Source organism: Vigna umbellata, chromosome 2 (assembly GCF_029865625.1).
Source record: "Vigna umbellata cultivar VRB3 chromosome 2, Vumbellata_1.0, whole genome shotgun sequence".
Classification (NCBI taxonomy): Eukaryota; Viridiplantae; Streptophyta; class Magnoliopsida; order Fabales; family Fabaceae; genus Vigna; species Vigna umbellata.
The window spans coordinates 17,590,827-17,662,915 of NC_142166.1; the positions used below are offsets into that span (position 1 = coordinate 17,590,827).

Below are 72,089 nucleotides of genomic sequence, written 5' to 3' on the forward strand. Positions count from 1 at the left end.
AATACTATAAACATTAATTTATTTTTCAACTCTACTGTAGCATAATAATTGCCTATGCAAGTACTTACTTATTATATACAATAATATTCCTATCATGAATCATATTATAATATTATGTATGGTGGATATTAATTAATGTTTTAGGGTGTTGCTCCCTCCACCACCCCAAGTGCTTCTGCACCTCTCCACTATTTTCTTTTATTCCAAAAATATTCTACACCTCCCCACTATTTTCTTTTATTCCAAAAATACCCTACACTTTCCCTCTATCCTCAACAATCTTTCTCTTTCTCTCTCTGCATTAATGGAGCATTCATATGACTTAGATTTAAACTTGTGATATATTGTAAAATATAAAATTCAGAGGAAACTTCAATATCAGTGCTTCTACCACTTCCATTTTATAAACTTAAAAGTTAGATGCAAATACAAAATAATAAACATAATAATATTAATAGTAAATAATATATTATTATTATTATATACTAACTTTATAATGACGAAAGAACTAAATAAATTCAAAATCTTTAACAAATAACTTTTCTTTTATATTTTAAGCATTTAATAATATTTTTATATTATTTATCTAATAAATTAAATACTTTATTCAAGTTATTTGAGTCAAACATGTTGGTAAGTTAAAACATAATATGATGTTAAAAATTATAGATATTAAATGTAAAAAAAAAACTCATATATATAAACATTTTTCTAGAAATTTAGAACAAAATTTTACCATTTATTAAGTAATATGAAGAAAAAAAATATATTGAACAGTGAAAATAAGATTGAATCAAACTTATTTAAGGGAAAATGTAAATAAAATTTTACAATATATCATAAGTTTAAATCTGAGTCATGAGAATGCTCCATTAATGTGGAGAGAAAGAGAAAGATGGTTGAATATAGTGGGAAGGTGTAGGGTATTTTTGGAATAAAAGAAAATAGTAGGGAGATGTAGAGTATTTTTAGAATAAAAAAAATAGTGGGGAGGTGTAGGAGCACTTGGGTGGTGGAGGGAGCAACACCCAATGTTTTATTATTAAAGATTTGTATTTCTATTAAGACATAATCACAACTCAAATCCCTCGTATTTATAATTAACTCTTTATTAAATTTTGTTTATATTGAATATTAAAAAAAATTAAATTATTAATTGAGTTTTTATAATTTAATTATTTTTCATAAACTATGTGATGACTGTTATTTATTTTCATTATTTTATTTATTTGTTTTTGTATATTAAGAAATGAGTTTATGTTGTTAATATAAAATGATATCCTAGTTAATGTAAAATAAAAATGTCTTTTATTTCTTTCATTAAAAATATGTTAGATAATGAGATCATCATATTATCATCTATAAGGAACAAAATATTGTTTCTATCACCACAATTCATATCTCTTCATCATGTTTTCCAATCATAAATATTGATAAGATTGTTTACTATGCCTTCTAATTGCTTTCACAACATCGTTTAGGATTATCAAGAAATTGCTTCCATCACCACCATTGAGGAAATTATTCTTGTTATTTAACATATTTTCAATGAGATCAATATAAATCATTCTTCATTTTAGACTAATCACAATATTATTTTATAATAACAAAAACCTTATAGGATAGACCTAAAACTTAATCAAACCTTTTATTAATTAATAAACTATTTGTAACTATTGTAACTATTGCTAAATCTTTAAGATAAAACAATTATTTTATTGCAAATAAAACCTGACCTCAGGTTATACCATTGGTTCACATTTACCTTGTAAGAATATCAACCGAATTTTTGGCTTTCCTCGAGACACTCACAGTCCTCTCAACTTTAGAAAAAGATAAAGTTATTTAAATTCCATTATTCAATGATCCGATTAAAATTGAGAAATAATCTTTACTATTAGACATGCTTCTTACCATCAATTTCAATTTTAATATTTTAACAATTGTCCTAAGCGCCCAGGTTAGTCTTAAATAGTAGTGCTTCTTTAAAAAGTACAACTTAATAAAGTAACTTTAAAATTGCCTTCATCCTCAAACTTGTCATCATGTGGAAATAAAGCATACAAAATTTCATTTAATGGTAAAACAGAGACTAAGTTCGAAAAACAGGCCTAATAAAAAACTGCATTTTACTTGCATATAATAATAACCCTAATCCTCATCAAAGCCCGCATCATTCATGTCCACGTCGCGATCGTCGTTGTCCTCAGCTTGTGCTTGATCATCAAAGGTTGCAGCAGTGTTAGGCTGCACGTCATTATCCACTGTACCAGTGGGTCCAATCAACTGAGATGGTTCGACCACCTTTTTTTGCATGGAGGCTAGACTGTCATCACTGAAGAATGATGAATATGGTTGAGAAACCTGCAGATGAAAATTGTTTAGTTCGTCATTTTTTTTTGGTGAAAAAATTTCTTGGATCCATAATCTAACCAGGAATGTATTAGCATAGATTCAGGTGAACCAACAAACGAATATTTATGGAGACATTATAGATAAAAGGAACATGTACTAATGGAGAGTGTACTAAAAGGAACATGATCAATTAGGCTCAATTAAAATTCTTAATTCTTATTTTAACGGATCAAATTCATGTGTTGCTACTTATAAATGACCTTACTTTGAATAAACAGTCCCTTTTCTCTGCACTTTCCACTAGCTTGTTCCATTGTTCACTCCTCCTTAATGTTGAGGCAGATCCAACCACCTATATCAACAACACAAAAATGGATCGGTATTCAGGTGTATGGACCAAATGAAATCCATGAACTCATCACATTAACAAAAAAAGACATAGTACCAATACTGCTGACTTTGCTCTAGTGATCCCAACATTCATCCGTCGGATGTCTCCTACAAAACCTATGGCTTTATCTTTGCTTGCCCTGACACATGAAAATATCGCAATGTCCTTTTCCCGTCCCTGAAAGAGAGTAAATTATGATTTATTTCTTCAATTCCTAACATTTTTTAAAACTTTAAATTTATAATTTAATCAAACCAAATTACACAATGAAGGCTCGTCTATGGTGCAGTGCAACAGTTCATAACCAGCTATCTATGCATTCGTAATCTATCTTGCAAATGACAGGTTTATTGTATTCCAGATGGTAAACAATGTAAACCTTATTCAAGTATTTGCATAATTTACTGTTAAATAATTAGCAATAAAAGTCAAAATGAACATGAAGGATATCATACAATAAACACTAAGCTAGTTTACCTGGCAACCATCAACAGTACATATATCCACTACTTTCTCAGCTGACATTCCAAAAATCTCCTCAAAACGTTTTTGGAAGAGCTTGACTTGTTGACTATAGGGTGTTATAATTGCAACTTGGTTACCAGATTTGAGTGCCGGATAGAGTGAAATCAGTTTTTGATACAAGAATAGAACAAAGTCAACTTCCTCAATATTTATCCATGAACCACTCCCAGATGGTCGAGCCTCTTTTCCCTCGTGTATATCAAAGAAGCAGAAGGGGCCAAAGCAGCGGTAATCATGCCATGCCCGTATTGTCCGTGATTTCACCTCATCCCCATCTTGCAATAAGTCTCCATAAAACTCCCCGGAGGGAAAGCTTCTTATCTGTTCGATCATTACATAATAAAACTCATTCAGAAAAATTCACAGGAAATTTCAAAAAGAACAAAGTAATAAAACAGAATATAATGATGAGTTTTCTCCACAGAAAAGTAATAAAAAAGAAAAACAACTCAAGGACCAAATAATAATGATATTAACACAATCCCTTGATGGAACACGATAAAACTGATTAACAGGAACAGGTTATATTCCCTGTTATGTGATGCAATGCAATCAAATCCTAGGGGAAAAACTTCAGGATTTTAGAAGTGTGGTACATGACAGAATTAGAATCGGACCAGAGTAGTATTTGTTAAATATATTATCTTTATTTTTTATTTTTATTAGTTAGTTTGTTATTATTTCTTATTTGTATTTTGGGTTTAACCCATATTTATTCTATTATAAATAGATGACCCTATGTGTGTATTAAACACAAGAGAGTTTTCTGTCTCGCATCAGTCTGGTGTTGCTGTCCACCACCGCCCGCTGCCACCCGCCACAGGCCGTCCACCGCTGAGGATGAGGAGGTCGAAGAAGTTCTCAATGCACATCCTGCAAAAGGATGGGTCACACTCAAGAGAATTGCTACTCCTTATATGATTTCCCTTTTCAAAGATTGAAACTTCCAATTCGAAGACTGAAACTTCCACTTATAAGTTCACCGAGGACAAATATCAAGAATATCTAAGGTTAAAGTCTAATAGCTTGGCACAGTCATCTCAATCTCCAAGTACATCAACAGCCTGCGTTTCTCAATCCATAGAAGGTAAAAATTCAATCTCAGGCAATTCAAATCACATTTCTGGTAATACCTCTAGAAAAACCTCATTTCATAACCCTTGCAAATGGATCTAAAACTTCCTCAAAAGGAGTTAGACATGTTTCCTTGTCTCCCTCCCTCAATCTCAATGCTGTCCTTTTGTCCCTAATTGTCCTTTTAATTTAATTTCCCTAAGCCAGTTGACCAAAATGTTAAATTGTTCAATGAACATTTACAGGAGCGTGGTTCGGGATATCGGTGTTACCCTCCTGAAACTAAGAAGTATTACATGTATGTCAATATTACATTCTGTTAGATGTTAAGATGTGTGTTTCTGTTATTTGGGCTTAGTCTATTCTGTATTAAGGGCATTGGCCCATATCTTACAATATAAATAAACTACCCTATGTGTATGCTAAACACACAAGGGATATTTTCTCCCAATCTTCTCTATTTCTCATATGGTATCTAGAGCACAGGAATAGTTCCAGTCAACTCCACGGTCTCCGGCACCTATCACTGCCGCCGTTGTCGCAGTCGCCGCCGCCGCCGTCGCCGTCGCCGGAGTTCCAGAATCGATCGGCGACCACACCATCGGGATCGTCTCGGCCGGGCGACCACCGTCGTACGAAGATCGCGGCGATCGGACCACGCACGCGCCTCCACGCGCCGCCGCTGCCGCCGCGCGTGCCGGCGCGTCGCCGGAGCTTTCCGCCGCCGATCAGCACCGCCGTGATCGCCTCCTCGCCCTCTTTCTGGATCTGTGGTCGTTGCGTCAATCGGAGCACTTTGAATTTTTAGGGTTTCTCCCTCTCTATGGCGTCTTCCTCGTCTACAAACACCTCTGTTGGTGGCTCATCTTCTGATCCCTCAATATATACCAATTATGTGAATGTACACTTGTCCATTGACAAGTTAGATGGCACAAATTATGCAACATGGGCGTCCGACATCAAACTTTGGTTGAAGAGTCAGGGGTATTTAGATCATCTTACTCAAAATGTGACTACTGCTCCCATAGATGACACTTCCCGCTGGATGAAAATTGATGCTCAGTTATGCATTGTTATAAAGTCCACCATTCACTCCTCACTGAAACAAATGTTTCGATCCTATGAAACATGTTCAGAAGTATGGGCACAAGCGAAGTTGTTATACACCAATGACACTCAGCGTCTTTATGGTGTTTGTCAGGACCTATTAACTGTTATTGGTCCGCGCAATCCTGGTCCCATGGCAGATTATTTGGGTAAAATTCATGCCCTTCTTCATGACTTTAATGATATATTACCTCCTGCTTCCACTCCTGCTGAAGAATTGGAACAACGATCAAAGTTCTTCATGTTGTTGGCATTATACGGACTCTCTGATGATGTTTCTCATGTCCGTGATCAGATTTTGGGTTCTCCTGTCATACCCAACTTTACTTCTACGTGTTCTGCTCTTTTGCGTATACCGAGCAAACCCGTCACTGAAACATCCCCTCATACTGATGATTCCTCTGTTATGGCTGCTCAACGTGATGATCGAAGTCGGTCTCGCAAGCCAAGTAAAGGACGTCCAAAATGTGACCATTGTGGCAAGTTAGGCCACAAGATTGATAAATGTTATGCTCTCCATGGACGTCCTCCTCGACCTGTAGCAATGGCAAATTCTGATCCACCTCCCCGATCACCGTCTGCAGACCATCCTACTTCATCTAATACCATAGACAAACCTGCACTCTTCAACGAATTTCTCAGATGGTATGAGGATCATCAGCACTCTGGTTCCACTACATCTGCATCTGTTGCACGTACAGGTACACCTTTTGTTGGTCTAACTCACTCCCTCGGACCTTGGGTCCTTGACTCAGGCGCCACCGATGACATCACCGGTAACAAGTCTTTGTTTTCTTCCTTGTCATGTCCTGATAATTTACCCTCGGTAACAATGGTTGATGGGTCTAGAGTCTCATCTCATGGTATTGGTATTGTTAATATTTTTCCATCCATATCCATTGATCATGTACTTTATGTCCCTGGGTCTCCCTTCAACTTATTGTCCATTAGTCGTTTAACTCGTACTCTTAATTGTGTTATTTCATTTACTAAAGATTCTGTTTGGTTGCAGGACCGGAGTTCGAAACACATGATTGACACAGGATGTGAGTCTCATGGCCTTTATCATCTCTGTCCTTCTCCACATGTTGGCGTAGTCATGGAGTCACCATCCCTTCTTCATGCTCAGTTCGGTCATCCTAGTCTTGCCAAACTACAACAACTTGTCCCGAGGTTGTCCACATTATCAAGTTTGTCGTGTGAGTCTTGTCAGTTAGGGAAGCATACTCGTAGTTCCTTTCCTCGTAGTGTCTCACAACGGGCGTCGTCTCCCTTTTCATTGGTTCATTCTGACATTTGGGGACCTAGTCGTGTTAAGTCCATTTTAGGTTTTCAGTATTTTGTTACTTTTATTGATGACTATTCCAGATGTACTTGGTTGTTGTTAATGAAGAATCGTTCTGAGTTGTTTTCTATTTTCCAATCTTTTTTCAATGAAATAAAAACACAGTTTGGGGTTTCTATTCGAAATTTACGTAGTGATAATGGCCGTGAATACCTTTCTCAACAGTTTAAACAGTTTATGGCTTCTCATGGCATTCTTCACCAAACCTCATGTGCTTATACCCCTCAACAAAATGGGGTGGCTGAGCGCAAGAATAGACACCTTATTGAAACAACTCGTACACTTCTGATACATGGTCAAGTACCCTCACGTTTTTGGGGTGATGCAGTTCTCACAGCATGTTATATCTTATCAACTGCATGCCATCTTCCGTCCTAGATAACAAAATCCCGCATTCTATCTTATTTCCTCATGACCCTCTACATCCATTACCTCTTCGAGTTTTTGGGTCTACATGTTTTGTTCATGATTTTAGTCCTGGTCTTGATAAGTTATCTCCTAGGTCTCACAAATGTGTCTTCTTAGGATTTCCACGATCACAAAAGGGCTATAAGTGTTTTTCCCCTTCTCTCAATCGTCATTTTATCTCTGCTGATGTCACTTTTGATGAGTCTTCTTTTTACTTTTCACATCTATCTTCTAGTTCTGTACCTCTCCCTGTTACTGTTGATATTCCTCTTATCTGTGATCCTCCTGGTGATACTCCACCCCTTTTGTCTTCTCCTTCTTTAGACTCTCATTCACCACAGGCTCATCCTTCACCTCCACCACTCCAGGTTTATAGTCGCCGTAATTGTCTCCCTCATGACTCACTTCCGGTGCCGCCTCATGTGTCTCCTTCGGCTCTAGCAACTGAGTCTGACTTGCCTATTGCCCTCCGTAAAGGTATACGCTCTACCCGTAACCCTTCCCCCCATTATACTGTTCTTAATTACCACAGATTATCTCCATCTTTTTATACTTGTCTCTCATCCATTTCTTCTGTGTCAATTCCCAAATCTGTGGGTGATGCCTTAACTCATCCTGGTTGGCGTCAAGCTATGATGGATGAATTAAGTGCCTTACAGGAAAGTGGAACTTGGGAGCTTGTCCAATTACCATCTGGAAAGTCTGTTGTTGGTTGCAGGTGGGTGTATGCTATCAAGGTTGGTCCTGATGGTACAATTGATGGTCTGAAAGCTCGACTGGTTGCCAAAGGCTACACACAGATTTTTGGTTTGCATTATGGTGATACTTTTTCTCCAGTGGCAAAAATGACCTCTATTCGCCTATTCATTGCCATGGCCGCTCTTCGACAATGGCCTCTTTACCAACTTGATGTCAAAAATGCTTTCCTCAATGGTGATTTGCATGAAGAAATTTATATGGAGCAACCGCCTGACTTTGTTGCTCAGGGGGAGTCATCTGGATTGGTATGTCGTCTTCGCAAATCCTTATATGGCCTAAAACAGTCTCCTCGGGTCTGGTTTGGTAAATTCAGTTGTGTTGTTCAACAATTTGGTATGTCTCGCAGTGAAGCGGATCATTCAGTGTTCTATCGCCACTCGAGTGCGGGATATATCTACTTAATAGTGTATGTCGATGATATTGTTCTCACAGGAAGCGACTATCTTGGCATCTCTCAGATGAAACAACACCTTTGTCATCATTTTCAAACCAAAGATCTTGGCAAACTTCGGTACTTTTTGGGTATTGAAGTAGCACAATCCAGTGATGGTATTGTCATATCTCAGAGGAAGTATGCGTTAGACATCTTGGAGGAAACAGGGTTAATAAACTGTAAATCTGTTGAGACACCTATGGACCCTAACATCAAACTCCTACCAAATCAGGGGGAGCCTTTCTCAGATCCTGAACGGTACAGAAGACTAGTTGGTAAATTAAACTATCTTACTGTTACGCGTCCTGACATTTCCTTCGCAGTTAGTGTGGTGAGTCAATTTCTAAACTCCCCATGTGAAGACCATTGAGATGCAGTTGTTCGCATACTGAAGGATATTAAAAGATCACCTGGAAAAGGTTTGCTATATGGCCCTAACAGCGATACAAAAATCGTTTGTTATTCAGATGCTGATTGGGCTGGTTCCCCTTCTGATAGGAGGTCTACTTCTGGATATTGTGTCTCTATTGGTAGCAACCTGATATCTTGGAAAAGTAAGAAGCAAAGTGTTGTGGCAAGGTCCAGTGCAGAAGCAGAATATAGAGCTATGGCATCAGGTACTTGCGAGCTTGTGTGGCTTAAACAATTGTTGAGTGAATTGAAATTTGGAGATGTCACTCACATGATACTTATATGTGATAATCAAGCTGCTCTCCATATTAGCTCTAACCCTGTCTTCCATGAGAGAACCAAACACATTGAAGTTGATTGCCATTTCATTCGAGAAAAAATCATATCCGGAGATATCAAGACTGAGTTTGTTAATTCAAGCAACCAGTTGGCAGACATATTCACTAAGTCCTTACGAGGACCTAGAATTGATTATCTTTGTAACAAGCTTGGAACACATGATTTATATGTTCCAGCTTGAGGGGGAGTGTTAGATGTTAAGATGTGTGTTTCTGTTATTTGAGCTTAGTCTATTCTGTATTAAGGGCATTGGCCCATATCTTACAATATAAATAAACTACCCTATGTGTATGCTAAACACACAAGAGATATTTTCTCCCAATCTTCTCTATTTCTCATACATTCTTTGAACAGACTCCTTACTTCTCTCCATCTGTTCAGGATGTTTCTATCCTCCAGCAGGTCCTTCCTATTCCAATGGCCGAGTCAAATAGCTCACCCGTCTCTGTCATTCCAAGTCTTGATCCCAATCCTCCTACACCCGTTTCTCCAATACTGAGATCATCCCACACAGGGCCCCAATGAATAGTCCACCTCCCCAAGACAATGGTGAATCTCCTACTTCAGATTCTTCTCCCTGGTCACCTTCTCCCACACCTCTTGGTGAAAATGATTAAGCATGGCCTATTGCCCTCAGAAAAGATACTCGTTCTACTCGAAACCCTCATCCTATTTATAATTTTCTTAGCTATCATTGATTGTCGCCCTCCTATTTTTCTCTTTTATCCTCAGTGTCTTCTGTTGTTATACCCAAGAATGTGAAAGAAGCACTTGATCATCCTGGATGGCGACAAGCTATGATTGTAGAAATGCAGCTCTTGACCACAATAATACTTGGGAGCTGGTGCCACTTACCCAGGACAAAAAGGTGGTTGGTTGCCGATGGGTGTATCCAGTTAAAGTCGGCCCTAATGGTAAAATTGATCGGCTCAAGCCCGACTTATTGCAAAGGGTTACACTCAGGTTTATGGTCTTGATTATTGTGACACTTTTTCTCCTGTTGTCAAGATGACTACTATTTGCCTCTTCTTTGCCATGGCAATCATTCGTCATTGGCCACTTCATCAATTAGATATCAAGAATGTTGTCCTACATGGTGATCTTGAGGAAAAGGTTTATATGAAGCAACCTCCTGGATTTGTTGATCAGGGGAGTCTAGTATGGTATGCAAATTGCATCGATCTCTATATGGACTCAAACAATCACCTAGTGCTTGGTTTTGGAAAGTTTACCTCCATTGTTCAAAAATTTGGGCTAAAACATAGTGAAATAGACTATTCGGTTTTTTACTGTCATTCTTCTCTTGGGAAATGTGTTTACTTAATAGTATATGTTGATGATATTGTCATTATAGGAAATGATGTTGGAATATCTCAACTGAATGAGTACTTGTGTAGACATTTTCAAACCAAGGATCTTGGAAGTCTCAAATACTTCTTAGGCATTGAAGTAACACAATCAAAAGATGGAATTGTAATTTCCCAAAGGAAGTATGCTCTTGATATATTACAAGAAAAAGACATGATTGATTGCAAACTGGTAGACAGCCCCATGGACCCAAACCAGAAATTAAGGACGAAAGGTGAATTATTCTTCGATCCAGAGAGGTGTAGGAGGCTGGTTGGAAAACTGATTTACCTTACTATTACAAGGTTAGATCTATCCTTTGCAGTTGGAATGGTTAGTCAATTCATGCAGGTTCCTTGTTTAGACAATTGGAATGCTCTCATTCGCATTCTAAGGTATATCAAAAAGGCTCTTGGGCAAGGATTGTTATATGAAGATAAAGGAAGCATTCAAGTCTTTGGGTATTGTGATGCAGATTGGGAAGGTTCGCCTATTGATAGACAGTCTACTATAGGATATTGTGTTTTTCTGGGAGAAAACATTATTTCATGGAAAAGTAAGAGAATGTAATGGCACGATCAATAGCTGAAGCCGAGTATAGGGCGATGGCGTCACTCACATGTGAACTTATATGGGTGAAATAATTCCTTTAAGAGCTTAACTTCTATGACATCCATACTATGAAGATGCATTGTGAACTTATATGGGTGAATCAATCTGCTCTCCAAATTGCATCAAATCCAGTGTTGCACGAGAGGACTAAACATATAGAAATTGATTGTCCTTTCGTTTGTGAAAAGTTGTTGACTAAAGAAATAAGTACTGAGTTTGTTGTGTCAAACGATCAACTTGCAGATGTGTTGACCAAGTCATTAAGGGGTCTTGGATTGAGTTTATTTGTTCCAAGCTTGGTACATACAATTTGTGTGCTCGAGCTTGAGGGAAACTTGCAGATGTGTTGACCAAGTCATTAAGGGGTCCTTGGATTGAGTTTATTTGTTCCAAGATTGGTACATATGTGCTCGAGCTTGAGGGAGAGTGTTAAATATATTATCTTTATCTTTTATCTTTATTAGTTAGTTTGTTATTATTTCTTATTTGTATTTTGAGTTTAGCCCATATTTATTCTATTATAAATAGATGACCCTATGTGTATATTGAACACAAGGGAGTTTTCACTATATTCAACTGTATTTATATTGAAATGAGGCAAAAAATAAAGGATAATCGTCTATTAAAAATGTGCTTCTCCCTCCAGCACAATTCTTGCATCTCCACTTTCTGCCAGCTGCCCTACTTTTCTCTTTCAGCTGGTGCCACTTGATTCCTTTTACACTCATACACAAGCAGGCCTAATTTATGAGGCATATTTGTCCCTTCTTCTATTCCCCCGAGCCCCTCATTTTCCATATATACCTTCGTTGTGGGCCTATTAGTAACGTGGAATATATCAAGATCAAATGCTACGAAAAATAGTTTAGGAACAGTAGAAGTGTAGCCTGGAATATTCTCAAGATATTCCATTGTAAGTCTTCAATTTAAAATAACCTGTACTGTTTCTCATTTATATTCTTCAATCTAAAATATTGCCTCGCTCAGTTTTTTGATTACGCATCATTAAATGTCATTCCTTCAAAACCATAATTCTACTGCACTTAAATTTTGATAAAAAAACCCACCACTATAATACCACTTAAGCAACAGAGCCAACATGGCCCCGGTATTTCCCCAGCATATGAGGCAATTCTTAGGTCTGAACCAATTGAACTCATTTGGCCACACGAAGACCACGTTAGAGAAATTAATTTTTCAAGATTCTGCTTAACATGTATTAGAAATGAATTATGGCCTAAGTAAACTCCAAAATCTAATTCAAAGGGGGAAAGATTGCCCACACCTTACGAGCAGTATTTTAGTCATATTCTTAGCTAATACAGAACATGTTAACAGTATGCACCAACCTCAGGATGCATTCGATATTGGGTCTTCAACATTTTAACCGGATAACCAGCCTCCATCAATCTTTCAAATAAGCTTGTGCCATATCTTAATTCATGAAACAATAAAGCCAAAAACTCATGTGTTAGAAAAAAATGGTTTAATGTATTAAAATCATAATCACCACAAAACTAATTGTTTACCCGTGATTCTTAGCAATGTCCGAAATTACAGTTGCTGGAAGTTGAGCTGGATCACCAACCTTTAAAAATGTTGCAACAAAATGTAGCCTCAATAAGGACAACACTAGTCAAAATTACTTAAAAAGTCTGTAACCCAACAAGCTTTTAAAAGGGTTCAACAATTGTATAAAATATTTCCACTGTCCAGGCCTTTGTCTAACCATTAATAATTAATAGACAAGAATTATCAATCCCATTGCTGTATACCATTTCACATTGTTTTGATTAAGAGTTAATATGAATAATGGATTTTCTTTCTTCGCACATGCTGTCAAAATGCATTTTTTTCCTCAATTTATATTTTATACATGATATAGAATATTGTTCACACATATATTACGATAAGTAAAAAGTAAAATCATGTACGTTCCTGTAATGCAAGGATAAGCGATGTAAAGTACCAGAAAAACTTTTTTGCATTGATTGGCTAAAGGAACAAGAGTTGCAGGCTCCACCTGTCATAAAGAGTTGAAATAAAATAAGCAACAACGTTTTAGATCTGCTCATTACAAAAATAAGTTATACAGCCTGAAACTACATAATAATAAACCTTTTCAACTTTCCAAGATTGCCCATTTCATTGCAACTTAGGAAAAAAGATTAAAGTTATTAGTCTAGTTTAGTAAATAAATACGGTTCCTAAAGAATCTTGTTACGAAGTTCCTCCTTGTGCATTTGGTTCTACTTGTTTCATGTATGATATTTCTCCAAGATAAATTTATCTTGCTCATCGAATTCTCTTCTTGGGTGTTCTTGACTTGGGAGACCACATTTACTCCATGACAAGTATCCAAGTACTTGGGAAACCTACTTTCAAAAGAACCAAACAGTTAAATACTCCACCAAGTCGTACTGCTCAATGTGAGACATAGGCACCATATACTACCCAAGTTCCTATAAAGCGCCATTCCTGAGAGTTGACATCTTGATGACTTTATCTGTATGACACTTAACTCAGTGACACTTCATTCAACTCCTGTATCGGTCAGGGCTCCTAGTAGTCAGAATTTTGTGTAGGTAACCCTTTTTGAGACACCAAGAACTAGGTCTGATGCCAATTGACAAGTACCTAAGAATTTGAGTAACTCAACTCTCAAAAGTCAGCCATCAAATGGGCAAAAGCAAACACTTGAATACTTCCCCATGCATCCCATATTGCAGCTTGATGTGGGACTTAGGCGCCCATAACACCCAAGTTCCTATTGCTCGCCTACAAATTGATTCTTCAGTTCCTTTAATGTTGCATTTTTCAAGGAAATCCCTTTCTTCACTACCCAACAGAAACCAAATTCAAAATGCTACCACTGCCTTATCTAGGAATCCTATCTTTTATCCTCAACTTTTGAATTCTCAAATATCAACAACCTATTCCCAACCACAGCAGCTCTCTCCTTTGACACTCAGTGTCATCCCTATATAGTGATTAATCCCCTGCCTTAGAGGTCTTCAACTATCCTAGTCCCATCGTAATCTTCCACTAGCTTAACTACTGTGGTTTGTAATTGTATTAATTCTACCTTTAATCTCCACCCCTTTTATAATTATTAGATAACTTCGTCAAACTACCATTTTTTTGAAATTTACTTTTGTGATTCGGTGGATCCCTTGTACTCGAAATACATTTTAGTTTTGCTCTTTTATAAAAATAAATAAGCCAAGTGTTACACCAAAATGAGCATGTTTTAGCTTGCTGGAGGATGAGTTATGATACAAGTAGAACCCCAAGAACAAGGAAAATTCTTCAGAACACTGTCCCACTGAAAAGCTTCGCTAAAGAAAAAGAGGCCCGCTCAAGTGACAAAGACTTTTAGGGATTTCAGATATACTTTAGACTTAGTCCTCAGTAGCTTATTTACTCCAAGAGGAAAAAAAAATTTGTACTCCAGCCAAAAAATATTTGAAAACTCATTATAATCTAAAGGTATTTCTATCTATATAATCTAAAATTATTTCTATTTTTTACCTCAGCTTAAGCTTTCCTGATAGTTGGTTCATGGGATATTATCAGTCTCTATGACCATAAGGTCTAGAGTTCAATCCTTTCCTCCCCTATTATTTTCTAATGAAAAGTTATACTCTAGCACAAAACAGCTGGGTCTTTGCGTTATTCACAGCTCAAGCCAAAAGGACTCCGGTGTGGGTAAGTAAGAGATACTAAGATTTAAAACATAAAATCATTTTTATGTCTTCACATGATAGCTTAAGTTTCAGGGATTATTGGTTCATGAAGGTTATTCCATCTTCATACTACAATTAAAAATAAATAAAAATTAGTTGCTGGAATATTTTGAGGTACCCCAGCAACTTAAGATCAAACTTTGTCAAGTTAGTTTATATTATAAGCAATATTAAAAGTGACTCAGCAACTAAGAGGATTTGACACTTACAGCCTGTGCTGCTTCATCTATAATCACAACATCAAATCCACGATTTAGTTTACTGAAAACATGGGAACCACTAAAGCTGAGAGTTGAGAAGACCTGCCAAGAAGACAGAAAATACTATGAAAATCAGATTGCTTTTGCTTATGCATTCAACATAAAGTGTGGGAATACATACAATAGTGGCATCGTCTAAAATTGCAGCTCGGATACTGTCATCATTACATCCTGCAGTACTCTGCTTATTGGTGGATGATTTATTGGCACTAGAACGTTTTTGTTTCATCTGCATATAAAAGTTTCAACCTTTAAATTCAACCCAATTACATTTGAAGTGTGTTAATAATACAGATTTTTTTGTAATAGAAACAGCAATCCTGTAAGTAATGCTTAGACTACCACTTCAATAGTTAAAATACTGTCGCAATTGCCAGGGTGTGAACCAAATACAATAAATATCTATTATGCTCAAAATTTATTTTCTTTAAGAACATCATTCCAAAAAAGGTGTATAAAATGATCACCATATCGTCAGTGGTTGGTACACATCATAAATAAAGCCACGACAGATGAACATGTTTTGGGCTTGAAATCTAGATACAAACGTGTTTTCAGTTAATAACATCATATGACTAGATGACCCAATTATAAGATATATGAAGCCTGAACATGAAGGTAAATCATTTCATTGATCAGAGATCCTTCCCCACAAATGATGTAAAGTTTCAGTCCTAGTGCAGAGTGATGAAGCTTCATTATCTTCAAGTGCCAATAAACCTTAGGCATAGTTCTCAATGTCGAGCAACCATACATTGCATGGATATCTATTGATCAAAAGCATTAAGAATAATGCACGTTTGTCAATATTAAATTTAGCATATTATCGATCCTTTTGTGCACAAAGACAAACTACCTGCTTTTCAGAGATCTAGGCCATCAAATCATAAATGGCATTATGCAAACAAGGTTCCAGAATATGGAAAAAGAGGAGGAGGTTCTATTAGACTTCTCTTTTCCATTGCAGTTATTCACTTTGGACTCTGTTACAACTTGACATAAAAAATGTCACATGGTGATTTTGAAGTCTACATGGGGCATACTCTTGGATTTGTTGCTTAGGAAAAGTCATCTAATATGTATGTGTCTACACAAGTCCTTATGTGGTTTCAAGCAATCACTATGCGCATGGTTTGGTCATATGTCAGAAAATTTACTTTCGACAATCTAGAAATGTTACGCCTGTGGACACAACAAAGGATTTAGGTATCAAACCTGTACCCAACTAAGGAGAGCCATATTCTGATCCTCAGTACAAATGGTCAGTTGGTATGCTAAATTACCTACTGTGACTTCTCCAGGTATTGCTTTTACAATGATCTTAGTAAGTCAAATTTTAAACTCTCCTTGTCAAGACAATTGAGATGTGATAGGATTCTTGGCAGCAACAACCCTGAACCCACACAGATACACACTTCAACAAACCCACAACACGTAGTACAAACCAAAGAACCAAACTGTTTTATTATTCTGGTAACAAAGACTTATGTTCGTAAGCAACCAAGGGAGCAATCATCTCTTCACCCAGGATGTAATAATCCTGTCACTACAACAATAAACCCAAAACTGTCCCCCTAAGACACACCTCCCCCCTATATAACCAACCCTTCTCACCTAACAACCAACCGTCTAACCAACTAACAACCTCCCTCACCCTATGTCCTGTTTTTTATCTCTTTTTTCCTAACATAAACTGTAAAGGTCCTATCAAGATGTGATCATACGGATCCTAAAGTATATTAAGAAGCCTCGTGGCAAGCCCTCATTTTGAAGATATATGAAATACTCAAATTGTTGGGTATCCTGACACCAATTAGGCAGGGTCACCAAGTGACAATTCAGGGTATTGTGTTCTTATTGAAATGATTTAACATGTGGAAAAGTGAGAAACAAAATTTTTTTGATAAATCTGCAGAAGCACATTACATGTCAATGACATTAGTCCCTTGTGAGCTTATATTAGAATAAAGTTCTGAAATGCACCTTATATGTGTAGACTTGGTAGCAAGACACATTGCCTCTAATACTATCTTTCACAATAGAACAAACATATTGAGACAAATTGTCGTCTCATAAGAGAAGAATTAGAGTCTTAAGACATCACCATTAGGTTTGTCAATTCTAGTGAACAATTAGTCAACATATTTACCAAGTTTCTTAGAGGCCAAGTATATTTGCAAAAAGCTAAGCATATATGATTATATGCTCCAACTTGGAGGGGAATGTTATCATTATAGAAATAAGGCACAAATCCTATATAATCAAACATATATAGATTATATATATACATATTATTGGAAACCTTTTTATTTATTCAGATATCATATCTTTATTATTAGAGGATGTAAAATCTTTTATTTATTGTAATGATTCTTTTTTCTCAATATAAATAAAATATCTAGGTTGTATTAGAAACACACAGTTTCACTTCAATCTCAATCTTTCCTATAGTTTAATAGGAAGGATGATTAGAAGCTAAAGTAATCTAAAAAGAAGCCAAGTATAACCTACTTCACAGGTTCTAGTAACACATTCACCAGCATAATTAACTTTATAGAATCATTGTTTTGATAGGAACACATTTTGGAGCCTCTTCATCTAACTTCATATCACTCATTATATCAAGACTCTTCATTCATTTCAGGAGAATGTTAGCATCCCCTTAGGGTTGAATATTAAGTGGTGGTAAGTTTTTATTGAAAAAGAAAAAAATCATTGCATTTTATAGTTTTGAACTACAAATGTTTTCTTCATCAATAAAAACTTACCTGTTAGGTTCTTTATCCAAGAACCTAGGAAAAACTCACTCCTTACTCTTCAAACACACACTCCGACAAAGAAATGCTTCTTTTATTCACTTTCAATCAACAGAAAGAATACAGAGAGCTTAACCTCTCCCCCTCAGGACAATGAGTCCTGATCAACAATTCAATAAGGCCAAAAAAGATCCCTCCCCCAACTAATCACAACTATTTATACAAGTTCAAAAGCTTTTCCCCGCTCCCCCTAACTGCCCAAACAGTTAGACCTTCTAACTATGTTTCTTTCTTCTCTCATAGACTAATAACGGTCTAACATTACCACTTTTAGATGCACAAATCAGTCAGTCCCAAGCAATGATGTTAATAAAACCGTTAAATTAATAACTAAGTTCCCCTCCAGACCTGCTGAGGCATAATCATGGCATTATAACAAAAGTTTACAATAGTGATATGAAAGATTATATAATGATGGTGGCAGCATAGCTAATTGAAACACATTTGGTCTAATATTCCACGTACAAGTTCATCCAGGGAAACAGCCTTGACAGAATGATGTGCTTTGAGACCAATCCGAACAATTTTAGGGCAATAAACACGGTCATTTTCATCATGTACACCTAAGAACATCCATGAATAAAAATAAATATGCAATCATGATAATATAGAATACAGAATTCTTAAAATAAAAGACTGGCCACACAACCAAGATAGCAATGACACCTCGCTAGTCAATGTGTCCTAGTTGAAATCTTAACCCCCCCACCCCATTAAAAACACAACCAAGAGGGTCAAAATCATGGCGAGGGAATGAATGCAAAAAGAAAAATTCTTTTTCCCAAACAAATGCATTGAAGAAACTTAATACCTCCATTGAGAACCCTCAACACAATCTCATCAAGGGCAGAGTTTGATGGGGCGCAAACTAACACTCTTCCATGGTACTTACGACTTGAAATTACAGCTTCAGGTTTCTGATAAAACCCATCATTAGAGATGTTATTTTGCAAGATCAACAATTTTAACCAATGAAAGGAGTACTTACTAGTTCATTTCCAGTAGTTGGGTAAAAGCCATCATCACCGTCTTTTGGCATCAGACTATCCCTAGGATTAATACTACTAAGCCATGGAGAAGCTAGTCGCCAATGTCTTTGTCTGTCATGGGAAAAGGGAAAAGAAAATAAAATCTTCTAGCATGATGGAATATGAAAAGTGCATTCTGCTAACAATTGAATAAATAAGATGGAGAAATATCAGTGTATTCAACATAAACTGTTGTGCTTTTGATTGATGTATATATAAAGGTTACAAAAAGAGGCAACACAAGCTTGGTATGTATATATAAAAGAAATAATAAAATAACATTACATTTCAACACTAACAATGCTAGTATAAAACCCATTTGCGGTTTATTTTAATTGACCTTGGGACAGAAGTGGTCACCATCCCAAGGTAATTTTGCAAGATATGTACTTTGAAACCAAATATTACGAGGCTCTTGTTGAACATCATCTAACCCAACTAAATTATTCTTGAATTCTACAAAAAAGGGTAAAAGAGCGAGCCAACATGCAAGAGATACTATAGAGGTTAAAATCAACTTTATCAGTTTGGAAGGGTACTCTGCTATGGACCTGCATTCATAAAATCAGCTAAATAAACTGACTTATGTGACTAATACTCCAATCATCTAGAATTGTACTTTAATTAAAATAACTTCTTGAAAACATCCTCAAGAATATTCTAATCAAAATACTTTATTTGGACCTTGGAGAATTCTAAAGTACAGTTAAGCCAATAGGTTCTTTCTCTCTTATCATACTCCAACAACACAAATATCAAATAAGTAATCATCCAGATCACTTACTTCTATAAGCCAAAGTCAAAAAACTGTCATAAGCTTTAAACAATTTTCCCAGCTTCTTACGATGTTGATATAAAATTAAACCATCTAAAGTGAAAGAGAAACCAAGGAAAAGTGCATTAACTTGAATTACAGCTATTTTCTTTATGATATAATACAAAAATCAAATTTTACCCTTATTGTTGCACTTCTACTTGATTCACAACATTTGTTTATGAACTACTTGAAGGTAGGCATGGCAAGAGAGCAAACATGCATAACACAAAGCAAGAAGAGACTAATAATGAACATAACAGATAAGGATTTCAAAAGATGGCAGATATAGGGAATTAAAAGAAATATTATGTCAGAATCACTGGAAATAACCAACATCGGTGGCAAGAAGTTTTCTTAACCAAGTAAAGCCTAAATATTTTCAAAGCAAATCTTACTTCTCCTCAATAGTTAATTGTGGTCTTTGCCTTAGCTCATAGGTCCTGCTTTCAAAAGAAAATATCAATAAGCATATGTATGAATAAAGAGCAAGAAAGATTAAGCATAAATATGACCATAAGTTGCTTGGTAGAAGCAAAATTTGCTTCAAAATCTCACTTCTACCAGGCACACTCCTAACACAATGCTTTGCTGAAGACAACAATTGAAACAAAAAACTGAATTTTTAGAAATAGAAGACTGCAGACATATACTAAATATTATGCTTACTTAGAATGCACTCTTGTAGGAGTTGCATGCAAAATGGTACTTAGAATCCCAAGTATGGTCTGAGTCTTCCCAGTCCCTGGGGGCCCCTGAAAGGAGTTGGTTAGGCTCGATTACAATTTTTTGTATTATAAAAAAGTACTACATTACATTGATAAAAACCCAAATGTCTCAGGTATTTTGCAAGAGGATAGTTGAACAAATAAGATTGATAGAAAAACTGTTAGGTTTCTGGATTAAAAGGAACCTAAAACGTTTAGTTCTACACCCAAAGACACCAGTGTTATCAACACCCAGCACTGGAAACGTATCTATTATTCCAACGTAAGCAGAGTACAAGAAAACAACCAAGGGAAAATGCTTCCCTTCACACAGGTTGCAACTAGTCCTGTCCAGCCTCTCAAACTAATAAAAAACGTCCCTTCTAAAAGACACAACCACACCTATATATATAGTCTTCCCATTAAGGAGACTATAGCAGCCCAAACCACCTGGACAGCCCAGACCACCTGGACAGCCCAGACCACCTGGACAGCCCAGACCACCTGTAGCAAACTATGTTTTATTTTTAACAACTTTCCTCCTAACATAAACATTCATAATCCTATCATTACACGCTACGGCCTGAACAACCTTGTCCTCAAGGTTCAAATCTGGAAAGTGAACCCATATGGTCGCCACATCCTCCCATGTTGCTGCCTCTGGTCCCCCTTCTTGCTATTCAATGAGAACTTACTATTTCAAATTGGCAGTTCTTTGAAATAAATTTCTCCAATTCCCGAATATAACAAACAAGTCTTTTCAGAAAAATAATTCAGCATAACTGATAAACATAACACCAAGCATAGCCTAACAGAAAAGGGAAATATGAAAAACCATTAAAAGAATTTTAGAAGAGAAAAAACCAAATAGAGACCTACCTGTATCAGGACAAAGGCTTTTGATGATAGACCAGCCTGGAACAGAAATAAAATGTTAAAATGGAATGAATAAAGGTTACAAGAGGTTTACATCTTATTAAGGAATGAAAACTTCTAATCAATCTTCACTTTCTTTTTTCTCCTCTTTGTTGTTTGACTTGTAACTTATTATGATGGCATATGTTGCAGTGTAGATTTTTCTAACAATTGTGCATGCTTGAATATGCTTTAAACTAAAGGGATAAAATGGTTTTCTTTCCAAGCTAAACTATTATGCTTCACCTTACAAAAGCTAGCTTTGAGAAAGGAGAATTTTTCAGCCAGTATAAATGTAACATAGCTTTTAAGTTTTTTAAAAGATCTTTCAAAAGGGTTCATCAACAAAAGCACATTATCTTCCAAAAGAGTGATAAGAATTTTATTGGACCAAAGAAAATAATAAAGGAGAAAGAATTTATAAAGATGGGGAGATAAATGCGTGATTTAAGTTTATTGTTTCAGTTCATTTGAAATTAGATATTAGGTAGTTTGTTTTGAATGCCTTTTGCTCCCACATTTCTTTTTCTGACTCCTATATCAAAACCAAAAGAAATTAAGATGAGATTGAAATTGGAAAAACCCAAGCCTTTAACAAGTATAGAAGAAAAGAAACGTGGAAAACAAGGAGCATTTTCAAATTGAAAAAACTTGGTGACAAAAAAGTAAAATATAACTCTGAATGATATGCTATGCATCATAATACGTTTGAGTATTATATCCTTTAACTAAATGTGAAATCCAAACTTGCAAATATGCCCCCCTCTTGTCATAATCAAGCATTTATTCTTTCCAAACTATATATCAGTAACAAAAAAAGAGAAAAAGCAAATTGGATTGCTTAAAAGAAGAAAGACAAAAAAAAAACCTGAGTTGATGAACAAGTTCTAGTTTTATTTACTTTATTGAACTTCTAAAATAAAAAAACTTACTGTAATGGCCTCACGCTGGTACTGATTAAAACTATTTTCAACATATTCCCTCAACGGTGTTGGGATTTTCCATCCATCGACTTTTGTGCCAAAATCTTCTCCAACTGCACTTAATATTAAATCCTTGTGCGGGAGACAGCCTAAAGTTCGAATAGCTAAATATTCCCGAGCAATAGTAGATAAGCTGCATTGCTGCATGATTTTCACATTGGATCAACGGCAAAGCTAATTTAAAAGAAAATGCCTTTTGTTAAGAAAAAAAATTCTGAAAACCTTTATATTTCTATTATAAATTAATAATACAATTAATCAAGGAAGGCAGCCTCCACATAAGAAACACACACAATATTGATATCACTAGAAGTACATGATAGAATAGGTTACCTTCCTAAAATATAACTGTCTTTCTGTCTCGCATATATAAGATCGCATGTTAAACAGCCTAGGGCAAGATTTTACATCATCTGTATTATATTTTAAGAACTCCCCAGCAAGATAGAGTCTAACTCGAACAAGTGGGGTATGAAAATATTTCCAGACATGTTCCACCAAAGCAAATGCATAAAAAGTAGGTAATATTTTTCCATCTGCAAACTGCAGAGACAAATACAGATAGGAATCAATTCAAATTCGAATAGGCAAAAAATTCAAAGCCCAAAACACATAACTTCTCATCACTGGTAGTACCTTATCTCTGGAAAGTAGCAAAAGATCATTCTGTGATATTGATTCTCCCTCATTAATTTCACATGGAAATTCTATAAAATGAAAATCATCTTCTTCACTCCAACATTTTACCACCCCCAATTTCCAATCAGTCACTGGTCAGGCAAACAAAAAAAAAATCTTAAGCAAAAAGACCCTTCAAACTTTTATTTTGGTCCCTAGGGTATCTCAGTAGAGTGCTAGAGACTAATTCAAAGATTTATGAAGTCTCTCGTAGCCGGCAGCTAAAAAGACTAATCCAAAACTCTATTTAAAGGGCAAGTCTCTCTTAATAGATATTCTCTATTAACACAGACTCAGAATCGGACCTTTGATTATGTGCTTACTAAGTAGATTTATTTGTCAACCATACCTCGCTACATTGACCCTTCTAACTTTAAAACATGAAAAGCAAACCAATTATTATTTAAATTGAAGTAAGAAAGGAAGAACCGCATCTTAGACAGGGCTTTAACAGTCCTCTGACAAGTGCTACAAAGTCAGTCACTCCCACCCAATTAATAAGAATAGTATAGAACGGGCTAAAGACCTTAGACAAAGGCTGTTAACAACTGTGCTACATAGCTACTGCAAGAATAATAATCTTTTCAAAAAACAAAAAAATAGTTGAAATTAAAGATACCCTCTTCTTCCTCTTTCTCCTTAGTGATCTGGGATTTGGCTTCTTCAAAGATGAGCGGTTCGTAGGTTGCAATATAGTCATCGACATCTGTATACCGGTTCTTCACCTTCATGAGTGACGACTCCGCAGTCCCTTTTTTCTGCTCCTGAAAATACCAACTTCCAAAAGACATTACGAAAGCAAATTAAAAAGAAAAAAACACAGAAACAAAGAAAAATAGTAAGGAATAAAGTGTATTGCCTTAGATTCCTTGAGAGCAACGTAGTCCCAACTAAGAATAATCTTGTAGAAGCGGCAGATTACGGATTCTTCCTGAGTCTATGCAAAATAGTCCCAACCTCAGTAAGAATTAAAAAGGTACACAATAAACTATGCAAAATATCAATACCTGCAGCTCCTTCTTCATTGCCATATCCATGTAGATTTTCTCTAGTTGGCTGAGTCTATCTTTTCTTGCTTCCAACTCTTTATAAGACCGATCTGTTTTCCTGTATAACCAAAGTAACTTATTATCAAGCTGATATGGTAGTAGAAGTAAAACAAAGAGAAAAAGGGGAAGTAACTGTAGTAGTACTGCAGACAAGTAGCAATATCTTAAGAAATTGGAAATTGAGCTTAATCCAACATCACAAATCCAGTTTGATAAAATGGAAATTACACCCATACATATATATATATATATATATATATATATATATATATATATATATGATAATTTGGTCATATCTCTAGTTGATAAAAGATCTTTAATACATTTAAAAGAACTCGTGACCTGATTTACAACCTATTTGACTCAACACAAACAATTTAATATAGCCAAATAAGAGAGAACTAATAGCAATCAATCTAACCATAATTATTATTCATCTCTCTATTTTGGGTTAAATTATGTCAATCATTCCTCCCGAAAGACCAATTCTCAATAAAATGGCACTTTAAAAGGCATGCAAATATATAAACAATAATCGATTCCTCAACCCTAGAACATTACTGCAAAAAACATCTTAATATTGTTGGCATTAAAATACTTAATAAAATTAAGATACTTAAAAAAATTAACAATCTTAAAGCACATTGAAGAGAACAAATAATAATTTCACACAACATATTCCTGAAAAAGTTTCAGTAGAGACAAATCATTTATCAACTTTTTTTAATCTACCACAAGACATCAAATAAAACAATTCACCAAAGATTGTCAAGTCAAATCATTTAACAAAAGATGTTTAATCTCATACACGATGTCAGAAGAACAAGGAATTTATTTTATTCTTTAAAGCCAGATGTATGTACCTCTTAATGCCAGTAGGAATATTATCGATAGTAAGAGGAATTTCACTTTTTGAATATCTTGATTGTAACTCTTTGGCCTCTTCCCTTATACATGGACAAAAATTAAAAAAGTTAGCGATTGAGAATAAATTTGTAGAATGAGGATGGGATCTACAGTATAAACATATAAAGAGCAAGAAAAGGAATGGGAATAGAGGCAGAGAAGTAGTATGTCAATCAATAAATCAAGAATGGAACCACATAGCTGGAGAAAAGTAAACGAGTTTACTACTCAAAAAATATATCTTTAAAACATGACTATGGGACCATTTGAAAAAACTTCTATGACACTTGTTTGGATTTATCTTATCATTAATCATAAAAAATAGTTAAAAAATGAAAAATGTGAGGTTAGGATCATCTTTAGCTTTACAGTGAAACTTAACTTATGACATAGCTCTCACATCATAAGCTCTTTTTGAATAAATACTTTGTAATATAAGAGTGTAGCATGGCCAGTATACAAGTAACATATATCGTGTAGTTGCAACTGAATGTGCTGTGTCAACACACACACACATAATATAAGAGTGTAGCATGGTCAGTATACAAGTAACACACACACACACACACACTTACAAATAGAAATTGCTTACCAAATTATCATAGCCATAATGTCATATTGAATATACTTTACCATATCAGAAGCAAGTAAAAATGTGTATTGAATATACTTTACCATATCAGAAGCAAGTAAAAATGTGTGATCAGGGGTTTAATACAGGATAAAAACATCACCCTTTAAATTTTGCATACCAAAGTTTTTTATCATAGCCACAATGTTATGTTGAACATACTTTATCATCTCAGAAACAAGAAGGAAGTTGCAAATCAGGGGCTTTATTCAAGATGAAACATCATCCTTTAAATTTTGCATAACTAAATAAGAACTTTCACAACAACTAAGAAGTGATTTAAACGGTGATTGAATGAATAGTCATTGGTAGAAAGAAGAAACTCACGGTTGAGAACGCTCTTTGTGAGCACGACTGGGAATGGGGTTTCTGTTTGGTTTTGGATTCTCTTCGTCGACTAACTCCTTTGCAACGCTGGCTTCTGCGTTTGCTTTTCTTTTCGGGTAAGAGAACTTCTCCTGCACCACCACATTCCCAACTTACCAATGAGTGGCTTTATCTGCAGCACCTGCACATTTGGGCCGCCTACAATGGGCTTAAGTGAAGTGTGCGTTTTCAGTGAGCTGGCAGAAGACGCCTGCTTTGGGGGGTTCTCGTTCAGAGTTTCATTTGAAGAAGAAAATACATAGGGATGATGCAAGGACTTATTTCTGTTGGGCCACTACTGCAGATTAAAAGATGTTTCATCGTACACTTTCAACTTTCAAGATTTCATCCTACACTTTCAAAAATTTCATTTTTAACCTTCTGACATTTCATCATCATTCTGCATCTCCAACTTTTCAAAACTTTATTTCTAATTTTAATAAATATTTTTCTATTTTTTTTTTATTAAAAACAATCTTCACTACCTTAATAATAATTTAATTTAATTTATTTTAAAATTTAAATATTATTTTAAATAATTTTGTATTTTAAAAATTATTAAAATATAATTTATATTATAATAATAGTTATATTAAAAACATAAAAATAAAATAATAATAATAATAATAAATAATAATAAAAATAAATTTGATTTAATATATTCAAATATATTAAATTATAATAAAATATTAAAATAAATTAAATAATTGTAACATCCCAAAATACAGTAATTACCATAAATCAGAATTAATTACAATTAACAGCAAAATATATAGTCTTTCTATACATAATTGAAGTTCCAGAGCCGAACGGCTTCAATACAAAAGCAACGCTCATAAAACGTATACAATGGGAGTCTAAAACGAACGGCTTAAGTGCGCATGTACAAGGGATTTGGACGAACGGTTTTACAAAATTAATAACCAAACGTCAATATAAGCTAACGTTTACAAACTAAACATCTATGAGCGTTCTAAGCAAAAAGAAAGACGGACGTCCTACTGCTCCGCTTTCACTTCCACTTCAACCAAGTTCTCTTCCTCAATAACGTCCTCCAGGGTAGCCTCGCCTTCTGCTCACATCCACACGGATGATCATTGCAAGACAGGACGAACGTACATAGACAGTATGACAACACAAGGAAAAACGAAAGGGTAAGCTTATAATATTTAATTCATACAATTAACACATACATTTAACATTTCCATTCACACATACAACATGTAACTTAACATAGAACAACATAGAAATAAATAAATATATATATATATATATATATATAAGACAGACCGTCCGGACTGTATGAACCATGTAGTTACAAGCGTCCTTGCACCCGAGTGGTGTAGTAACTGATCTAATCTCACAGTTGCCACTCGAGGTTAATCCGTTCTTACGTCGCCCATGTTAACTTATGGACTAAGGACCTCCTGCCGTTCCCACACATGACTACCCTCCTCTACATGAAGATGAGCATCACGGAACATCAGGATGGACAGCGAGTCTTAACTTATCCACGGTCATACTTTACCAAACTTAATATTTAACATATCTGAGACGTTCCTCCTTGGAACGCTCGTTCAAATTCCATAATCGTATAACCATTTAATATAGTGTTCAAACATCTTAACCTTTCATATTTATAACATTTTCATTCTATGTTCCACTCTCTTAAAAAGATGAACGTTTAACTTTCTGAAGGAATAGGACGAACGTTAAAACCAGATTTAGCAGAACCCTTTAACAATCAGAAAGACTCCAAAATAATAAAACAATTTCAGAATATTTTAAGTACCAAGAGGTAAGATTGACTCAACTTGGACGAAGATACATCAAGAGGAATACTTAATTACATTGGGAACTTTTTGTTTAAAATGGGACGACTGCCAGTCAATGACCGAACGCGCCAATATACAATTACTAGCCATTTAGGACGAACGCTATTTACGTTCGTTAAGAAATCAATTATAAGGACGAGCGTTCAATCTAAGACCGAACGCTTCATTAATGCGAACGCTAGGTAGATGACCGAGCCCCAATCATGACGAACGCTTGGTATAAGACCGAGCGCTATTTAGGACGAACGCTTCGGTATAAGACCGAACGATATTTAATGCAATATTATTAAATTTAAGGCGTACGACAACTCTATGTGGAGCCGAACGCTCAAACATAGTAATTCAAATAAAGACGCTCGTTCTCAAACCGAACCCTTCCCAAATGAAAGAATTCAACTCTAAGTCTTTTTCAGGGAAACCGAACGGTGTAAGACCATTCGATGACGATCGTAATTTATCATAGGGAATTTATCAGATCCAGATTTTCAACTAAGTTAACTCACTATTTCTCATGTGATTCTTACTTCGTAATTTTCATATCCAGGATTAATTCTCATACTATACAGATTTCATCAAATTAATAAATTCAACCATACTATAGTCATACATCTTTCATACGAATCCGATTCAACATGCATTTCAACCAACAGAAAATATATTCATACAGCACAACAGGGTTCGTTCATGCAGATCCAAAACAGCACATATACATATATTTCATACAAACAACCCATATCATGCCTTCATGCAATCATACAAGTATAAATTAAATATATAAGCTTCCCTTACCTGGATAGCAGTGTACGCCCTAATGCAAAAGTTGGGTTTGTCTCTTACAGCGTTCTACCCTCAGTTTCACTAGACACTTTCACTTGATCTAAATACCAAAATCAGAGATTACTCAGATACAGTCCATGCATGAACCGAGAGCATGGTTTCGTATGAAACCCTAAATGGACAACTACTAGAGAAGGGAACTTACCAGCTTAGATTCCAATTCTGTTCGGTCCAAAAGGAAGATCACAGCTGGACGAACGTTCCTACGGTTCTGAAATGAAATCGGAGGAGAAGGGAATGAATTACAGTAGAGAGAAGGTGAACTGGTTCTAGAGAGAAGGTGGAGAAAAATGGAGAAATCAGTTTTGAGGAAGAAGGTGAATGCATGCAGAGAATGGGAAGGAGTGTTTTCAGAAAATTAAATTCTCTTTCCCAAGTCAAACGGACGTTCATTCACACGCGGACACCTGTCTTCCACTACTGATTTTTAGAAGGTTCCAGCATGACACATGGCAGATGGGTGGCAGAGAGTGTGCGTGGATTTTTAATGTTCTGAGTAATGGCATGGGTGTGTTTTTCAATGCTTGGCAGAGTGGTTTAATCACATTAAATCTGATTGGACAGGTGTTTTGCAGAGTTAAATATCTAGGGTCTTACAATAATTATTAAATTTTAAATAAAAATGAAAATTTTAAAAAGCTTATTTATATATTAAAATCTATAAAATATGTTAATACTTTGCTTTTTATTTAAAATTTAATAAATATTAAACTTAAATAAAAATTATAATATGTACTTGTTATATTTATATATTTTAATAATTAATAAAATATAATTTATATTTTTAAAATAGTTTTATTAAGAAAATTGAAAAATAATAACTAAAATAAGAATAAAAATAAAATCAAAATAATACTTAAAATCATATTTAATATATTAAATTATATTAAAATATTAAATTAAATTTAATAATTATTAAAATTTAGAAATTTTGAAAAATTTGTTAATCGGATATCGATATCCGATAAGTTATAAATCGGATATTCATATCCGACGAAGAATGATTTTTAAAATTTTATTTTATATATAAATTTTAATAATTATTTAATTTAATTTAATATTTTAATATAATTTAATATATTTAAATATTTTATTTAATATAATTTTATTTGTTATTTGATAAATAACTGTTTTAAAATTTTGTTTATTATTTAAATTTTAATAATTATTTAATTTAATTTAATATTTTAATATAATTTAATGTATTTGAATATATTAAATATTTTATTTAATATAATTTATTTTTTTGTTATTATTTTTATTTTTAATTATTTTATTTTTTATTTTTAATATAATTATTATTATAACATAAATCATATTTTAATAATTATTAAAATATAAAATTATATTAAATAATATTTGAATTTTAAGTTTAGTTATTATTAAGGTAATATAGAGTTTTTTTAACAAGAAAAAGAAGAAAATAAAAATATATTTATTAAAATTAAAAATAAAATTTTTTATAAAGTTAAAAGTATAGGACAATAATAATATGTCAAAAGATTAAAAGTGTAATTTTTAGAGGTGTGATCTTGGAGGTATAGAATGAAACAGCCAATAAACAATTGGGCCACTGAATAAAGAAAAGCTGGGCTGATTAGCCTTTAGTGAAACGGGGCGCACAAGCAGCAGCTGCCTTAGGGGTCTCCTCGTTTTCATTTGAAGAAAGAACCCATGTGCTGGCGTTGAGGCAGAAAGAGGAACCCTCGAGCTAGGGCAAAGGGAGACAAGAGATGAAGAGAGGAGCGATCCTGCCCGGAGAAGAAGACCTGACCGGATCTGACCGGCGATGCCACGTGGAGAAGCTTCTCGAGCAAGTTTCCATAGTTTTTCCTTTTCTCTATTTCTGTGACCCTATATATAAAGGGGTTTGCTACCATGTAAATGGGACTTTTACACTTTACATTTTTACAGTTTTAGATATAGTTAGGTTTCTAGTTTCCTTGCTTTTGGAGTAAACACTCACGGTGTAGCTCCGATTCCGATTGCGCGTCGGTAAATTCTTTTGTAATTTTCGTTTTTTCTTAATAAAGTTTCTTTACATTGATGTGTTACTGTTTTGTGTGCTTTATGATTTTGAGTTCTATATTCTTTGCTTCCGTCAATTGTTTTAGTTTGAAATTGTAAATCATATTTTTGTTATGTCAGTTTATTTTAATTAGGATTTTGTATGTTTTAGAGTAGATTGTAGGTTTTAATTGCGTTTATCATATCTGATATTGATTAAAACATTAATTAGTTTTGGATTCACTGTGGTTTGGATGAACTGAAATGAACTTTAAGACCTGTGATGAGCTTTAAATGTTCATTTTTCTTGTATCATTAATTCATAGTATTTATATGTTAGAGTAGCTACTGATTTGATTTGTATGCTTAGTTAGACTCAATATTTTCATTACTGTAGGTTTTATTTCTTTAATTTATCTATATAAATAATAGAATAACTAGTAATTTTTGTAGTTGAAACACAATTATGGAGTGTGAAGGAATTGTGCAAGAAAAGAATGATGCTGAAGGAATTGTGGGGAAGAATGATGCCGAAGCTATATTGCAAGAGAAGGAGGATGCCGAAGCTATATTGAAAGCAGGAGATGTTTGTGTATTTGAACTTATTAGCAAGAAGGATGGTATTTTTAAAGCTCATATTTTCTAAAAGGATCACTAATTTGTCTGCATGAAAGCTGTGGTCTTGCTGAGGAATTTGAAAGAAAATGTTGTAAAGAAACAAAGATATTGTAATGGGGTGTTCCCAAGTATTAGACATTTAAACAGTGTTACTGTTATGTAATCAACCAGTTATGTTTATTGAAATATAGTACTGCATTAGGTGATTTATGAGTTACTGTTATGTAATCCAAAGTTTCTACGTAAAATAAGTTGTTTCACTCACTGTAATTTTCTTTTTATTAAAGGGAAAAAGTTACTGCTATTATATATCTACCATTATAAAGGAAAAATGAATAAATAAAACTAAGAGGAATAAGTTAACATTCAGCTGCTTCAAAAGCAGTAATGAAGGAGAATCAAAAAGAACATTCTTAAAAGTAAATATAAATTAATTTTGATTTTTCAAAAATCTATATAAATTAATCACTATATTGTTTTTTATTAAAACTATTTTTGTTTTATTAAATCATAAATGTGGTATAAAATTTTTAAATTATATTTTTTTCTTGAATATTCGTATAAAAATGCTTAAAGTGAAGAAATAATATTTTATTAATATTATAGAAAAATATTAGAAAACAATAAAAATACTCTAATTCACTCTGTGACTTTAAAATTCAGAAAAATAAGACTTAATTTAAAGAAAAAGGCGAAAATAATAGTATTGACATAATCCAATTTCGTCTTATTAACACAATATTATTATTATTTTTATTTCTCTTTTTATCTTATTTGATTTCATTATTTTAATTCTATTTTATTTTACTTTATTATATTTCATTGTAATTGCTCTGATTTTTTCTTGTAATAAGTGGTTATTACACTGAAAATTTGTGGTTGATTGTCACAGACATTTTGTACAATAATAAATTGATGAACCTGATTTCAAGTGCTATCTTAAAGAACAAAACCTTTATTTCCCATTCACAAAACATAACAAGAGTACCAATGATCACATTTTTGTGGTGTACAAGAATGAAAGTGATCGACTTCAATACCAATGATCACATTTTGTAGTGCTTATGTGGTTATATACTCAATTGCTTATGAACAAGAATAGTTGTGGTTTTTTATGTGAGATTTTATCAATTTTTTTGTGCAGTAAGTGGTTATCTACTAAGTCCTAAGTGGTTATTTCATAACGGTGTTTTGTACAACAATAAAAATTGTTTAATTCAATCCTAATGACCACATTTTTTTGGTGCAGTAAGTGGTTATCTACTAAGTTCTAAGTGGTTATTTCATAACGGTGTTTTGTACACCAATAAAAGTTGTTTAATTCAATCCCAATGACCACATTTTTTTGGTGCAGTGAGTAGTTATCTACTAAGTCCTAAGTGGTTATTTCAGAGCGGTTTTCTTGTACAACAATTAATGTTGTTTAATTCAATCCCAATGACCAAATGTTTTCGGTGCAGTAAGTGGTTATCTACTAAGTCCTAAGTGGTTATTTCGAAACGGTGTTTTGTACAACAATAAAAGTGGTCTAATTCAATCTCAATGACCACATTTCTTTGGTGCAGTAAGTGGTTATCTACTAGGTCATATGTGGTTATTTCAGAAAGGTGATTTGTACAACAATAAAAGTGATTCAATTCAATAGTAATCTTATTTTTTCAAGTAATGCATTCATAGTAATCTTATTATTCTTACCGTCAATGAAACCTCTTATATGTTTGACGTTTGTAGTTTCAAATTCATATTTTAAATACAAAAAAGTTGATAAAAATTTGTGTTTGGTTTCATTGAATACGAAACCAAATATACACATTTAATTTAATATTGTTGCAGGAGCAATAATGATCATAATCCCTCCTTAATTTGTAGACAACACCTCAAAAACCCATGAAAAGATTGGGGAAATAGATGCAACAATTTTAATAGAAAGAATGATGATTTATAGTGTTTCTTTAATTTACAGATCAAATTCTCCCAATCTATTCTAAAAGAAGTACTTTCAAGTATAAAGTGTTTTAAAACATTGAATCAGAACGAAATTGTTCTAAGGACATAAAATTTTGGTTAATTGGGTTTAAAACAGAGGATGTATAACATTGAGTAGCCATTTGCCAGCTAAGAAGCCAAGACAATACAACAAAATTGATCGTGAAGTACACCATGAGCTATGATCACAACACAATTCAGATAATGCAAAAACTAAATTACAGATTCCAATTTCATAGACTGCTAGAATTTCAAGAAGGATCAAGAAAAACACTAGATCAGATCGTCCCATCTTTCCTAAACCTTGAAGTATCATATTGTATGTAGCTATATCAGTATGATAAAATTTTTCTCCCATTTCAGCCACAACAGCCCAAGCCTCAGTGAAATAACCCTTTTTGACAAAAGAACTCATGATAGAATTATAACAATAACTCACTGGACTTACACCTGCATCACTGAAAATCTCAAACAATTTGTAAGCCAAGCTCAACTTTCCCTTAGCGCAGGTAGTGTTACATCAAGGACTCTTCCAAACACTTGGTCTTAAATGACCTTTTACAAGAAAATAAAAGAAAATTAAATTTAAAACAGATTACAAATTTAGAATTTCAAGAGGATCCAGCTACACTACTCTGTTGTATGACACGTAGGCGTGTCAATGTATTACTACTCTTTAATGACACGTAGGCGTGTCAATGTATTACTACTCTTTAATTCTTCTTCTACATTGTCATGTTCTTCATGAAATTTGATATCATCAAAACATGTATTTATATGCTCCATGTCCATGCTTCTCCTACAATAATTCAATAGAAGAATAATTACTACTTACTTGCCTAATTAATAACATGCTTAACTTAATAGATGTCCATAACCAGAATAATAAATAACCACATATGAATGAACAAATAACCACTTACTGAACCTGTAAAAGTTATTCATGAAATTCAATATTATCTAAATATGTATTTATATGGTCATTGTTCGTACTTCTCCTAAAACAATTCAATAGAAGAATAATTACTACTTATTGGGCTAATTAATATCATGCTTGATAATCAACTTAATCATTTTTTTTAGATGCTCATAACCAGTATAAGAACTAACCACATACGAATGACCAAATAACCACTTACTGCACCTGTAAAAGTTATTCATGAAATTCAATATTATCCAAATATGTATTTATATGGTCACTGTCTGTACTTCTCCTAAAACAATTCAATAGAAGAATAATAACTACTTATTGGGCTAATTAATATCATGCTTGATAATGAACTTAATCATTTTTTTAGATGCTCATAACCAGTATAAGAACTAACTACATACAAATGACCAAATAACCACTTACTGCACCGTTAATTTTGAATTTTTATTTTAAATGACCATTCTGGAAACAATTACTTCACAGTTAACATTACAAACCATTATGCTATCTCATGAAATTAAAAAGGGTATAAAGTTAAATAATTCAATCGGAAGAAGAAGTCAAATTCAAGTAAGATGACAAATATAAATCCAAACATTAAATAACTTCAACAACCTCCTGGGCAACACAAAAATATATTCTTTTGCAAATAAAACTTGTAATCACTCACCTATTTAATAGAACTTCAGTGGTTGTGGACAGATATGGAGTATGCATTTTAAGTTTTACAGGACAATGATCATAGTTTTATCAAGCTAAAACATGTAACATTAAAATTTGTCGGTCATCCATCCAACATACCCAACCAGCAACATTTCAAATACATTTTAATTCAATTCTTAAATGCATACCCAATTAACTATAACTGCAAAACAACCTTCCATAATCCAATAAAATATTGATTCACTCAAACCGAAAATCAAAACAGGTTCATACATATATATACATGCTCTGCACCCACACCATACAATTATATATTAAAGAAGATTTATCAAATTAATACAATAAAATATGTCTACAGCATTTTAATTCAAACAGCAGAGAATTCCTGCAACAATTTTAACCCAAACAGCAAATAATTTTTCTGCAGTAACAGCATCAAAACAACAAACAATTTTTTGTAGCATTCTAATCAAAACAACAAACAATTTTCTGCACCAATTTAATGTTAAAACAGTAAAGTTTCTGGTGCAGTAACAACAATCAAAACAGCCCAATACAACAAGATTTTCTACTGCAGTAACAACAAAAATAACAAGCAGTTTATACAACCTTTTTCATCCAAACAGCAACTATAAACAAAAAAAACAATTTTTTGTAGTAACAGCAGAGAATTCCTGCAACAATTTTAACCCAAACAGCAAATAATTTTTCTGCAGTAACATCATCAAAACAACAAACAATTTTTTGTAGCATTCTAATCAAAACAACAAACAATTTTCTGCACCAATTTAATGTTAAAACAGTAAAGTTTCTGGTGCAGTAACAACAATCAAAACAGCCCAATACAACAAGATTTTCTACTGCAGTAACAGCAAAAATAACAAGCAGTTTATACAACCTTTTTCATCCAAACAGCAACTATAAACAAAAAAAACATCATCACTGGTAGTGCTCAAAATGGTAAAACTACCACACAAAAAATTTGAAAAAAACCTACCTCAAAGTCATACACCACTGAAGCGACACAAGTCGAAACGTAAACCAGAGACCACAACCCTCAACTCCACAACCACTGAAAATAATCTTGCAGTTTACATCACAATGTACTTCAAAAAGGAAAAGCGAAATCAAAATAGAAAAACCCTCACTTAGGAGAGATCAAAAAACAAAACCCCTACCTCAAACTCACAAACGAGAGACGAGATTGGGAGCGGCACCAACGATGGAAGCACTGATTGAAGCACCGAAGAAGCAGAAATCAGAAAAGAGGCACTACTGATGGAGAAGAATGACTTTAGTCAAAGAAAACCTAAATGGATTTTCTAACGAGGAATGCGAAAGAAGAACTTTTCCCAAATTCTATTTTTTCCAATTTTACCCTCATCAACTGTGCATTCTTTTTTCCAAAACGCTGACGTGTACCGTGTCATATGAATGTAACTGACACGTAGGCGTGTCATGGTATTACTACTCTTTTTTCATTCCTTCGTTCACCTTCCTGAAATATCTTTCTTATCCTTGTGCCCCCACAAGTGTGATCCTTTGAAAGATATTTGTTACATAAAGTTGCTTCAAATAATAAAATTTTAAAATTTACAAATATAGGTAAGTTATGTTTGTATGATTTATAATTTATTTGTACAGAACTCGTGTTTTTTAAATAAAGTTATGATAGGTGAATATGATGAATGAAAAAATTATACTAATCAAATACAACTCTCATTAATTTTAATTTTTTTTTATTTAAACTGAAACTACGTAGGAACAAGTATGTTTTTATCTGAACAAAATTCATATCAGATCGATATGATTTTTTCAGTATATTTTAATGAGAAAGAATTTATTTATTGTTATGACATTTTTTTAATTATTTAATAATATAAAGATATAGAAAATGATATTATAAAATTAATAATAGATTAAAAATAGTGAGTATAAATAGTTTTATTATAAATGAGTTTCATTATTATTAAACATAATATTTTTTTAAAAAAATGTTTCTGACTTCTTTTTAAGAATTTTTATTCTTTATTCATCTATTTGAAGTTTTCATATCACATAATCCTTTCGACGAGCTTTTTAATTTAGATCAATTAATTTATTTATTTGTGTAATTGAATATCAACTCATTTCTTGGTCTATTTATGTTTGTTGTTACATTTGAGTCTTCTTTCATTTGCATGCATCTTTTAAATTTTTTATATAAGTATTGTCAACACCCAATTTCGTCCGGATGAATAAATAATATAGGTCTTTCTTTTTTATTGCATCTTATTTTATTTTATGTTTTTTTATGAATTTTATTATTATTTTATTTTGTTTTTTTATTAGTTCATTTGATTTTCCATATAAGTATTTAAAAAAAAAAAAAAGAAAAAAAGCAAAAAGAAAAAAGAAAGCAGAACCCGCCACGTACACTGCACCGAATTCAGAAAGAAAAGATTGGGAAAAACGGTTCCTCCCTCACGCACACTGGCAGATGCTCCATAGCTCTCCACTCCTCTGCTCCTCTAACCCGTAACCACCCAACAACATTTCCTTTCACTCCCAATTCCCCACCTCCAAGAGATCCATCACCTCTGACCAATCTCCAACAATGAATACCACGACCTAACCTCCAAACGACCCATCAATCTTCATCCCTTCATGGCACTGACCCCTCTCTACTCATGATCCCCATCTTCATCTAACCATTCTCCATCACCTCCAACAACCATCATCTTCATAAAACTCTTCATTCATCTCCAACCCCACGGCCACTCCAATAACATCCCAGACACCACGCCTCTGCTAAAAAAAAACACCATTCCCCCAATCTTCATCACGTTCATCTCAAACACCATCTCCAACATCATCAACACGTCCACGGCCAAACACCCATCCTCCATACTCACACTCACAGCCCATATCCCTCACATCATCCTTATTACCATACGGCCCATCATTTTGATTTTCTTCTTCTTCATTTTCATCACTCACGGTTATTGGAAATTCCCCAACCATGGCCTAATTTCAAACTCCTCTCTACCCTTCCCCATACTCTGTCAACACCGAAAGAACCCCTTATCACCTCCAATCCCATTATCATCATCAACCCTGACTTCTAATACCAAAATCCCCCAAATACATTTTTCCTGCAAAGAAAAGAGAATCAATCCAAGCACTCAATCAATACACAGAGCAGAATAGACCATATGCGCACAACACACCATAATCGTTCCCAATCCAGTAGACAAAATATCAGACAATACTGAACCAATCAATAGTTGATAAAAAAAAAAGGGATGGGAAGAAAGAATGATGCCGCGACGGCCTGCGGTGGTTGGCCTCACTGAGGGTGGCGTCGAGGGGCGAGAGTCTCTCTCGCACGCGAAGAGGCGGAGAAGAGAAGGAGTTGGCGGAGCGGAGTTTGGGCTGACGCTGGCTCCGGCGTGCGCGTGGTTACCGGCGACGCCACGAAGGCGGTTCACGGTGGTCTGGTTCGAGGAAGCTTGGCGCGGCAACCAGTGGAGTCTGTGTCGGCGATCAGCACACTGGTGGCGTCCTAGTTTGCGGCTGGCGGCGGCCGATTTGGCGGAGGCGGCAGTGTGCGTGCGGAGGTGACGCCCCTTCATCGGAGTTCTTGGCTGGGAGAAGAGAGATTTGGTTCGTAGTGGGCATATGGAAAATGGAAGAATGAAGAAGGTATGAACAGACCCCTAATGGGATTTTGAATAAAGAGTCTTTGGACCTAGCTATTGGGCCGCGTCCTTTTCCTCCTGCCACATGCACAATTCCACTCACACCCCCACTGCCCACTCGCACCCCTGTTCCGTTTTGGGCTTCAGCCCATTCTGTTTCTGCAAACAAAAATAAAAGAAGAATTGGGCCTGTGCACACTATTTCGGGATGCGCCTCCAGTTTCACCCTTACACCCCTGACAGATACAAAGTTGGAGAAAAAGGTTTTGGCCCAAACTAAAGAGCCTCAACTTTTCGTCGCACCTCTGGTTTTTAATCTCTACACCCCTATTCTTGTTGGGCTGTTTCTCTTGCTTCATTTTTATGCTTTTGTTTCTTTATTTTTATTAGCATTTGTTTGGTTATTAGTTTTTACTGTATGTAACCCCTTTATATGATAACCCCACTCCTAGATCTTGTCTTTTATTTTTTATTTTGGTTTATTTGCTGCATTTTAAACACGAAAAAGACGATAATAAAAAATAATAATAAATAATATTAATAACAAAAAAATATGTTTTGAAGGTTAAGCACACGTGTGATCGCTCGCATCGTCCTTGTGCTAAAAACCTTTCCTCTTTCTTAAATAAAAATTACAAAAATTTGTTTCAAAAGTTAAGCACACGTGTGATCGCTCGCATCGTCCTTGTGCTAAAAAAAACCTTTTCTTTTCTTAAATAAAAATTACAAAAAGTATGTTTCAAAGGTTAAGCACACGTGTGATCGCTCGCATCGTCCTTGTGCTAAAAACCTTTCTCTCTTATTTAAATAATTAAATAATGATATAAGTACTCCTGCGATCGTTCGCATCAGCCTAGTACTTAATATCTTCAATCTAAAAAATTTAAATAATGATATAAGTACTCGTGCGATCGTCCGCATCAGCCTAGTACTTAATATCTTCAATCTAAAAAATTAAATAATGGTATGAGTGCTCGTGCGATCGTCCGCATCAGCCTAGCACTCAATACTCTTAAGTCTTCCTAAATAAGTAGATAACGGTATGAGTGCTCGTGTGATCGTTCGCATCGTCCTAGTGTTTAATATCGTTATTTCTCTTTTAAAAAATAATTAAAAATATTTAAATACCATTCTAAAGGTATGAGTACTCGTGTGACCGTTCGCGTCGGCCTAGTACTCATTACCTTCTTTTTCTCGAAAATGTCAAAAACAAAGATATAAAATTTTCAAAAACTAAAAACATCAATACTCTCAAACAAACAAACAATCTTTCCGCTAGAACTACGTAACCCTGATTTCTCATTTTGAATGAGAATACGTAGGAGCAAGGTCAATCCTTGTCGGGCCCAAAAAACTAAAAAATATGTTTTGTTTATTTAGAATTTTATTTTAGGGGATAATTAAACATTTGGAAAAACCACATCATATTCGTGCATTTAGTTAAAGGTACTGCCTTAGGGCAGGCGTTGTGGGGTGCTAACACCTTCCCCACGCGTAACCGACTCCCGAACCCAATCTTTGGTTTTCGTGGACCGTGCTTTATCGTTTTGAGGTTTTTCCATAGTTTTCCATAATAAACTATGGTGGCGACTCCAAATCTCTTTTCAAAACCCGTTTCTTATTTGGATCGTCGTCCCGTCGCGATTCCGGTTGCGACAGATGGCGACTCCACTGGGGACGTCTAGAGAGTCGAGCCATTTAATTAGATGCGCGAATTTGGTGTGGTTTTTCTATGTGTTTTTCTTTCCCTTTTCTCTATCTATGCTTGATATTTAGAATAACTGCAATAACTGTGGAATATTGAACCCTAGGGTAGACAATATGTTTATATCTGCTTGGGAATTTTTCTGGTTGTTTTGCAGGTGAGGGTTTGGGTATGCATTGCATTCTCCCTTCACACACACACTTTCGGCATATCATGAGTGAGGCCCTATACCCGGGTCTGAGCGTAGTTTAGAATTAGAGGAGTTGTGTAGCGGTGTCACTCTGGGATGTACTTCCTGTTTGGCTATCGTGAGAACTCCAGCTAGAGTTTGTTCTCTTCATATGTGTTTCCACACCTAGTTGATTACTCGACTGTTGTGGAGATGCTATGAAGGGGGCCATAGCTCTAGTGACCGTCGACCTTTAAGTTTAGGGAACCATCCTGGTGAGATTGCATATGGTTGACCTCGAATCCGAAGCGTTGAACCTTATCTAGGGCACAAAGGGAGATGTGTGCAGCCTTATAATCCTCATTGTTTCTTAATAAAATCCAACGCCTTGTACATATCTTTATACCGTTTTTATACACCTTTTTCTTTTCTTTCTTTCTTTTTCTCATGCATTTTTATGGTCTTGTCACTGGTTCTAGTCAGGAAATTATAAATTTGTGACTAAGCCTTTGAGATAAAATGGAAATTAACATGAGATCTGAAGTCAAGGGGGGTTCGAGTTCAGACATTTTAAAGGAAAGGATAGCCATTGAAGTAAGGGAGGGTAATATGGATGGCCTGAGAGAACAACTGAAGAAAATGGAGACAACCCAAAAGGATGCATTCAGGAAGGAGTATGGGAATTTGTTGAGCCTGTCAGAGGTGGAAGTTCAAACATCGACCATTACTGCTTTAGCCCAATACTATGAACCACCACTGAGATGTTTCACTTTCTGGGATTTCCAATTGGTGCCTATGGTAGAAGAATTTGAGCAAATCTTAGAATTACTTCTCGAGGGCAAAGCTCTATACAAATACCTTGGGCAGTTTACCCATGTCTTGCAGCTAGCGAGAATTACCCCATGTGAAGTTGGAGAGAGAGAGAGTTCATGCTTAAGGGTAAAGCGAGGAGCCTTCCTCGGAGTTTACCTGGAGTGGTACTTGTATCGTTCGACTAAGGAGGAAAGGTGGGAAACAATTACGAATGTACTAGCTCTTATCCTCTATGGTGTCATGCTCTTTTCTAATATCATGGATTTTGTCAGCTACGTCGTCATAAATGTATTTGTGGGATACAAAGTTTGCTCTAAAAAAATCCAGTCACTATTGTCCTAACTGAAGTTTCCAAGACCCTTAGTCAAGGTTATGATCCATCTAGAAAGAAGATCTCTCGCATGAATAAGGCCATTTTGAATGCCACATGTCATGTGGAGGAGTTGTTGCGGTGTAAAACATAAATTGAAGGAGCAAATGAATGGGTGCAGCTTTGCGCAAGCTTATAAAGAGAACATTAACGGCGTGTCCCTTGGCAGCATAGATCGCAGATTATATATCATTGCAGGAGCTAAAAACGAGCTTGGAAGAGTCTCCAACAAATTATAGAGATGAATCAACCACAAGGCACGCAAAAACGCTCGTCACACATGCAGAAACGCTCGGCGCAAGAGTGACGCCAAACGAACGTTCGTCCATCTCTCTGAAGACGACGCTCGTCCTGGAGCAGAAGAGGACGCTCGTTTTGAAGACGACGCTCGTCCTGAAGCAGAAGAGGACGCTCGTTTTGAAGACGCTCTTCCAGATGACGTGAGAAGAGGACGTTCGTCCAGGACTCTTAGAGAGGACGATCGTCCAGGCAGAAATGGACGCTCGTCCTGGAGCAGAAGAGGACGCTCGTTTTGAAGACGACGCTCGTCCTGAAGCAGAAGAGGACGCTCGTCCAGATGACGTGAGAAGAGAACGTTCGTGCAGGACTCTTAGAGAGGACGATCGTCCAGGCAGAAATGGACGCTCGTCCAGGCAGAAATGGACGCTCGTCCTGGAGCAGAAGAGGACGATCGTCCAGGCAGAAATGGACGCTCGTCCTGGAGCAGAAGAGGACGCTCGTTTTGAAGACGACGCTCGTCCTGAAGCAGAAGAGGACGCTCGTTTTGAAGACGCTCGTCCAGATGACGTGAGAAGAGGACGTTCGTCCAGGACTCTTAGAATGGACGATCGACCAGTAGAAGAGGACGCTCGTCCAGTGGGATAAGAGGGCGCTCGTCCAAGATTTAGGACGTTCGTCCAAGCCAGAGAATAGGACGCTCGTCCAAATTTCAGTGAACGCTCGTCTGCTTTCGATTTTTCCACGGGCGCAACTTTTGCTGATGTGTCTATTTAATCCAGAAATACGAAGGGCTTACGGTCTTTGGTTCTTTGGAGATGCATCTCACTTAGAGGAGAGCTTGGAAGGCTGCTAGGACTCGTGGGAACACTCCCTTTTCCTTCTTGGTTTCTTCATCTTCTTTCATGGCCATTTTATGTTGTGAGGAATGAACTTTTGCTAAAATGCTTCATCAAGTTAAGAACGCTTGGGGCAATGTTGTTCGCTTCAAGAGAGACCCAAGATCACGTACTTTTAATAAATAGCCAATGAATCGCAGAGATGGTTAAGACAATCAAGTTGTCATTCAAGTTAATTTCTCCTTACCCAAGCTATGAAAAACAACTTCATAATGCTGAGCAGCGGATGAAAGCAGCAGTTGAGAAACTGGAAAAAGAATGTTAGCATCAAGCTAAAAAGGAGACATCCATAAATAATGATTCAGATGAAAGAGTATGTCATTGAACAAGGACAAGTTACAAAGAATTGGAAGTGACGTCTCTCACAGCTAGCTTCCCTTGCCGATGAAGCCATTGAAAACGTCCCTAAGTTCTTAGCTGATGCTGAGTCTGTAATGTCAATCATCAACCCGCTTAAGGGGATTGAAACATTCCTCAATTGCTGCAGGGAACTTATCAGAGAAATGAAGAATGTTATGGCTAAAGCCCGAGATGGTTGACCAATACGTCCTATGTCTCACGTCTTGGGAACTTCTGAATGATGAACCACCTTATTGACTTTGTTTCATGTTAATTTCCAAATTACACCGGGGCAATATTTTCGCAACTTTATAATTTCCGACTAGAGTATTTGAACTACATTGTCTCTTCTTTTTCTTTTCATTTTTATTTTCTTTTTCTTAATTTGTTTCATCTAAAAAAAAAACTTAAAAAAAAAATACATTTAAACATCCAAGGTACCCTAAAGGACTCGAACCAGTCACCAAATCTTAGAGAACCAAGGGAAAGTTCAAGAAAGGATGAAAATTGATATCAACCAATTGAAAGAACAAATGAGTTGAATCCTAGAGCTTCTGAATGTCTTACAAAGCCTTGTAGATTCGCGCGCATCATGAGCGCAACAAAGAGTTCCAAGAGCACAAACTTTCCCTCCTTATGGTCTCCCCTAGAATTACATTACACCCTTGGGAGTGGACTCGGGACAACTTTGCATTCAAAAGGCCGAAGAGAACGCAGTTGAAAGAGGAAAGAAGCTTGGGGCACTTTCATGGTCCCTACCGAGATGATTCAACCACGCCTTGTGAGTAAGACAATGACGAAGGAACCCGAGTTGAAATCTGCTCCTCGTGTCATTACGCCAATGGATGTTGAGGCTGACAGACATAAATTTGAAATGTTTTTGAAAAGTCGTGAGAGCCATAGAAGTTGGAGGAAGCCTTGAGTTTGAAAATGTTGTAAGGCTATGCTTAGTCCCAAATGTGGTGATACCTCCCAAGGTTTAAATTACCCAGAGGGACCACTTGTCCAAGACCATCTCGTGACATATGGGAAGAAAATGGTTGTTCATGCATGTGATGGAAAGTTGCTAATTCATTTGTTCCGAGAATTTGGTTGGCATGGCATAAAACTGGGGCACTCACCTTGAGCAGTCGTGCATCCGGTTTTGGGAGGATTTGGTGGATGCTTTCTTGAGGCAGTACAAATATATCAGGGATGGGGCACTTAATTGGTTACAACTGCAGACCTTAATGAAGGAATCTAAATTGTTCAAAGAATATGCCAAAGGTGGAAAGAGATTGTTGCTCAAATGAAGTTTCATCAGAGTGACAAGGAAATGGTTCCCATATTCCTCAATACTCTGTAATCACCCTTCTGTGAGACCGTGGTGAGCAGTGTTTCCATAAGCTTTACAAACTTGGTGATAATCAAATAAAGAATTAAAATTTGTGTGAAGACTGAAGAGATCGCTCAAGGTCCTACCATGGCAGTAAATGTGAACAAGTCTGGTCTAAGCTTGGGATAAGGAGAGAAGAAAGAGCTCAATCACATCCCACCGCTCAAATACCGTTGGCCTACCCTTTGAAACCGTTTTGAGGAAGATTGGAGACTAGACCCAAACTCAACTTCCTACCAAGCTGTCAGGTAGAAAAATGTTTGATCAAGAGAAAAGGCCTATGAGTTTCACTCCTATCCATATGACTTATGCAACATTTCTTCCATGTCTTCTGCATAAAAAGGCGTGGCCTCTACTTGTTACATGAAGCCTTTAAAGCCTCAATACCTCAAGACTCATGATACATCATACACAAAAGGTGATTACCATGGAGTGGCTATCGGTCATTCCACCAAAAATGCTGGTGGTTCAAGCGCAAAGGCAAACTTTGATTCATTCAAGATGATTAAATTGTGAAGAAAGTCAATCCAACATTGAGGCAAGGCTTGAGAATGCCTCCACAAATGCCATGAAGAAATGAAGTGGGCTTTAAGATCACACAAGAAATCATAAGTCATTGTACAAGTGAATTTGATGTTGTGGAGTGTCTTGCTACTGGGAAGTATGCTCATTGGTATCATGTCTTCATCCATGACTTTGGATGCGAGCATTCACTACAGGGTTTCTCCAAGTAGTGCTGGAAATCGAGTCCTGAAAGGGTATCGTGAAAAAAGGAAAACAAAATTGAAAAAAAAATGATGAAATAAAGTCAATCTTGAGTCACTTGTCTTTCTTGCAAATCGTCAAACTTTTGTTTTTCGAAAATAGAAAAGAGCAAAAAAAAAAAAAATGATGAATAATCAAAAGGAAAATTGGGATGTCAAGTTTTTCGAAGGTCAAATGTTTAATCAAAAAATAACAATTTGACGCTTTCTCCCGAGACGTTTGTGCGCATTTTGCTTGAAAACCTTCACCCTTCACTGTTCCAAAATAAAGGATGTTCCCCAACAAACACTGTCACTGCCCTTAGTAATGATGTAAGCCTTTACACTGGGGCAGATTGGCCTGGCCAAAATTTTCCTTGCTTGCGCTAGTTGGGTGATCCCCGAATCCATTGAGACAAATAGAGGAACTTTCAAAAAGAGAATAAGTCCACTAGATTGAAAACCCGAAAGGGCAGTCTAGAAAGGAAAGGAAAGGGACAAATCACTCATGTTGAGGTCATCTAGTCGTAGAATTAATCTTTTGAAAAGAAAGCAATCAGAATTTGAAATGATGTGTGGCCATCTTTTCTTTATCAAAAAAAAAAAAAAACAAAATATATCCATTGTCACCCCGTTTGAGCCAAAAATAAATTCTCTTTCAAAATTATTCCCAAGCAAGGGTTATCATCAATATGAGTCAACTCATGATGCAAATGAAGAGCACTCAATGATCAAACGAAGAAATTTCATCAAGAAGAGTGAACAAAGAAAAAACAAAAAGAATAAAAAATCACAAAGTGATGATAAAAAAAATGAAAAAATCGAAGTTCAAGAAAAAAAAGCAAAGTGCTCAAAAAGGTCAAAAAGTTGACACAATGTCAGATGATAACCCTTGTTTCAAAAAAAATAACCGACAAGCATTCATTTGGGCCTTTAACCCTTTCTTTCGATACCTTCTAGCCTTAGCCACATTACAAGCCTAATAAAGTCCACACAGATTGAATAATTTTTGCTCAAATTTTCATAAAGCTTAATTTTGCGATAAGATGAAATGACTTTCAATGTGTCAAAAAAAAAAAAAAAAAAAACAAAAACAAAAACAAAAACAAAAACAAAAAAATTTTTGAAAATGAATAAGAAAGAAAAAAAGTAATGTCTCAGGAAGAAGTGATCTCTTTGCCAACTAGGCAAAAGCATGCAAAAGAAAATCAAACCAATTGGGGTCATCCTTTTAACCGATCTTTTTCATGCCCACTACCTCTTCCAAACATAATCTCGTGCCAAAAACTGGGGCAGCTCTGTGAGTCTCCCAAGAGTTTTTTTATCAACCCATAATTTCAAGACTGGGGCAGCTTTGTGAATCTCATTTGAATTTTTCACCCGAATTTTCAAAGATCCATACCCCATGCTCATTTTCCCAAGCACCAAACTGGGCAACTTTCGGGATATCCCGTTTCACTTTGACATTCACATATCACATCTCCGAGGAGGAGTGTATGGGGAATGATGTGCCCACGTGGTTGTCCCAGTCTTCTCCAAACCATCCTAAACATCTGTCATTTTTCTCACTTGCCAGTAAATTCAAGCATGCGTGCATTGATGTCACGAAAGAAAAGTCAAAATGTAATCATATCAAACATTAGACCTCGAATGTATGACATTCCTCAATTTCACAAAACATTGAAAATAAAGATCAGTTTGATGATGATTGCAAGTAAGATGAATGACTTAAGCAAAAAAAAAAAATTAGATGAAACACAAAACAAAGCAAATGTTTTCCATATGTGTGCATACATCAAAAGAAATTCTTTCAGATCAAAACCCTCTTCATTCATATGAATGGTTGTCAAATCCTTCTTCAAAAATACAAAAAGAATAACATTATGGTCTTATCTTCAAGTCATGTTGTTTCTTGTTGATAATTTTTTCTCTCATTTGGGGTTTTAATACACATCTTTACACCCTGTTCAGTATTCTACAATGGTTTTTACGCCTTGTTTCCCATATCCTCATGTCAGGACATTCTCTTTAGCGAATGGTCACTGATGCCTTTTCAAAAATCAAATTTCTGTCAAAATTTCAAAAAAAAAAAAAAAAAAAAAAAACCATTTCACAAAATTACAAATTTCAAGAATTCCAAAATTTGAAAGCCCAGTTTCACTAGCCCACCAAGCCCAGTTTCGCCTGGCACTCTAAACTCAAGTTTTTTCTATCGGCCCTCTGCATGGCAATGGTCGGATTTAATTTTCTGCTCTGTGAGTTTGGCCCTCTGCGAGGCAATGGTCAAATCCAGGTTTTAGTTTTCTGTTATCGGCCCTCTGCATGGCAATGGTCGGATTTAATTTTCTGCTCTGTGAGTTTGGCCCTCTGCGAGGCAATGGTCAAATCCAGGTTTTAGTTTTCTGTTATCGGCCCTCTGCATGGCAATGGTCGGATTTAATTTCCTGTTCTGTGAGTTTGGCCCTCTGCGAGGCAATGGTCAAATCCAGGTTTTAGTTTTCTGTTATCGACCCTCTGCGTGGCAATGGTCGATTTTAAATTTTTGTTCTGTGAGTTTGGCCTTCTGCGAAGCAATGGTCAAATCCAGGTTTTAGTTTTCTGTTATCGGCCCTCTGCATGGCAATGGTCGGATTTAAATTTCCGTTCTGTGAGTTTGGCCCTCTGCGAGGCAATGGTCAAATCCAGGTTTTAATTTTCTGTTATCGGCCCTCTGCATGGCAATGGTCGGATTTAAATTTCCGTTCTGTGAGTTTGGCCCTCTACGAGGCAATGGTCAAATCCAGGTTTTAATTTTCTGTTATCGGCCCTCTGCATGGCAATGGTCGGATTTAAATTTCCGTTCTGTGAGTTTGGCCCTCTGCGAGGCAATGGTCAAATCCAGGTTTTAATTTTCTGTTATCGGCCCTCTGCATGGCAATGGTCGGATTTAAATTTCTGTTCTGTGAGTTTGGCCCTCTGCGAGGCAATGGTCAAATCCAGTTTATTGTTTCTGCGATATCGGCCTTCTGCCAGACAATGGTCGAATCCAGATTTTCGTTTCGTGTTGTTGGCCCTCTGCTACGCAATGGTCGATTTCTTTTGTTGCAATCTCACCTTTTTTCATGAACTTGGTTATCATATATATTTGAATTAGTTTTTATTTTTCCTCTTTCTCTTTTGAAATCCAGACGAAATTAGTGTTTCTTTCTTTACTTAGCCTTTACTCAAATAATACGAAAATATCAAATTTTCATATTATCTAGTAAAATCTAAGTAAAGAGGGGCAGCTGTCAACACCCAATTTCGTCCGGATGAATAAATAATATAGGTCTTTCTTTTTTATTGCATCTTATTTTATTTTATGTTTTTTTATGAATTTTATTATTATTTTATTTTGTTTTTTTATTAGTTCATTTGATTTTCCATATAAGTATTTAAAAAAAAAAAAAAGAAAAAAAGCAAAAAGAAAAAAGAAAGCAGAACCCGCCACGTACACTGCACCGAATTCAGAAAGAAAAGATTGGGAAAAACGGTTCCTCCCTCACGCACACTGGCAGATGCTCCATAGCTCTCCACTCCTCTGCTCCTCTAACCCGTAACCACCCAACAACATTTCCTTTCACTCCCAATTCCCCACCTCCAAGAGATCCATCACCTCTGACCAATCTCCAACAATGAATACCACGGCCTAACCTCCAAACGGCCCATCAATCTTCATCCCTTCATGGCACTGACCCCTCTCTACTCATGATCCCCATCTTCATCTAACCATTCTCCATCACCTCCAACAACCATCATCTTCATAAAACTCTTCATTCATCTCCAACCCCACGGCCACTCCAATAACATCCCAGACACCACGCCTCTGCTAAAAAAAAACACCATTCCCCCAATCTTCATCACGTTCATCTCAAACACCATCTCCAACATCATCAACACGTCCACGGCCAAACACCCATCCTCCATACTCACACTCACAGCCCATATCCCTCACATCATCCTTATTACCATACGGCCCATCATTTTGATTTTCTTCTTCTTCATTTTCATCACTCACGGTTATTGGAAATTCCCCAACCATGGCCTAATTTCAAACTCCTCTCTACCCTTCCCCATACTCTGTCAACACCGAAAGAACCCCTTATCACCTCCAATCCCATTATCATCATCAACCCTGACTTCTAATACCAAAATCCCTCAAATACCTTTTTCCTGCAAAGAAAAGAGAATCAATCCAAGCACTCAATCAATACACAGAGCAGAATAGACCATATGCGCACAACACACCATAATCGTTCCCAATCCAGTAGACAAAATATCAGACAATACTGAACCAATCAATAGTTGATAAAAAAAAAAGGGATGGGAAGAAAGAATGATGCCGCGACGGCCTGCGGTGGTTGGCCTCACTGAGGGTGGCGTCGAGGGGCGAGAGTCTCTCTCGCACGCGAAGAGGCGGAGAAGAGAAGGAGTTGGCGGAGCGGAGTTTGGGCTGACGCTGGCTCCGGCGTGCGCGTGGTTACCGGCGACGCCACGAAGGCGGTTCACGGTGGTCTGGTTCGAGGAAGCTTGGCGCGGCAACCAGTGGAGTCTGTGTCGGCGATCAGCACACTGGTGGCGTCCTAGTTTGCGGCTGGCGGCGGCCGATTTGGCGGAGGCGGCAGTGTGCGTGCAGAGGTGACGCCCCTTCATCGGAGTTCTTGGCTGGGAGAAGAGAGATTTGGTTCGTAGTGGGCATATGGAAAATGGAAGAATGAAGAAGGTATGAACAGACCCCTAATGGGATTTTGAATAAAGAGTCTTTGGACCTAGCTATTGGGTCGCGTCCTTTTCCTCCTGCCACATGCACAATTCCACTCACACCCCCATTGCCCACTCGCACCCCTGTTCCGTTTTGGGCTTCAGCCCATTCTGTTTCTGCAAACAAAAATAAAAGAAGAATTGGGCCTGTGCACACTATTTCGGGATGCGCCTCCAGTTTCACCCTTACACCCCTGACAGATACAAAGTTGGAGAAAAAGGTTTTGGCCCAAACTAAAGAGCCTCAACTTTACGTCGCACCTCTGGTTTTTAATCTCTACACCCCTATTCTTGTTGGGCTGTTTCTCTTGCTTCATTTTTATGCTTTTGTTTCTTTATTTTTATTAGCATTTGTTTGGTTATTAGTTTTTACTGTATGTAACCCCTTTATATGATAACCCCACTCCTAGATCTTGTCTTTTATTTTTTATTTTGGTTTATTTGCTGCATTTTAAACACGAAAAAGACGATAATAAAAAATAATAATAAATAATATTAATAACAAAAAAATATGTTTTGAAGGTTAAGCACACGTGTGATCGCTCGCATCGTCCTTGTGCTAAAAACCTTTCCTCTTTCTTAAATAAAAATTACAAAAATTTGTTTCAAAAGTTAAGCACACGTGTGATCGCTCGCATCGTCCTTGTGCTAAAAAAAACCTTTTCTTTTCTTAAATAAAAATTACAAAAAGTATGTTTCAAAGGTTAAGCACACGTGTGATCGCTCGCATCGTCCTTGTGCTAAAAACCTTTCTCTCTTATTTAAATAATTAAATAATTATATAAGTACTCGTGCGATCGTTCGCATCAGCCTAGTACTTAATATCTTCAATCTAAAAAATTTAAATAATGATATAAGTACTCGTGCGATCGTCCGCATCAGCCTAGTACTTAATATCTTCAATCTAAAAAATTAAATAATGGTATGAGTGCTCGTGCGATCGTCCGCATCAGCCTAGCACTCAATACTCTTAAGTCTTCCTAAATAAGTAGATAACGGTATGAGTGCTCGTGTGATCGTTCGCATCGTCCTAGTGCTTAATATCGTTATTTCTCTTTTAAAAAAATAATTAAAAATATTTAAATACCATTCTAAAGGTATGAGTACTCGTGTGACCGTTCGCGTCGGCCTAGTACTCATTACCTTCTTTTTCTCGAAAATGTCAAAAACAAAGATATAAAATTTTCAAAAACTAAAAACATCAATACTCTCAAACAAACAAACAATCTTTCCGCTAGAACTACGTAACCCTGATTTCTCATTTTGAATGAGAATACGTAGGAGCAAGGTCAATCCTTGTCGGGCCCAAAAAACTAAAAAATATGTTTTGTTTATTTAGAATTTTATTTTAGGGGATAATTAAACATTTTGAAAAACCACATCATATTCGTGCATTTAGTTAAAGGTACTGCCTTAGGGCAGGCGTTGTGGGGTGCTAACACCTTCCCCACGCGTAACCGACTCCCGAACCCAATCTTTGGTTTTCGTGAACCGTGCTTTATCGTTTTGAGGTTTTTCCATAGTTTTCCATAATAAACTATGGTGGCGACTCCAAATCTCTTTTCAAAACCCGTTTCTTATTTGGATCGTCGTCCCGTCGCGATTCCGGTTGCGACAAGTATCATTTGAACAATGGTCATAACAGTATAACCTTATCGTCTTTGTGATATTTGTATGTGTAGATAAAACATCTTGTGAAGCTAGAGGTGTTTTGGTTGTATTAAAATTATTTAAGATGTTGTGTCAAGTGAAGGGAGCTAAGTCTTTACTTTGATTATATGATTGTTTTATGATTATTGTTGATTTAAGTTGATTGGTTTGAAATATTGAGTTAGAATTTCTGCTTGGTTGGGTTTGTACTAATTTTTAGTTTATGTTGCATATGTTGTGATAAATCATGTATGATAGAATTGAACTGTGAAATTGTTGTTTTTGTACATTGAATCTGTGATACTACAATAGAACATGTATAGAATGATAAAATTGCGTAATTGATGTTTATGGTGTTTGATTTGAGATGTTAGTTAGTTTTGTGGATTGCCTCTATAAGACTTAAGTTGGATAATATGACATTTGTTAGCTAAGAATCATGAATCTTATGATCATAAAGATGTTTAACACAGAGAATTGGCTCAAGGAATGTCAAATTACACAAATTAAGCTCAAAAGGAGAAGTTGGGATTTTCTTATATTGTTGGCACCACTCAGACAATAGCTTTTTTGTGATGCTATGGTAGAACATGTATGGAATGATAAAATTGTGTAATTGATGTTTAGGGTGGTTAATTTGAGATGATAACTAGTTTGTATATTGTCTCTATTAGACTTGAATTGGATAATATGACATTTGTTGAGCTAAGAATAACGAACCTTATGGTCATAGAGATGTTTAATACTGAGAATTGGCTCAAGGAATGGCAAACTACAATAATTAAGCTCAAAATGAGAAGTTGGGATTTTCTTATATTGTTGGCCACCACTCAGACAATAGCTCTTTTGAGTTGGTTGTCGTTGGATGAAGGTTTTTCTGACACAAAAGTTAAAGAGCTCACTTCCTAGGTTAAAGAATAATCATTTAGCTTGAAATGTTCTTGTATTTAGAAATAAAACACAATTGCAGGTTTTATAAGAGAAGCGTTTAGACAAGAGAAGAGATAATTGCACAAATATTTTTATACTGGTTCACTTCAACTGAGCTACATCCAGTGATGACAACCCCTTTAGGGACTTTCCATCTAAAGAAGTATCAACTTTACTTTAAGACCAAGAAAGGGAAGTTGAATAAAGGACTTAATATTTTCTTTCTAAGTCTTAGAATGTTCTCTTTAACTAAATACATTTACCTTGTTTTGTAGGTCACTAATAAGAGTGGAAAACCATAGCCAATCAACCAAAGAAGCTTGGTGAACTAAGGGAAGCAAAGGAGGTAAAGAAAGGAAGAAAGGAAGTGCTTTTTGGATTGGAAAAGCAAAGCTGATATACAACATACGGCCAACCAAGCAAACCAGCGCTTCCACTTTCTTTTAAAGCATGTTTTCAATGTTTACCATATGGAACATGTGGCCAGCTGTATAGCTTCTCCTGCACACTTCTTATAGAGCTTCATGTACATTGCTAATATGTCCAGTAGCTTGCTAGGCAAGTTTCTCTTCATCTATAAAAGAGAAGCCAAATCACTTGTAAATGTAACTTGAGTTTGATAATGAAATGCTGCTGAAATCCAGCCATTCTCTCAAGTTCATTGCTTAAAGCTATTTTAGCTTGTCTTCCTCTAGCTCCCTTCCCCGTTGGAAGGCCATCTGAGTTAGAACTCTACCTCACACACACATCCAAACACTGTCACGCATTTTGACAAACACCTTGCATGCGCCGAACTCCTTCAAACCATTCTTCATTCCGCTGCGTCATTCTGTCCAAGGAGCCGCTCCAGTCTTGAACGTGGAGGCTGCTTCCATCATTTGGCATCAAGAGCCAGTCGTTTCAGTCACGCTTCAAGAGTTAAGTGTCTCGTATCCATTCCTCTGTTTTTTTTTTCCGTCTTGTGCTGTTCATATATGTCACTGTTCCATTTTGTTTTTCTGGTTTGATTCTGTGTTTGAGTGCATGTTTGATTCTATTCACTGTTCGTTAGTGTTTGTTTTCCATTTTAATCGGTGCAACTTCTTTAATTTTCGTTTGAATCCAGCTTAATCATCATTCCAAGTTTTGTCCAGTTTTGTGCAAGTGTTTGCTGTTTTTCACTGTCTAATTGGTTTACTTCTGTTCCAGCATTATCTCTTGTTGTTTAAGTGTGTTCAATGCATTTGCTAGCTCTATGTTGATCATATAAAGCAATGGCAACATGTCCAGCTTTGATCATTTGAGCCAATTAGCATTGCAAATATTGATTCCAGTAGAAAAATCTGCATAAAACATCATTTCTGGATTAATTTGATATCAGCTGATGCAGTCCCGATTTCTTTATTTTCAAGCTTTGTACAAGTTTGTTTACTGTTTTTAGATGTGTTTGAAGTGATAGCAACTCCTAATAATCACAGAATTGAAAAATGAGTGGTTGAGTTGCTTGAAATCTGGTTTCAAATCACTGTTACTGTTTTATCCAAGCTTCTGCACCGTGCTTGACTTCTTTGATGTGTCTTAGGTGTTTAAAGTTCCTTTAGCTGATACTCTACAATTAGATCTAGTTGTTTAGGACCTTTCTTGCATGATTGTTGATCCATCCAGCTTTGACTCTGTTGCATTTTAATTTCTGGTGCAGTTTTGTCCAATTTTTCTGCATATTTTGGCAACTATTAGAGTGATTTTGAGAATCTGTGTGCCTCTGTGGTGTTGGATTGTTTGTGCAAGAATACTTGACCATTTCAAACTTGTTGTTACTGTTCAAATGGTAATTTTCCAGCCTTTGTATCAAATCACAGTTTTAGTCATCAAATTTGGTTAAATTTGAAAGTACACCAGTCAAAACTGTTATGGATTTTGCTGTGGCTGTTTAAGTGTTTCAACATATTCCATTTGATGATACAAACTTGTTTGAAGTGGCATTTGAGCATTTGAATCACTGCTGTTCTTTTTCACCACTACAGTTTCCAATTTTTTTTTGCCAAATTTCTAATTCTGGTGCAGTTTTTGTGCATTTATTCTGCATAAGTCACAACTGCCACTGCCAATTGCTGCCTCCCCTTGTTTCTGTGCATTGTGACTGTTTGAACAAGTGTATTTGGTCATTTTCAACATGTTTACACTGTTCATTTGATCATTTTTCAGTCCATATGCAAAATCACCATTCCAAGCATCACATTTTGTTGAAATTGGAAGTGAACTAGTCAATTTCTGCTGCTGCATATTTCTTTGTTGTTTGACAGTTTAAACACCTTCAAATAATGCATATAAAGTTGCTCCAATCATCAAATTTGGTGTCTAAACATAGCTGTGAAAAATTGCCTCTCAAATCATCCATTTTAAAGTGTTTTTGGTCAGATTTTAGTTTCTGCACATAGCTTGAATCTGTTTTTGTGCATTTGCCATTGGTATATGGATTGTAGCAAAAGCTTGGTACCACTACTGTTAAATCATACATCAAACTATCATTAACCAAGTTTAGAAAAAGCATTTGGACCAGTACAATCCAGTTTCGAAAAATTTGCTGCACCAGCATCAGGATTTTGGCCAAAAGCTGATTTTTTTTTTCTTTGAGGCATTCTGTCAAATACTTTTGCCAAATTTCTGAAATCATTGAGTTTGATGTCTTTGCAGCATGTTTTGATTTTCTTGGTTTCTTAATCCTTTCTAGAGCATCTCTTAAGTTCATTTTGCGTGTCATCCTTCCTTTCCAGCCTTTAATTACTTGTTTTACATTGTTTGGAATTTCTGCACATAACCTGTTTGATACAATGCCAAAGTGCAGTCTGGTTTGGAAAGTAAATCTGGTGCAGTAACGTGTTTGATGCTCACTGTTTTTGCTGGTTTTGTATGGATGTGTGATGCTGTGGTGAAGTCTTAAACATCCAGATTGCTCTCCAAAGGGGTAGCATCTTAGGGAGTGGAAGACTTGTTAAAGTGGCCAAAAGCTTGGACTCCAAGAGCACTTTATCCTTGCTGTTCTAGCACCATGGCAATAGCAAAAACACACCATTTTTGACAGTCCAACAATCTGAAACAGCAGCTACACTTAGTTTTTGTTCCATTTTTCCACAATTTTCAATTGTAAATTTGGATTGGTATCACGGAACCTTTGTCAATTCTTTCAATTTTGTGTTCATTTTCAACTTAAAGTGACTTGGAAAAATGCTTTTCAAGCAATTCCAAGTGCACCATCAAACATTGTAATAGGTTAGTTTCCACTTCTTAGTGTGAAAGTGTGTCAAGTGGCTCCAAGTGTCACTTGCACTTTCACTTAGGACCGTGTCTCATTCATTTCCATTTGCTTTACTTTACATTGCTTGCTGAATTTTATGTTTTAAGTCTCCGTGATACATAGGAGCACGTTTCATTTAGATAAACCTTCATTTGGTTTCTAGGTGCATAACATTCTTGCATTTAAAAAGTTTTGAAAGATTTCTACCTAGACACTAAGGTAAGAAACAACCAAAGATACTCTGGCTAGGAAGGACAAGGTTCTTAAGCTTGTCCATTTGTGACTCACCTCTCCTTCCTGGGAGCTATTTGGTTCATTTTACCTCTAGAATCTTTCTAGAAATCGTTCACAAAAATCAAAAAAAAGTTTTTGATGTCTTGTTATACTTCTTATCCGTCTTCTTGTTCATATAGGTCCTCTTGGTTTTCTAGTTTTGATCAATCCATTAGTTTCAAAGAAATTAAAAGAAAACTTGATGAAGCTAGAAGAAGGACTTGTTCCTCTCATGAATTTGTTCGGATTGAGGGTGAATTGTATAAACAAGCTAGGGCAAATATTCCATACTTTGGTGCGGATATTGGTGCATTAACATACCTAACTTGGGAAAAGGACATTAATGACATGCATCCATTTATTGCTAGAAAAAGTAAACCTGAATCCTATTTTCATTCTAGCAATAGTGAATCTTATGTCCTTAGTCTCTACACATCTAGATTTGAAATGCAAGTAAAAGAGTGGTGGGATGAGAGACAATATCATGTTAGGATAGGTAGAAAATCTCCCATTCATAATTGGTCTGAATTAAAATCTTGCATGAGAAAAGAGTTTGTACCTTCAACTATTAAGAGAAACCTCCAATTCTTGAGAGATTACATTGAAAAAGGAAAAATATTTCTTGAAAGCTTAAATGATAATGGTTTCCTTATTAGAGAACTAGAATTTAAGATTAACCTTAAGGAGGTGCAAGCTAAGCAAATAGAATTAAAGCTAAAAAGAGATGTTGAGAGACAAGAAAGAGAGAGAGAAGAAGAGAGACAAGAAAGAGAGAAAAAAGAAGAAGAGAGTAAGGAAAGAGAGACAAGGAAAGAGGAAAAGAAAAGAGAAGAAGAAAAGAAGAAAGCAGAGGAAAGTAAAGAGAAGGAGCTCTTGCTAATGCTGGCAACTCCTACTCTTACCATCACCATGGAACCTAAAAGGGAAGGGTTCTCATTCTTTACTTCTTTTCCATTTATTGTGCACTCTTCCATTATTCATTTATCTTTTAAATCAATTGCCATCCCATATTCTGTGCAATCCTTTTCAAAATATGGCAATTCAAACCTTGAGTTAATGTTACCTTTGTGTAAACAAGTAACTCAAGATAAAAATCCAATAACTTGGGACTATGGAATTTTCCATTTTTCCAAGCCTAAATTTCTGAAAATCTTTTTCAAAAATACAAGACTTTTCTTTTGTCTTCTTATCTTTGTTTACATCTTCTTCATCATACTCATTTTTGCAATCTTTTGTAGATATATTTTTGATCCCGGAGGAACATAAAAACCAAAGTTGTGCTTCTTTCTTTCTTCCCGATTTGAGGACAAATCGTTTTTAAAGAGGGAGGGAATGATGACAACCCCTTTAGGGACTTTCCATCTAAAGAAGTATCAACTTTACTCTAAGACCAAGAAAGGGAAGTTGAATAAAGGACTTAATATTTTCTTTCTAAGTCTTAGAATGTTCTCTTTAACTAAATACATTTACCTTGTTTTGTAGGTCACTAATAAGAGTGGAAAACCATAGCCAATCAACCAAAGAAGCTTGGTGAACTAAGGGAAGCAAAGGAGGTAAAGAAAGGAAGAAAGGAAGTGCTTTTTGGATTGGAAAAGCAAAGCTGATATACAACATACGGCCAACCAAGCAAACCAGCGTTTCCACTTTCTTTTAAAGCATGTTTTCAATGTTTACCATATGGAACATGTGGCCAGCTGTATAGCTTCTCCTGCACACTTCTTATAGAGCTTCATGTACATTGCTAATATGTCCAGTAGCTTGCTAGGCAAGTTTCTCTTCATCTATAAAAGAGAAGCCAAATCACTTGTAAATGTAACTTGAGTTTGATAATGAAATGCTGCTGAAATCCAGCCATTCTCTCAAGTTCATTGCTTAAAGCTATTTTAGCTTGTCTTCCTCTAGCTCCCTTCCCCGTTGGAAGGCCATCTGAGTTAGAACTCTACCTCACACACACATCCAAACACTGTCACGCATTTTGACAAACACCTTGCATGCGCCGAACTCCTTCAAACCATTCTTCATTCCGCTGCGTCATTCTGTCCAAGGAGCCGCTCCAGTCTTGAACGTGGAGGCTGCTTCCATCATCCAGTCTCCTCCAACTTAGCTATGTCCAGTCTCCTCCATAGAGGGTTCCACTATAATCTTCACCGAGATTACAACTGAGTATTTGCACCATTCCTAGTCTCCTCAATCAGCGAATAACTTTTTGTTACCCTGGATTGGATAAGTATTCGCACCACTCCTAATATTAAGCAACCTTACCTAGATTTTTTTAACTCAAATAAGTTCAACAAATGTTTTAATTCTCTTCATAATTGCAACCAAGGATTGCTTACAAGTCATTCAGACTATTACTCTCGTAAAAAGAATGTGATTCAATACAATACAGCCTAAACACTTGCAAGTGTTTCTCTCTTTCCTCTTTGTCACTTTCTTACAATCAGTAAACGATATTACAATGAAACTCGGGAGTATTGCCTCTCTTCTTTTCTCTTCTTCTCTTTTTCTACTTAGAGATTTTCTTTTTCTTGAGCTCTTTCTGTGTCTTTCTTTTGAACGCTTCTCAAAGGATGAATATTTCATTGTATGCTATCCTTTTGATACTACATTTGAAAGATCTTTTATTTAAAGGATTTTTTGGATATGTGTTTGTTAGACTAAACTCTTGGCCTTGATTCTTGTGTCTTGTCTTTCTTCATATACAACAGTCGTTAGTTAAAGTCAACTTGTCAGAGCAAACATTTGCTTGATGTAAGTTGTACTTTATTTTAGACATCACTTCAATCAAGTGAAGAACATTATGTGAATATCTTTTTTGTCTCTAACGTTCATTTATGATATTTTAATTTGAAGCTTGTGGATATGTGTAGACTAGCTGATCTACAAATAATAAAGTAGATTGTGCATGCAACATATATGTTTTTTCTTTTATCACTTTTGTTGTTTTTGAATATTGAACATTTAATATCATTTAATGTTTGCTCATAATAACAAAATCTTTTTTGATCATTTAGACTAATTAAGGTTTTCTTCTAAAGATACCAAGAGTTGAGTAAAGTCTTCATCATTCGGATGAAGTAATAGTTTAGCTCATAGTATCATTTAGACTAATGTAAACACTTTTTGTTATTTTGTCTTTTCATAGTAATAGCGTTTAACATGTTATGTTTTTATTTATGTTTTAAGTTTTAGTCATTTAGAGTATTTTTGTCAATGACATTGTCTTGATATTATTTCGGTTTCCCGAGAGTTAAAATGAATACTCTCTGGGTATGATAGACTTTACATGTTTAACTTCAACTTCCTTAGACGCTTTGACTTAACAGTCGTTTAGCTTTGCATCTAGGTGTTTTGACTTAATTGTTTTTTTGTTTCCTAAAAACCTAAGCGCATTCCTAAGATTTTATGTGTTGAGAGTTTTGGTTCTAAGTCTTATGTTTTCTTCCTATGTTATTTTGAGATTATTATTTCATTTATTGTTATTTGGTTAAACTTCAAAACACGAGAGTTTGGGTGCATAGAAGATTTTGTCTTAAAACCTTAGACCCTTTTTTGCACCATATATCTTCAATGGACCATCTCCATTGCATCATTCTACCTTTGACCCAACCTAGCCAAGGAAGTTGCCATCAATTGATTTAGAATGACGAAGTGAAGTGTGGTTTGTTGTGGAGAAAAGAATTCCATGGGGTAGTTCCATTTGTTGTGTAATGTATGCATTGATATAAGAGTTTAGGGTTAGAGGTTATCATAATACTCTAGTAATCATTCAACTAATATAGAGAAAAATGGTTGAGAGGTTAAGAGTGGCAGGAGATCCTGGTTTGAAGAACTATTTGAAGTGTTAATGTCATGTATAGGATTAACCTTGTGGGTAGAGGTTATCCATCACAAATGCTGAAACCTCGCGAGATTCGATATCAATGTATTTGTTTAGATGATTGAATTGAGAAGAGTCTTTGATTTTATGGTTTATATTTAGAGAATTAATTGGAGTGCATTGTATTGTGATACAATATTTTTATCAATATATGATATTTCTTTTGTATATTAGCTAGCCCTTTCTTGTTTATCTTGTTTGTTATTGGTTGTGTTCTTTTTTACAATAATCATCTTATTAGTGTGAGCATATAAAAATGTAGATATAAAGACACTTCTTTTAATTGAAGAGTTAGTTGTTTGAACATTTACTTGATATTAGGTTATGTTGGTTATAATCTTTTAATAAAATCATAATATAATAACTTAAGATTGCATATGAGTGATATTATAATAGTTCTATCTTATAAAATTGTATCGATATACTATATAAATTAGATTATCTGTCTTTTGAATATTTATAATGAAATATTTTATTTTAGTATTACTATGTGTTATTAAAATGAGATGCTATATAACCATGACAATCTTTTTCATCTCATTAAAATAATTAAGACATAAATATATAATTTTAATTCACGCTGCAATAGACACTCATTACAAGTGTTTTTCAAACCAATATTTAGTCATTATAGTATTTTTTTTGTGATTTTTACAATATTATATATAGTCTTTAAGGAATACAAAATCAATTTTACGTAAAACAAATCTAAGAAAACCATACTTTTAATAGCTTTTATTTTTTAATTATGTTTCACATAAATTTTGCGTACTACATAAAATCTCTTTAATGATCTTTAAGATTTAGTTTCTTTGAAGTTAATGAACTCATTGTACCACTAAAAATGCTCATACTCATAATTTATAGCTAATTAGTCTTAGTTAATTAATAAAGCAATCAAATATTACAAAAATAAATAATAGGGTTAACAGTGTAATTGGACCTTAACAAACTCAGATTAATACTTATACAAAATAATTTAGAGGCAATAATATCTATAGTTTAAAATAGATAAAAAAATGGATCTTTTACTTTGGGAATAAGCGATCATTTAGCTAAAGAAATTGAATAAAATATAAAAAATAAAGTTGAAACGAACTTTTCATTTCAATTTTCACCACTTTTAAATCAGTTTGTATGATTAAAAATCAACTATTTTTTAATTGATTAAATTGCACAAATATTTTGGTTTGGTTGCTTTTCCAAAATATTATCTTGATGTAAAAGTCCAGAAACCTTATGGCCTAACTCATGTTAGGAATCAGTCAAATCAATTTATTTAATGAATGAGCTATATTATTTTAATTCATCTCTACCAAATTCATTTATTCAAATAAATAAATAAATGTTGGTTAAATGTCATAAATGTTGGATCCATTAGCTTAAGAGAAGGGGTCCTTCTTAAAAGTATTAAAACAAGTTTTAAATTAACCAACCAAATAAAGATTAATCAAATTTTACAAAAACGACCTTATACAAAATAAATAAATAAAACAGACTCCAACCTAAACTTAAGAAACAACATTAGAATCAAATTTCACAAAAAACTTAATCTAACCCATATTCACAATTGTGGTACAAATAAACTTGTGAGAAAACTCCATTTTACAGTCATTTTGAGCTAGATTACAGATTTCGTTTTTTCTTTCACACACTAAAGCCTCATTTTATACGAAGGTGTCCATACAAAATTCCAAAAAAGAACACAGAATATAGAACATGAACACAGTGTCCAAGGAACCGAGTCTTCATTAATTATAAAGAACACTAATTAGTTACCTGTCTTTGTCTACAGCTGAAGGGAACATGAAAAAGCACTACAAAGACTAAAGAAGTAATCAGAAGTTTGGCAGTGTGAGCACTGTCCAAGACTGATTTCTTCAGCACATTCTCCACACAACAATCTAAAATGACTCTCATGTGAGATTGGCATGTCCTGTGAACCAAGGTAATCCTACTTGAGGACACTGTTTTGCATCTGGGATGAGAACAATAGGTCCCAGAAAGATGCGCCACAAATCAAGTATTATTGTGACCAGCATTGCAGCACCTAAAGCATCAACAGCCACTCTAGGCAAGTCCCACTTGTCACCAGGTTTCTCATCTATCCTGCGTATTTACAAGATTTATCATCAATGAAATCAGTACAACATACACATATTCCACCTTTATGTAGTAGCGTATGCAACAACTACTTTTTAGAGAAGCAAAGAGGTACATATTCAAAACAATTTCAAACGAGGAATGAGGTAACTCAAACAACTGCTAGCTACTCCCTTCTTTCCTTTTTAGTTGTTGGATTTTTGAAATATTGATTATCTTGCCTTTTATGTTTTCAAACCACATTGATCGCTCTTTTGTTTCAATTAAATTCTTATTTACTGATTTCTTAATAAAGGACGTATAAGAAGGAGCAGAAGGAGTAATGACTTACCTTAAAAACATTGGGAAGCTCACAATAAAGTATATGGCATAAAACAGAGATCCAACTTTATACATAGAGTCACGATCCACAAATTCATAATAAGGGAACTGCATACATCCAATTGAAAGCGTTATTCTCTAAAATTTGCATTTCATATTGTAGGTCAACTGCAGGATGATACGTTTCATAGAAATACGTTGAAAGATGTATATATGTATTTGTATTGTGACTAGTATTGAGGATTACGAAGAGAAGGATAGAAAACTAGGAAACTTGTCATCTGGGTTTGCTGATTGGTGAAAGTATCAAATTTCACAAAGATGTAGACACGTTATCGTATGACATCTGAGGAAGAAAAGTCTAACAAAAAGAAAGAACTTATAGCTATAGCCGTTTATAAATTATAACTGTATCTAGAATTATAAACCTTATAGGGTCAAAATGCATACAGTAATCTTAAGCATATCAGTACTTCTGTGTGTGCCAAGGTCACTGTCACTAATATTGAATCTTGAGTTGTCAAAAGACAGGATATCAATATGTATCATCTTTAAGACAAGGGAATAGAAACGGAAATTCTAATTTAAAAGAAAAGAAAAGAAATATGGAAGAAATATGTAAGATGGTACCACAGATAAATCCAAGCAATGGAGGTTCCACAGCACAAAAAAGGCAAGAGAATTTAAGGCAACAAATATGTAACAGAAAAAAAAGCAGTAAAGAAAAGAGCAAGAAAGAAAACAAAAAAAAAGAAAGTAATTGGAAAATAAAAATTGCAAAAGTTAAATACAGAGTTCCAAATTAACTGTGTAGATTCCAAAATTTGCATATACACATTTTCAAAATCAAATAAGAAATTTAGGCTTAGGGATGATTGTCACAATAAATATAACCTTGGAAACTTGAACAACAAAAAATAAGGAATATCTAAATGCAATGATTTCTCAAAGCTAGTATTAGAAAATGAACTTTAAGTCTAACACAATCTCACAAAATCAACATATGCAGTGAGGTTTGAACTTATTTATATGCTATAATTTGGATGACACAATAGGTTCAACAAACTTTGTTAAATTAGACTTTGATACCATCTTAGAAAGTAGACTATAAGTTTAACTCAATCTTACAAAATTAACTTCTAAAATGAAATTTATATCCACTTATATACTATAATTTGAAAATATTCTGTTAATGTGAGATTTCCAACAAATAGTACAAACAACATAAATACTCAAAATGGTTAGAAGTCCACATAAACTAGAGATAAAACTAATTTATAATAGTATTAGTAGATGCAAATCTCACCATACAAACCGATTTTGTAGGGTTGAACTAGGTTTAAAATTCACTTCTTAACATGCTATCAGAACCATTGATAAAACCTATCCTAGCGAGATTTGTTGTTTGTTAGACATATTGTTTCACTCACTATTGGCCGCTATCGAACCACCTATTAATGACTAGTCTCACGCTCGAGATGTATATACCTCGATGTGAGAGGAATGTTTTGGAAGTCCGCATTGACTAGAAATAAAGTCAAATTCTAGTATATAAGTGGGTGAAAATCTCACCTTACAAGTCGGTTTTGTGGATTTGAGTTGGGTTTAAAGTTCACTTTTTAACAAAAACAATTCACTAATCATAACTAGCAAAATATCTCGAGATACCAAAAGATAATAGCCTTATTTGATTCATATAGCCAATCCTGCATAATAGTAAAAGGGTTTTCTTGTATCAAAACACAGGTGCTAAATACGTAACAAATTTGAAGTCTTGTAAAGAAACAGTTCAAGACATTTCGGGAAGGGAAACCATAATATCTGCATGGAGATAGGGAAATTTCAATTTAAAAAACAATGCAGGACAAAAGAAATATATGGTTTGCCTAACAAATGCATTGATGGAGCCATGATAAAAAAAGTAAGAGAACTTTGTACCATATGGCATATTCCTTGCATTTTACAAAGATATTGAAACTGAAATTGTCAAAGGTTAGGTTTTACGACTATATATTTCATAGATAAGATGTCAGATAAACTTGAATAGCAATGGTTAACAAAAATTCAAATACTTGGCTACCTCAAAATTAATAATTGGAATCCGAGAAAATATTGAAAACGCATGATTAAACAAAGTTTGAGAAAAGAAAATAGCAGAATGTTTAATTACAACGTACATTAGAGATAGCCAGAGTCTCCAGGTACGCTATAAAATAAGCAAGTGCAAGAATCCAGGCAGCTTCGGTAGCCCATTGAATTTTTTCAGGCAAATCAGCAATAAAATGTCGCAACCGACGCAGTGTCATGTTTGATGAAACGTGATAAAACAGGAAGCAAACATGAGTGAGCAGGAATGTTGTGTGTGGTACCTGCAACCACCAAATAGAGCAATTCAATAACGAATACGTGGTCACACTAAGAGATAATTCATTGGTCTTTGGCTTACATTGTTCATTTTCCATGATGGGAAGGTATAAGATGCACCCAGAACTGTGAAAAAATAATGAGTCCAGAAATAATTTCCAACATAACTGAAGATTATTATCCAGAGACTCGCCTGTCAGTATTAAATATGAACAGATTAGGCAGTGAGTAGGTCAACCGAATAAACACAAGAATGTTTTATAATATGTAGGCACACAAAATAAATACATAAGTATTAAAATATGTCAGAAATAATGTAAATAGGGTAATTAAGTGGATATATCTTATTATGTAATCATGTTAAGTAACACAATTGTAGTTTTTCTATTTATGACGCCAATTGCATAATAGCCTCCATTGTGTTTGTGTATCAGGTACATGGAATTCATGCTAGACAACCTCAATTCCTGAACAACCAGTGATTGGGGCCACTTCCGATTAGGGCAACTATTTTTCTAAGAAACATATTTCTAATATTTCCCATCTCTTTTCTTTGTCTTGTTTCCATTTTTTTTGGTCGTATTTCCCATTGCCCCTTAGGAACTTGATGATCTGACATCTGAATATTTGGTTAAAATGAGTTGTCCTTCACAACTTTAATGAAGTTTTGTCCCCTGTCACCATTGTTGCTAAGGAAAAAAGGCAATCAAAATCTCAAATTGTTGGCCTTGCATGGGTTACAAGCAAAGTAGTTAAAATCGATATTATGGTTGGGATTGTGAAGGACTCAAGTTTGTAAATTGTGGGATCCTAACATGGATTGTAGATTCTACTTCTAATTAAATATAATATAATATATATATATATATATATATATATATTAAAAGAGCAGTCATAATATTGTAAATGAAGGAAAAAAAAGTAAAACCGTTAGTAGTACATGTCTTGGTAAAAAGTTATGCCTATCCCTTATTAGAGGAACTTTAGTAAGAAAAATTCCCAATAGACACCCACATATCGCAAAGAAAACACATATCTTGATACTTGTTTATTCATAGAACCAGTCAGATCAAGAAAAAGCCAAACTTCCACTTTTCGCAGTTTCTTAATATGTTATTCAGAGCAAAAAAAATTTAAACCACTTTATCCATTTTTGACATGTCTTGGTCGTGCAAATAAGAGGGAAAAATCCAACTAAACTTGAGTGATGTTAGCGTTGGGTAATAGGAGCTGCCAATACAAAATAGTCAAAGCTTTCTCCCTTAAATATCCATTGTGCAGCCCCTCAAGGTCATTGATCTTCCAAGTTAATTAGCTCCACTCATCCTAAGCACTAGTCTTCCTTTGGTTTTTTGAGAACTTTTTGTTCATCTTTTTCTTGCTGATTTGGGGAAATAAAGAAAACTGTTACCATCACTCAAGTGCTGATGTGTCTATTTGATAATATATCTTGATGACATTGTTTTCACATGCAGTGACTACCATGGCATCTCCCAAATGAAACAACACCTTTGCTACCATTTTTAGATCAAAGATCTTGGCAAACTCAGATATTTCTTGGGTATTAAGGTAGTACAATCCAACTATGGTATTGTTATATCTCAAAAGAAATATGCTTTGGATATTTTGGAGGAAACTGAGTTGATGAATTCAAAATCTATTGACACACACATGGATCATAATACCAAACTCCTACCAAATAGGGGGTGGGGGGGAGGCGCTATTTTAGATCCTGAGGAGTGTAGAAGATTGCTTGGGAAATTAAATTACCTTTCAGTTACTCCTAACATTTCCTTTGTAGTCAATGTGGTGAGCCAATTTCTCAATTCCTCATGTGAAGATCATTGGAATACGATCATCTATATATAAAAGTACATTAAAAGATCTCCTAGAAAATGTTTGTTATATGGTTACAATAACCATACAAAAGTTGTTTGATATTCATATGTTAATTAGGCAAAATCTCTTTCTGATAGAAGATCTACTTCCGAGTATTGTGTCTTTGTTAGTGGTAACTTGATCTTTTAAAAGAGCAAGAAACAAAGTATTGTAGCAAAATTTAGTGCAAAAGCAGAATATAAGGCTATGGCCTCATCTACTTGTGAACTTGTTTGGCTTAAGCAATTTCTTAGAGAGTTAAAATTTGGAGATGTCACTCAAATGACACTTATATGTGACGATTAGGCTGCTCTTCATATTAGTTCTAATCTTGCCTTTCACGAGAGGACCAAACACATTGAGATTGATTATATTTTCATTTAAGAGAAGATTGTATCTAGAAACATCAAGATGGAGTTTGTAAACTCAATGATCAGTTAGCAAACATACGATTTATATGCAGCAGCTTGAAGAAGAGTATTAGATATATTACGTTTTATGTTAATTAGGGAAACATGTCCCTATGTTAATTATATTATTTTTACATATTCATTTGTATTTTGGCTTAGCCCACATTCTCTTTATTATAAATACATTACCATATATGTGTTTTCTACATAAAGGAGATTAACTCCATACCTAGTTTTTCACTATATTCAATAAAAACCAATTGGGAAATAGAATTACCTGTCACTCGTTGAAATATCTATTTTGCAAATAATGCAGTAAGTCATTTTCTCAACTCCCCAGTTAACGTAACTGATATGCAGTAATTTGAATTTTAAAAATATAATAAGAGAATTATAGGAGAAGGCCTCTAGTATGAAGACATGTGTCATGTCATAGAAGAGTTGTCAAGCACTTTAATGAAAACTGAAAATGCTCTCCCACTGACGTGAGATCCACTGTGTAGCATTTTAATTAGAGATAGATTAGATGACCAAAATATGATTTTGGCTCCTTGTCTGAATTTTTTATTTCAGTTTGGTCTCTTAAATTTAAAAGGCTCCAGTTTGGTTCCTTAAAATATCTTTGTTAACCAAATTGGTCCTTCCTTACCATACTAATTTGGTTAACCTGATGACATGTGACAAACTGTGACAGTAAGTGATGTCACTGTCACATGGACATTTGCTATGTCAACTAAAATTAACATCATTAGTGTAAAAACCTGAAAAAATGGACCATATTTATCTAATGATACCACTTTGAGAAACCAAAGTGAAACTTTTTAAACTCAAGGAACCAAACTGAAACAAACAAAATCAGACGAGGAACCAGAATCATATTTTGGCCAAATTTGATCATTGGAAACGCAAAAAAAAAAAGAAAGAAAAAAGAAAAAAAAAAAACAGAGCATTCTTGCAAAGTTAATTGCTTGAAGTACTCAGGTTGAGGAGGTTACGCAATTAAACTCATTTGTGAAAATCAAGTTGGCATACAGGACCAAACATGTTGACATAGATTGCTATTTCACTCGGCAAAAGATCTTATACAAAAATATTGTCAGTTCTAATGCAAGATGCCTTCAACAAGTCATTGAGAGGTCCTTCAATTATAAGTAATTCAGTTTCATATATATATATGGATAACTATTATACATAATGGCCTCCCCTATGTAAATGAGACATGAAATCATCACACGACTCTTGTCATCTTACTCTCAATAAAATCTATTTAGGATGCACAAACAACTTAATCTGAATACCAAATGAATGGAAACTCCAAATTGTAAATGTCTTAATCAAGAAACGGGGAATTGCACCAATCCAAGTCATCTGTCTTTATAGGAGGATGGCTAGAATCCCCTGATTTTGTAGATTTTGTAGATCTTGACCTGAAGAGTGTGGTTACCAAAATACAGGTTATCTAATGGAATCATGTGGTATACGATCAAGAATGCCTCAAATGAATTAACTTACAATTCACAATTCTTACAGTAATGCCCTTTCAAATGCTCATTGTTCTTGCTTGAAGAATAAAAGCAGGTTTCACACTAAAACCTCTTTCTACACTTTATTATTTTGGATTCAAACCGGTTTTATCGTTGTTTTCATATTAAGAAGCAGATACAAGATCAATGGCAAACAAAATGCAAAATGTGTATTTGATGACTTGATGATTAGTAGTTATAGTTCCTAGAGAGGCCCCTAATGGAAAATAATGGAGTAAAGGGAATGAACAGGGGAGGATTAACGCCCACAACAAGCTGTTTGGTATTGGGGGAGATAATAGCTGAGGGGCATGCCAGGTAATAACTAGCTTTTATCTGTTTAAGAGAATCAATTTATTCGTATACACTTAGAATATCATAAAACAATATAGTAAAGATAAGTATTGGAAAAATTTTATATCTGTCAAAACACTTGCCTTGACCCAATATCGATCCTTCCAATGAACGCTTCTATCTGCCTGCAAATTTTGATATCACAAAAAAAATTAATTACACCACTCTCTGTTCATGCTTACTACAACAGAGCAAGAAGTGAAGATAAATAATTTTCTAAGTGAGTCACACTACTAAAAATGATCAACAACAACTGAAACCCCACGTCAAATGTTGTTTAAATAAGCTTAAAAATAAGTACTTGTCTTGTTTTGGCTTCAATTCCATTTCAAGGAAAATAATTAAGCACACACCTTTCCAACAAGCAGCATTGGAATGACAAAGGCAGGAACAGCCGAAACCAATCCGATAAGCAAGTACTCCAATTCTGTGAATTTCTGCCAAACTCATAATTAAAACTTAAAAGTGAATTCTACCATTCATGGTTCGTTATTCACATGACAAAAGAAAGGTAAAACCCCAACTGACCAATACCTGCATAAAAAACCCATATATGAAGGGACAACAAGCTTTAATTATGACTAAGTCTTGAACGGGAAGTAGTCCAGTAATGGACCCAAAAGATCGAAATTTGTGACAAACTCTGGGGTCCCACATACGAAATAAAGATCCTAATTACCACATTTACAAAAATAAATGTAAAAGGTGGAAAAGGGTAAAACCTCGTAAAGATTGAAGGGAATAACAATGCCAAGACAGAGGGTGAGCCAGAAGGGGGTGTAAAGAAGGAAGAACAGTTCACCCCATCTCTTGCTGGGGTTTGGAGCCAGCCACAGGCTTGGAGGAACAGGAGCTGAAATTTTCAAAAGGGATTCCATCAGATAAAGAGAAAGGGTTGCTATGATTATGAATGAATCCGAGATCTGATCAAATTCAAACAGAAAAATTACCTGTCATTTGGAATGGGATCTGCTTCAAGGAATGTTAAATGAAATGAATGATGAATGAATACACTCTTGAGTGAGTGGATTGTTCAAATGCATATACTGTAACAAGCTAAAAAGAGTGGAAGCTTGGTGAAGGAGGTGTCACTCTGCAGGTTCTACTTTAACTTTTGTTTTAACTTTCATCTTCTGACAATGACTTATTTTCAGGATTTAATATTTTTTATTTCTTTTGGCTTTTTATCCGCAAATTTTAATGTTTTTTTTTTTGGCTTTTTATTTAAAACTTTAATGTTTGTTTGACTTTTCATTTTCTCGTTTTAGACAGTAACGATATTTTCATGGTTGATGGTTGGTACATGTACACTTGTTTGGTATTTAACTTGTCAACCACATACAATTTATTTTTATTATAATGTTTTCTATTCTGTGGTAAATATCTTTTTTAATGTCACTTTCAAAATATTAATTATCTCCATTATAAAACATGGTCTTATTTTTACTTTTTTCAAATACATTTTTTTCTAAATATAAGGAACTTCTTTACAACCTAGAGTGAAATAAATAAATGATTCAGATAATAAAAATTAAAAAAAACACATTTTAATTTGAATAATTAAAAATCTAAATCATAGAAAACTGACTTAAATAAAAATTTCATTAGATGTTTATTATATATTCAAATAAATCAAATTAAAATTACTTTTAGAGATCACTTTTGTATTTTTTTAATATATTTAAATTTCATAAAAGAAAAAATATATAAACAGCACTAAAAACGTATTTAACACTCTAAAAATTTATATGATATAAGACATATTATACCCCTTTTTAATTAAATTTATAAACAATACTTTTGGCTAGGGCAATAAAAAAAAATATTTTCTTTTCTTTTAATTTCGAGAGATTTATTTAAAGTGATTCCTATTTTTTTTTTCTTCAATTTAGTGTCTATTTTATGTAAAACAGAAAGTCAATATAATTTTTTTTTCATTAGCTTAGTCTTCACGAGTGTGAAAGTGCCATAACTAGAGATAAATAAAAAAATAAAGTGAAGGTTGAAAAACTAAAAGTCACTGACACGTACTTTTATAATGAGCAATTTGATTTGAATTATACTTTAAAAATAATTTTATATTTAAGTTTATATTCAAAAAATATTTTTAAATAATTTTGTTTAAAATTAATATATATATATATATATATATATATATATATATATATATATATATATATATATTTGCCAATATTTATGAATACCCGTGTGTATTTTTTTGATACCCAACTAATAATGAAACAAACAATAGATTTTTTTTAGACAAAATGAATAATGATAGATACTACCATATTTGATTCAATACTTTATCATCCCTGATCATCTTGAACGATGTTAACTTAATTTAACTGATAAACTACATTGACTATTTTAAAATAAAATGAGACTTAATTAAAAGTAAATTAAAAATTCACATTAAATAAATTTTTCAAATACTAAGGGAAAAAAAAAATTAAACCCTGTTGTTTTTTTTAATTCAACGTGAGGGTTATCAGTACAAGGGTCCTTTTAGTCATGTAAGATTTAATTGAAAGGACCCACTAACTCACTCACTTTCAATATCTATTGTGTAGTACTTTCAATCCGTTGAAACATTTATTCACCACGTTCTACTAATTTCACAGCAATTAGCACGTGCCTACCAATAAAAAAAAGACTTAGTATAAAAACAAACTCAAATATGATAGAAGTAATTAAATGACTTAGTTTATATAGTTTAATCAATTTTATATTTAACTTTTTATACTTAAACATTATTCACCTTAATTTATATCTTATTTTTCATTCAGTTTAGCCTTTAAATCAAAGATAATAAATATTAAAATAAACTACATGTAATATGTATGAAAACTTGAAACTAAAATTGATCATCTATATTAATGTGTGTGTGTGTATAAAATATGTGTATATGATAAACTTGTTAAGTATTGATTTTCTATTAAATAAAAATTAGAAAAATATCATAAAAAAATAATTTTTTTTATTACTCGTTTTTTATCTATTTTTCTTTTATTTTTCACAGACATTTATATATATATAGATATATATTATTAAATAACTAAAATAAAATAATAAATACTACAATTTTGAAAATGAGGACAAAAAATTAAATAGTTTTTTATTTACTCCTTTAATTTA

General features: G+C 34.7%; 3 protein-coding genes and 2 long non-coding RNA genes across 8 annotated transcripts; 2 read left to right on the forward strand and 3 right to left on the reverse strand.

The window, feature by feature from the left end:
* Window positions 1-2,003: 2,003 nt before the first annotated feature.
* On the reverse strand, window positions 2,004-26,270 carry LOC124849153 (putative helicase MAGATAMA 3). Of its 3 annotated transcripts, none has more exons than XM_088106338.1 (23): window positions 25,967-26,270; window positions 24,966-25,044; window positions 24,061-24,160; window positions 23,913-23,990; window positions 23,673-23,817; window positions 23,012-23,145; window positions 22,709-22,918; window positions 22,325-22,516; window positions 21,357-21,392; window positions 20,440-20,525; window positions 20,169-20,216; window positions 18,917-19,028; window positions 18,740-18,845; window positions 18,394-18,491; window positions 15,234-15,341; window positions 15,062-15,154; window positions 13,076-13,129; window positions 12,636-12,694; window positions 12,456-12,540; window positions 3,224-3,592; window positions 2,801-2,923; window positions 2,621-2,707; window positions 2,004-2,364 (listed from the first exon to the last, which is right to left on the reverse strand). In XM_088106338.1, the coding sequence occupies exons 3-23, from the start codon at window positions 24,088-24,090 to the stop codon at window positions 2,152-2,154; spliced, it is 2,466 nt and encodes an 821-aa protein (XP_087962464.1). In that variant the 5' UTR covers window positions 24,091-24,160; window positions 24,966-25,044; window positions 25,967-26,270; the 3' UTR covers window positions 2,004-2,151. The 3 variants fall into 3 exon arrangements, with proteins under 3 accessions (XP_087962464.1, XP_087962463.1, XP_087962465.1); XM_088106337.1 differs by having other exon boundaries at window positions 24,966-25,049; XM_088106339.1 differs by having other exon boundaries at window positions 20,169-20,213; window positions 24,966-25,049; window positions 25,967-26,269.
* LOC148203531 (uncharacterized) lies at window positions 3,612-8,755 on the forward strand. Its single transcript, XM_088106340.1, has 3 exons — window positions 3,612-6,097; window positions 7,865-7,868; window positions 8,154-8,755. Exons 1-3 carry the CDS (start codon window positions 5,169-5,171, stop codon window positions 8,241-8,243), a joined length of 1,023 nt encoding a protein of 340 aa, XP_087962466.1. The 5' UTR covers window positions 3,612-5,168; the 3' UTR covers window positions 8,244-8,755.
* A 3,972-nt stretch (window positions 26,271-30,242) lies between the features above and the next one.
* Window positions 30,243-31,508, forward strand: LOC124821347 (uncharacterized). Of its 2 annotated transcripts, none has more exons than XR_015784256.1 (2): window positions 30,243-30,684; window positions 31,138-31,508. It is a non-coding gene; the product is annotated as an uncharacterized LOC124821347 (long non-coding RNA). The 2 variants fall into 2 exon arrangements; XR_007027453.2 differs by having other exon boundaries at window positions 30,243-30,672.
* A 2,175-nt stretch (window positions 31,509-33,683) lies between these two features.
* Window positions 33,684-36,221, reverse strand: LOC148203532 (uncharacterized). Its single transcript, XR_015784181.1, has 3 exons — window positions 36,061-36,221; window positions 35,880-35,954; window positions 33,684-34,087 (listed from the first exon to the last, which is right to left on the reverse strand). It is a non-coding gene; the product is annotated as an uncharacterized LOC148203532 (long non-coding RNA).
* Window positions 36,222-61,729: 25,508 nt separating this feature from the next.
* On the reverse strand, window positions 61,730-70,063 carry CPI1 (cyclopropyl isomerase). Its single transcript, XM_047318838.2, has 8 exons — window positions 69,902-70,063; window positions 69,674-69,804; window positions 69,305-69,388; window positions 69,035-69,076; window positions 64,869-64,979; window positions 64,600-64,791; window positions 62,433-62,530; window positions 61,730-62,107 (listed from the first exon to the last, which is right to left on the reverse strand). The coding sequence occupies exons 1-8, from the start codon at window positions 69,906-69,908 to the stop codon at window positions 61,915-61,917; spliced, it is 858 nt and encodes a 285-aa protein (XP_047174794.1). The 5' UTR covers window positions 69,909-70,063; the 3' UTR covers window positions 61,730-61,914.
* Between the last annotated feature and the right edge of the window lie 2,026 nt (window positions 70,064-72,089).

Coding starts and splice junctions, on each gene's coding strand:
- CPI1 (XM_047318838.2), bottom strand. Junction 69,389..69,673: donor TTCCCTTCAATCTTTACGAG/GTTTTACCCTTT, acceptor TGAGTTTGGCAG/AAATTCACAGAATTGGAGTA. Junction 64,980..69,034: donor AGGATCGATATTGGGTCAAG/GCAAGTGTTTTG, acceptor TAATACTGACAG/GCGAGTCTCTGGATAATAAT.
- LOC124849153 (XM_088106338.1), bottom strand. CDS start 24,090: ATGGATATGGCAATGAAGAAGGAGCTGCAG. Junction 15,155..15,233: donor TTTTAGACGATGCCACTATT/GTATGTATTCCC, acceptor TCTTCTTGGCAG/GTCTTCTCAACTCTCAGCTT. Junction 2,708..2,800: donor GAGCAAAGTCAGCAGTATTG/GTACTATGTCTT, acceptor TTGTTGATATAG/GTGGTTGGATCTGCCTCAAC.
- LOC148203531 (XM_088106340.1), top strand. CDS start 5,169: ATGGCGTCTTCCTCGTCTACAAACACCTCTGTTGGTGGCTCATCTTCT.